Below are 72,089 nucleotides of genomic sequence, written 5' to 3'. Positions count from 1 at the left end.
GATGATTCCAAAAATGTAGAGGTTTGCTAATCCCAAGATTTTGAACGAAATTATATTTGTTAACATGGTGAACCTGACCACTACATGAAAGGCATAAAACCCGAAGATTCTTTGACCGATCAATGTCCAAGCTCGGAGGCAGGTGGACTCTAAAAAACTCTAAAAAACTCTGAACGCGTTTATTTCACAGGTAAAGCACAAACAACAACAGCGACAATTGCTTTGCAAATACAGGTCCCCGAGCACTGTGATATTTTCCCTCAGTCAAAAATGAGCACAATTTTGAAAAAATTGATGAAACGACGTGAAACACGAACTTCTTCTGTAACTTCTCATAATGAACTCGTTTACCAAGAGGAAGAGAATAAGGGGAATAACAACTAAGGGGAAGAGGTTGAGCGACAATAAGGGGAATAAGGGGAAGAGAATAAGGAGACACACCAACTGTTCGGTTGAGCGACAAAATAGATGAAGACTTCCACAAATAAAGGACGTGGAGAAGAATGAGGGGTAGGAGATAATGCGTGGGGTGGTCAACATGGAAACAGAATGAAACTGTCAAGAAGAAAAAGCTGGAAATTTGGAAAGAGGTGGACTTGGGGGTGGTGGGGGAGGGGGGAGAAGGGGGTTAACAGGTGAAGAAAAGATCATGGTTTTGGATTGGGGATGATGGTGAACAGCTGTCTTGAAGACCTGGAAGGAAGATGAGATTGAAGAGGATGTGGAAGTTGGTTCTACAGGTGGGGGAAAAAGTGGGGGAGGGGTGAAATGGGTGGAGGTGAGCAGTGATCCCGGATTTAGGGAGTTTCACCAGAAAGGGGGTTGATGGTGGATCTTGTGAGCTCTGCAGAAACCTGGGGAGTGGAGGGGTGGGGCCTGGGGGGTTAGGGTTAGGGTTAGGTCGGATCTGGATTCGGACCTCAACCAAAATCTAGTTCTCACCGAACCAACTCGTCCACCAAGTTTAGTCATAACTCGCCCATAACTTTTTAAAATATCATATTATATAATCGCTTTTCGCCTGATCTCTCAATGGTGAAGAATCACTTGAAAATTAAATAATTATCGCATCTGAATCCATATTCAGATCTTCACCAAAATCAAATCGATTCATCCTTGTCAGACATCCAACCGGTCCACCCAGTTTTGTCAGAATTCGTCCATAACCTTTTCAGATATCCTGCTATGTATCGTTTTTGGCCCTTTCTCCCAATTGTGATGGCCGAATGGCTCTCTACTGAGTGCCGTTCTATAAAATTTGGATCATGGGGGTTCGAATTTGGATAATGGGGGCTACCAAGGGGGGATACCCCACCTCCCCCCCCCCCCCCCCAATCTTCAGATCCCTACTCGTCCCTTATTTAAAAACCGATTGCTGTGAAAGCAGATACAACCCTCACACACTGAAGTTTACACTGAAGGATCGTTCTCGAAATGTCAGGTGCACCCCGTTCCCAAGGTGATGAACAAATTTCCTTAACTTTGGGCTTAACAGTTGAAAAAATCCCTCCTTGTATTCCTGTCAGAGCCAGATTAAATCGTGGAAGCAAAATTCCAAAGCGCGCTTCTTCTGAGGAAAATTAGGTTTCAATCATAATTCATAAGGTTTGGCCCCTCGATAATACACGGCAGCAAAACAACATTTCAAAGAAAACATCGCTTAATATCACACAATTTACAATATGACGTTTTACTCAACCGCATGGTACATTTCATTTTCGAGGACTCAATGAAAACCGACACACCAGTACGAACGATGATAAATAAATAAAGCAAATATTACCTCAGCAATTTTCCCTGCACGATATTCTCAAATCCATTCCCTTCGCCACGTCAATATTTTTGCCTTTCAATCGTCGTCTTCCAACCATTACCTCATGTTTCAATGCGATTTGAGATTGTTATATGATGTTCGCTATGTCACTGAATAATTTGATCTTACGTCTTTATGTTAATTTTCGTCATTATACACCGCCTAATATTCAGTGGCGATCGCACATTCACACACATTTATCGATTATGAATTGGACTACGCACCTACAAAATGACAACAAAGCAAAAGTATATTTTCAAATGTTTAAGAATATCAGCATATAAAACAAAGAACACTCAACGCAACGAGATACTTTTTTAACGATCCAATTTAATGCGTTACCGTATATAACTATAAGTATTTCGTGTTCGTATTATTATAACTTGTAAAGAACCGCAAACGCAACGCTGGAACATGACAGGTTTTGCAAGAATAACCAAAGAAATTTCATCTCGAACTAGATACCTACGATCGCGGGTGATCGCCGGCGACCTCCCCTTGACCTGTGACCCAATAATGGCCGTTTTCTTCGACCACTATAAGACCTTGACCTTCGACATTTAGGGAAAGAGTGTAAATTAAGAAAATATCAGGTGCACAACTTGTGCAGGTACACTATTATGATGCAAGAGCATCTTGGAAGGCCAAGCGGTCTTTGACATTCCACATTGGTAAAGTTGAGCAAAGACAAAAACCGCATTATTTTTTTCAGATCATCATTTGACCTTGACCTTTAACCCAGAGGGGAATGATGTGAATTAAGTGTAAATGCCTATTGCTCTAGAGCCTAGGATATCTGGAGAAAGCAATCTCGCTTTCATCAGACAAACCTTAGTCGAGTTTTGGTGAAAAATGTCAAAATGCCTATAATTGGGTCATGACCTTAAAATTAGGTCAATGTCAAAATGTAAACTTTGCATACTTTTTATCACTATTATTGATACGAAATTTCTGAGATACATCTCAGACATTGGGAGAAAAAACCTAAATGGCGGTTTGGTACTCGTAGGGGTCTAAGGAACTCTGAGGCACTATTAAAAATTGGGGCACGAATTGTAACCGTACAACAGCTATAAACCACTATCGGGGACGCCTCTTCATGGTGATTGTACCTCCCAACACAAGTCGGAGGTCAAATCTTCCCCATTCTTCCCTGCTGCCCGGTTTCATCATGGCAGCGCGGTCACGGAGTACAATCGGTCCCATGGACCGGCCCTTTCCCTCTTGTCCTCTCTCTCTCTCTCTCTCTCTCTCTCGAACTGTCGTGGTGAAGGCAAGGGTACACCATCCTTGATGTTGGGGTTCTCTGGGTTAATCCTGCGAGATCGATCGGCTGTCTCCTTGTCGCAGGATTGTTCAGAAGAACTGTCTGGGGCTATACAGCAACAACAACAACCACAACAGCTAAAAACCTCCCCATATCCTGTAGGAATAGGGGGAGGTTCAACTAGAAAGACCAATCATGAGATTTCAGACCCTCACCAGGACTTGTTTTGTGTGCTGGTGTGTTTGTCTGATGTATTTTATGGTGGGCAGATGACGCATTGACGACATAAAGTTATGTTCATACAGCAGACAGACCTTTTCTGTTTTTTTGGGGCTACAAGATCGAGGCTCATGTAAGAGCTAACATTAATGACAAAAAAAAAAAAAACGGACACACAAAACACAATAAAGGGAGCGGGAGACAAGATGGGGAGAGAGGGGAAAGCACACAAGTACAACAGCAGAGAACAGGGACATCGGGAGATCTGTGGGAGGGAGAGGGCTTGGGGGGAGGAGGCATGGGAAGGCAGGGGAAGGGAGGTACAAAATACATGGACACTGCTAGGACTTCCAGGAAAGAAGTTGGTATTTCAAAAAAGTGGATCTGGGGTGAATTAACAGGGATAGAAAAGATCAAGGTTTTGGGGAAGATAAGAGATGGTGGTGAACAGCTGTTTTAAAGCCCTGGATGGAGTAGTGGGATTGAAGAGAGTGAGGGAGTTTATTCCAGAGGCGGGAGAAAAGAGGAATGAAAGAGTGAAGGTGAACAGAGAGTCTTGATTTTTGCAATTTTACCAGAAGAGGGTTACTGGCAGATCTTGTGCGACCTGTAGGAATATTTGGGGGACAGAGCGCAGAGAGCTGGGGGAGCAAGGCCGGAGAGGAGTCGGTAGAAGACGGAAAGACCACCAACCTGCCTGCGGTGATTAAGTGAAAGACCCTCGGAGATAGCGTCATCGCGGGAGATTCCAATGATTCTGAACGCTTTGGTTTCAACAGCGTGAAGACGAGCTAGGTGTGAGGCAGGAGCACCAGCCCAGAGGGGAGAGCAGTAATCCATTGAGCTGCGGATGAAAGCCTTGTATGTGGTGAGGAGCTCAGGTGTGCCAAGGAAGGATTTCGCACGACGGAGGATGCCCAGTCGGTGACTGGCTTTGGAGGCCAGATTGGAAATGTGGTTTTCCCAAGAAAGATCATGGCAGATGGTGAGACCCAATAGTTTGAGTGACAGAACTTCTTGGAGAGGATTGTTGAGAAAGTAGATGGGAGGGTTGTCTAGTCGGTCTTTTCGGAGAGACATAGTGAGAGTGTGAGATTTGTCAGGATTGAAAGACATGTTCCACTTGTTTGAACAATTTGTGATTTTGTCCAGGTCTATAGAGAGTGAGGAGGCTGCAGGCTGCCGATCTGAGAGATGAGGTATGGAGCGGCAGAGAGTGGAGTCATCAGCAAAGAGATAGAGAGGATTTTCCAGAAAGTCGGAGAGATCATTGATGAAGACCAGAAAAAGCACAGGGCCCAGAACACTGCCTTGGGGAACTCCAGCCTGAACAGGAAGGGGAGATGAGAGAAATCCATTCAGGGCCACACGTTGACTACGACCAGAGAGGAAGTCTGCAAGCCATACGTGGAGATTTCCATGGATACCATAGGAGGAGAGTTTGGTGAGTCAAGGGAGACAAAGTTTAAGGGCTAAGCAAGGCATAGTTAAACCATTACTGTATGGCTAACAAGCACATGTGCACGGTTAGCTACAAGATCTAATCACCCCAGATGTAAAACATGTAATCACTTTATTTCGTAAGACACTATGAAACGCCCGTGAGGGACACGGTGTGTCAAAGGATACTTGGACTACACTTCTAGCAACATTAAGTGCTGCTTGTCATGTGACTGTTACAGCCAGCTTACATTTCCTTCATGTTACATTCCGTGATTAGACGTTTCGTGCCTTTCCCAATAGGTCACGAGGGTCACAATAATTAATTACATCACGAGGTCAGCATGTGTATTACTATTACATCACGAGGTCAACGTGCAATTTGTCCAAAATCACGATTTTCTCTGCTTATGTCATAACTTTACAGGATTTCTTCACGACACTACCACTTGGAGAGGCTTGACGTTTCGGTGCCATACATTTGAGGGTACAGCATGTGGCTAAATACAGTTGGGTTAAATAAATCTCCTGAACACCAGCTCACTCTACTGTGGTGAAACGCACACTGAAAACACCGCGGGTGGTAGAAGATGGTGGGAAACGTCACGTCTGTGCACGACGAGGTCACAGCGCCACATTCAAACCCGGGTATAATCAAGTTTTATGCGCGTTCGGGAAATAAGCCTTGCATTTATTCCCACGCGTATTTATTCGTTCGAAGCATATGTATTTTATTGATTCACGTATTTTTCCAACATCGATGTATTTTTATTTATACAAGGCGAGTCAATGGAATGTGATGGTTTTCAGAAAGCAGATGCAGCTAAAGGCACGCTGTGGTGGGGGGAACCTTGTGTGTCACGTGATCTGAAAATGTACGCAGTTTCTCCTGTCCTTGTGGCGAGAGACAGTATGGAGAACTGGTCGGTGCCACAACACGTGTTCGCCGTAAGGGCATTTTTAAAAATGCAAATCGGTAGTGCAGGTGCAGAGAAGTTTTAGACGTGAGTTTGGTGTTGCACGGCAGGGTAGAATTCCCTCTCGTAACTTTATTTTGCAGTTGGTGGAAAAATTATACAAGCCCGGCAGTGTTTGTGATCACTTTGTTGGCAGTGCACGAACGGTCCGCACACCGGAGAACATTGGGAGAGTTAAGGAAGCGGGGTTACGGAGTCCAACTCGCTCTGCCAGGTGTCAATCGGCTGCGTTGAACATATCGATCCCGAGTGTTCGCCGCATTCTGCACGATGACCTCCATTTTTATCCATGTGAAATTCAAACTGTGCAGAGTCTCAAAGAAATCGGTAAAGTCGCTTGACGGGAATATTGTAAGCAGTTCATGGACATTTAGAATGAAAATCTAGCATTAATGTATCCGTTTTGGTGGAGGCCACTTAAAAGATGTTATTTAAAATAAAAAAGTACAGATTAATAAATTGAATTGTGCTACTGTTTTTCAACTGAAAGCGTTTTTGCTTTTTATTCAACCCAGTTCGCCACAATAACGCTTTAAAACCCGTCACATTCCATTGACTCACCCTTTACATGTACTTTACAGATGTAGGCCTACAGTACGTACTTTATAGACGTATGTATTCTAATAGTACGTACTTTATAGACGCACTCACACAATTGTACGTACTTTATAGAGGTACTCAATTGAAAAGGATAACTTGTAATACTGGCTACACCATGTGGCATTTGTGACCTACATTAGCACATTATGTGTCGACAGGCACAAAATAAACTCACCCAAAGGCAATACCCTCTGATGAGGGCAATAATAAATAAAAAAGAATAAAATGGGATACAATGGTACAGTTTGACACACGTGAAACAACATTGCTCAAAATTTGATTATGTAGATTTGTTGATATCATTTGTTCTCTAGAAACTAAGCAACACTGATCTTTCTTATTTGGTCGCCATTTGTAGTAAAAGTGCCGTCACTCATCACAGGTGACACCTGCTGAAAACGAAAGGGTCAATAAAACTTTGAGAATTGCTCTTTCACATGCAGAATACCACATCGTGGTATCTCATTTCATTCATTTTTAGCTTGTCTACGAATAATTTGAGATGAGCTGTTGAAGCCATACAGCGACACGATGGTGCCGATTCGTTGGATATAAAATGGCTTCCAATTGCAAGTTGTCACTACACGTATATAATAATAATAATAATTCATTTATTTTGTATAGCGCTTTTCATGAAGCCCAAAGGCGCTTTGACAGAGTGCAAAACATAATGCATAACAAAACATGAAAACAACAATTGCAAAAAGACAAGAATCAATAGGGAAATATTTAAAGCAAAAGGAGGGAGAAGGAGAAGAGATAGTCAGGGGTTAAATGCTGTGGGTTGAATGTTAAATGCAGTGTTGAACAGGTGGGTCTTTAGTGATGTTTTGAATGTGGTGAGTGAGGAGGAGTCTCTGATGGTGTGAGGTAGTGAGTTCCAGAGGGTGGGAGCAGCGATGGAGAAGGCCCTGTCCCCCCAGGATCTGAATTTGGTCCGGATGGGGGGGGGGGGGTCAGGAGGTTGGTACCAGCAGAGCGGAGGTTGCGGGTGGGAGTGTGTCTGGAGAGGAGGTCAGCCAGGTAGGATGGGGCCAGGTTATGGAGGGCTTTGTAGGTCAAGAGGAGGATTTTGTACTGGATTCTCTGGGAGATGGGGAGCCAGTGAAGCTTGTAAAGGACGGGGGTGATGTGGTCACGGGTCCGGGAATGGGTGAGTAGACGGGCAGCGGAGTTCTGAATGTATTGGAGTTTATTGGTGATTGTTCAGGGTGAACCATAGAGGAGGCTATTGCAGTAGTCCAGACGGGAGGTGATGAAGGCGTGGATGAGGGTTTCTGCAGCCGTGGAGGAGAGGGATGAGCGGAGACGGGCGATGTTTTTCAGGTGAAAGAAGGCTGTCTTTGTGATCTGTTTAGTGTATTTGTCGAAGGAGAGGGTTTGGTCAAAGATGACGCCAAGATTCCGGATGAGAGGGGAGGTGGATACTGGGATACCGTCGATGTTGAGGGCAAAGTTATGGGCGGATTTTGTGAGCGTTTTTGGGCCAATGATGATTATTTCAGATTTATCACAGTTTAGTTTGAGGAAGTTGATTTGAAGCCAGGATTTTATTTCAGAGATGCAGTTTGTCAGGATAGAGTGGGTGTCGGTGGAGACAGACTTGGTGGAGATGAAAAGCTGGATGTCATCGGCGAAGCAGTGAAATTGGAGACCATGACGGCGGATTAAGTGACCGAGGGGGGACAGGTAAAGGATGAAGAGGAGGGGGCCAAGAACTGAACCTTGGGGGACACCTTGGGGGAGGGGAGCAGTGGGGGATTTGCAGTTATTGATGGAGATGAACTGGCGTCTGTCAGAGAGGTATGATTTAATCCAAGAGAGGGCAGTGTCGGTAACGTTAAAGGTGGATTCAAGTCGGGTGAGGAGGTTCGTTCTTGGCCCCCTCCTCTTCATCCTTTACCTGTCCCCCCTCGGTCACATATAGAGACGATAGTTGCGTTTGTAGAAGAATATATTCGTTTCCAATAGAATGAAGTTTTCTGATTGACTTAAATGGACAAAAGAAGTTATTCATTGGACAGAATAACTTGTGGTTATAAAAAAAAAACCACTTCTGTTGGGTATGCAAACCAGTGACACATCGATTAAACACCACCCGTGAAACTCCATGCTTTCACTACAAGGCATTGTCAGGGCATTCTTTTGTATGCCCCACATATTAATGAAAATATAGTACTGGAAGCATTAGCAATGAATGGAGTCACAGTTTCTATTTATTTATTTTTTTTCCCAAGATTTTTCTTTAAAAGTGTAATAGTCAAAAACTGTTAAGACTGATAAGGTTTCTCAGTAAAGTAAATCGATGGAAATGTAATGTTACGTTAACATAATATAACTAGAACGCCACTCAGTAGAGCGCATACTCCCGCCGTGGGTCAAGTTGGAATAATACGTTTTGTTTAACATCCCCTCTCCCCAAAACAATAAATGAAAAAGAAAGTAGGCCCTAACTGTCAGATAATTTATTTTGATATATCTCGGAATTGGAGGAGAAAAACATCATTTAAGAATAAGAATAAAAGCTTTAATGCAGTAAAACAGAAAAAATATTTCCCAAAAACATTCCTGGATCCGGAATAATATCCTGACCTTCACCAAAAACTAATCAATTCTTCCTCATCCCAAGGACAATCATCCTACCAACTTTCATCCAAATCCGTTCAGAACTTTTCCAGATATCTTGTTCACAAACACACGAACATACGAACACACACACACACACACACACACACGGACGGACGGACACGATCGAATGCATTTCTCCCTGGCGGGAGTAATAAACCTGAAAATCGCAGAGCCAGAACCAGATTTATTTATTTGGTCTGGGAAGCCCATGCGAGGTGTCTTCTTCTTCAGCCTCTGACAACCCTGGGTGAATATGCGATCTTTTTTTTAAAAGTTGGAATTTTGCCAAATCTGTTTTATTTGTTTGTTAATACACCTCAGCCATTGACAAATCTGGAATTATAATTTTATTTGAGGTTCAAATTAACCCGGGAGAGTGTGTCAAACGATGCCTGCAAGTCTGTACATGTGATAAATAATTAATCGTCCACAGTCGAAGACTCTTCTTCTTCATGCAATAACAACTTCTAGCTTCCAGACCGTACATCCAATCATCTTCACATTTTGCACACTTGTTACTCTTCATGACTTCGACTACAGTATGAAGTTTCACGTCGATCAATGAAGTGGTTCAAGAGATATAAATGTTTTTATTATTTGCGTTTAATTAACGATGTCTGCCAAACCACGTGAACTATCGCAAATTCCAAAAGGACATTTTAGTAGACTGATATGCTGAACAGATCTGTGGTCTCCCCTCGATTGGATCACAAATGAGGGAGGAGCTAGGTTTTAAATGTTTGTGCTTAAAAACATCATAACTCTGAAACCATGTGATGCATGACATCATGGTCGCTGACTTTTTTGTTCATCATGGGTATGCGATTCTGCCTGCAAAGTTTGGCCTCTATCTGTTCAGGCTTTTTGGAGAAAATTGGATTTTAGTGTTTTTCACCCAAAACAATATGGCGGCCGAACCACGTGACCTGTGACGTCATAATTACCATCAAAATATTCTACAGACCGTGTCCCTCCTATGGTGAAAATTTGCTCTCAATCGCTCCAATTATTGCAGAGAAAATGGTTTTTAAAGGAAAACAGAAAAACCAAAATTATTTATTTGGTCTGGGAAGCCCATGCGAGGTTTCTTCTTCTTCAGCCTCTCACAACCCTGAGTGAATATGCGATCTTTTAAAAAAAAAGTTGGAATTTTGCCAAATCTGTTTTATTCCTTTGTTAATATACCTCAGCCATTGACAAATCTGGAACTAAGTCTTTATAAGTTCATCAAATACTGACACTGCGAATGACATTCGCTGAGCTAAATGTTGATATCTCTTCTGAGGTAAAAAAAACAACAAACAAACAGTTTTAAAGCATTATACGTATCAAGCGATACATTTTATTAAACGGGGATAACTAATACACACTTTGGTGGTTTTAAAATGACAGAATATGTCTTTATTAGAACAAAACAATGAACATTGAAGACGACGCTGTTAAAAAAATACACCGCTCTAACGCATAACCACAAGTTTAAACTACATTTACAACAAATATGAAAACTATTTTCATATCACAATGTTAAATTTAGAATATATAGAAGATAATGTAAAAAAAAAAAATGAGCCCTATCTTCCAATGGTAAAAAAATCCTTCAAAAAATTCCTGGATCGGGAATAATATCCTGAGCTTTACCAAAAACTAATCAATACTTCCTTATCCCAAGGGCAATCATCCCACCAACTTTCATCCAAATCTGTTCAGAACTTTTCCAGATATCTTGTTCACAAACACATGAACACACACACACACACACACACGGACACGAGTGAATGCATTACTCCCTGGCGGGAGTAATGATTAGGTTGAGGTTGTTTTTTTGACAGATTTTTTGACGTGTCCGAACCAACGTCTGAGTGTGTACACCACATGCGCAACAAAATGCAATAACTTGGAATTGCATGAATGTTGATGTTTGTAAACCACCCCATGCATTGTATGGATCCAAGAGTTCTTAATTGATGTATCATTTGGCATTGTATGTGCTGAGGTTATGATGTTTACCCCGATTAGACGTAATCGGGCAACTTGTACATATTGTTACGTGTTACCTCCCCAAACTCCGGTTACGGTGCCCCTCAGAATCGAGAGGGAACGCGGCAGAAAGATTTGTTATTTTGAGTGTTCTAATAAACCATGGTAAAACCACACCAATGCAATTGTGTAGAACCAAATAAGTAATTGTATTAAGAACTCTCACATACACAATAACTTAACGAAAGTACCATGAAAATATCATTTGCATTTCATGAACAATACATATGATGGTACCATCATTCCCCAATACGCACCAATCACTAAACTCACAATACGCCAAACGTGAGTGGAATGTAACAATTCCACAGTCCGTGCACGAATCCCCACGCTGTGTAAAGGTCGAAGTTGTGAAGAACGGCAAGAACAACAGGCAGCTATTGGCGCTGCTGTGGACGAGGAGTTATGAGGTGAGAGGTCGGACAGATGGCGACACGGGATAACGATCCCCAAAAACGTGAGTGCAATCCACGCCTCACATCCACCAATGATTAAGCCGATATGGAAACCAACGACCATCAACACAAAGAGGTCGATATGGGAATCCCAACGACAAAACACGAAGCACTAGGCGGATGGCCTCCGAGGAAAAATGGCGTATCAGCCTGTAATGGAGGTGCTTGCTTTCCCGCCAACAATAGTTCACACTTGGTATCAACACCTGAGATGCAGGTTTAATTGCAATTGCAATATGGGACAATGTTGCGGGCATTCCCTTTCACGGTAAGCCTCAATTCATTCGCAACCAATATCAAGGAAGTCCGCTCACAGCCTCGATGCGACTCATGGCTGTCTCTTTCCCCTGCCGATTCCTCCTCTCTCCTCTTCCGGTTTCTTTGCCGCGTTTTTTCGTTTTCCTCCACAAACATTTCTTTTTACCTTCTAACAATGTCATCTCCATTTCACACAGAAATCTTAACAATAACACCTGAAACTAAAAATTCTACAAGTATATAATAACAACAAAGGTGGAAGTGACGAAGCCGTAACTATATATATATATATATATATATATATATATATATATATATATATATACATATATACATATACATATATACATATATATATATATATATATATATATATATATATATATATATACATATATACATATATATATATATATATATATATATATATATATATATATATATATATATATATATATATATATATATATATATACAGTATCGTATAGAAATGTCTGCTAGTATGATCAGATGATGGGCATTAAAGATCCCATTGTGTCATTCGCAAAAGGTAGTCGAATTATCGCCATCACCTGAGAATTATTAATTTCTTACCAAACCGGCTCCTATCGAACATCAGTCTTGACTAGCCGGTTCGTGAAAGACTTCTGCCAGAATTCCCTATCGGCCGATCCCACAGGAAGGAGGGTTAATTTTGGCCATTACAAATCCCGACTTGCAATACAGTAAAAAATTCCACTGAACAAAACCTCTCGCCTTATATATTTATTATTTTAACTGCAAACATATTGCTTTAATAACATTCCTGTTTTCTGACTCACAAATTGCATGCAATTTATTCCTTCCTGCTGAGAAAGAAATCCCCTTTACAGTTGTCAGCAACATTATAATTTATCTTCCTGAAGTTTTCCAGCCTTTGCAGATAGCTTGTGAAAGAAAAAGGAAGCCATTCTAGTATAAAAATACAAGTTTATTGCAATCTACGGCTTACATTATGACTTCACAAAAGCCAGTGTTGCAAATCCATGTTTTCCATATACGAACATTACATTTTACTCACAGAATGTGAAACATATTCTGTCGATATTTATTTCTACCTTGCAGAGGAATAAAAGTGATACCTTACACAAAATTCCCATAAGAAAAGTGCTTTTCCCCATACGCAATTTCATTGTTCATGGGTAGGCTGTATTATGAGCTGAGTCCATTTGCGGTGGACAACAATCCAAAGTGGACAAACTATTCAAATATTGGCCTCACCAAGCCAAATTGTGCAGAAAACCAAATTGCAGAGACATCTTTATGCCTTGGAAGCACAGACGTCCCATACACGTCGCCCAGCTCCCAAACACCCCTCTTCCTAGAAGGACATATATAAATCACACAAATAAAATAGCTGGAAAAGGCTGAGGACAGCAAGCAAAAGCTCTAAATGTGCACTCCAGCGGCAAGAAAGTGTTCGTTAAAAGTTTTGTTTTCTCAAATAAGCAACTTTTTAATGAATAATTTAATGTATCTTCTGCTGTTTTCCTTTTTGTTTAGGCTCCCAAGTCAATATATAATGATGTGCTTCAATGCTTTCTTGCAATCCTTCCAATTTTTAATTGTTCCTTAAAAAAAACTCACTACACACGGATTCTGGATCAGGTGCGTGACCGGTCAGCTCTTTCCTCGTCTTGTCGAGGTTGCACCATGGAAGACTCCCTCCTGCTTCGGAGACCTTTCCATAGCTCATGCATCCCTCATCATTTGCACATGGTGCTCTTATGTACAATGTCATGGTTTTGAGGAAGAACAAACGAAGGGAAGCTGCTGACTGCGACTAGTTTTTACTTGATTTTATTCTACCGTGACCGACTGACCAGTTTATTTTCACATCAACGTCGCTGAGTGAAACCAGTACGGTGGAGGTTTCGTAAGTGTGGAAAAAAAAAGAAGAACCACCTTTAGAGGCCATTTTTCCCTGCAGAGCAGGGGTTGGCCTTTTTCGGGCACCATGGTCCCCTTTTTGAAGCAATGTTTTACGGCCGGATGCCCTTCCTGCCACCAACCCTGTTAGTCGACTCTTGCGACACACAGGGAATTACCAGTGAACTGGTGCTCAATTTGCCGACCTCGGAAGGATGACAGGCTGAGTCAACCGCCCTGGTGTTAATTCAGCAATCCACCAGGATCCGAACCCAGGATCCTAGGATCCCGAGCCGGCACCCTAACCACTAAGCCAACACCAGGCTAAAGGTTTCGTAAGTGTGGGAGATCCACAAATCCATGTGGGACAGCAGGAACGCCAATTCCTCCAGTAGATCTAGTACAAAAACTGGACATGGATTCTAACTGATGTGATGCTATCAAAAGCAACTATACCAGAGACTACAGAGAAATAACTACACTTGTCTATCTCAGCTAGTCCATTCCTCACCAAGAGAGGCTGTGCTGCACTGGCTGCTTTTTCCATGCACCAAGTATTCATATCCCTGGCGGAGAGCAGCAGGCATGAGGCAGAATGTTTTTTCATCCTTCAGGCATCGGCTTCATCAACAACGGTGAGAACTTCGGCCGCATCACTTGGCCCACGAGAAACACCACCGACCACGTACAGCTTGTTACGCACTCTTAGGGAAGAGCACGAGCAGCGAGGTGTGGGCATGGATGGCAGAAGTTCCCAACGGTTCTTCACTGGGTGTAATGCCTCAACTAGTCCCAATGGCTTTGGCTGGTTTCCTAGCAGGGCAGCAAAGAGAAGATTGACAAATCAGGCAGGGTCATATTTGCACAGATTACTCACTCCTCGAAAATTGTTCCTATTGGCTAGCTCATAAGCCATAGTCATAAACTTACCTGAAATCACAAGGGGCCATCTACATATTACCATTGTGTGTGTATTTAAATTTTTCCTAACCATATATGTAGACATTAATGATGTTAAGATTAATTATTTTTTAAAAAAACAAAAACTGAGCAAGGTCAAAGGTTTGTCTGTCTTGTGTTCATCAATACACATACTGTAATTTTATTGATCAAACAGATTTCAGGCAGGTGCCAAGCATTGTGCATGCATTACCGTCCCGTGAGACAAGGATAACACCGGTGTCCAAAGGAAATATAGAAGTGGCCCTGAATATAATTGGGTGCCATTGCCGGTGGGTGAACTTCTGTTGGTGGGAGTAGAGTCCGGTTCCACTGGAGATCTGTCTGCAGTAGCCGCACTGAAACGCTGGGAGTTGTGGCTCTGGATTGTAATGACCATGTCTCCTCTGCCTCCTGGCCTCTGTTGGCTAGATTAGTTTTGATTCCACAATCTTGGCTCCTTGGAGAACTGCCTGATGCCTACACTTTGCAGTCTCTTCCCACTTATGTGGAGATACTGTATATCTCATGCACACAAGTGTCTTTTGAAGCAGTCTTTGTACTGGAGCTTTGGGCGACATGTTGAAGGAGGATATGGGCCAGGAGACAGAGGTACTACACATAGCAATGCTTGATCAAGAGGACAAGAAGCTGAGAATCAATGTCATCTGGGTTCGGCCTGAAAGCTGATTTAAAAAGAAGGTCCTTTCAGGCTTATTTCTACAGAGGCATCAACTTTTTGAATGTACAATTATATACTACTAGCTGAATGCACCCGGCGTTGCCCGGGTTCTTTTTGAATGAATTTAATCTTCTGTGCATAGGTCTTACTATTATAATTCAGCTTTTACTCGTGGCCATAGAAGATTGACTATGATAATTCAGCTCAGCTTTTAATTGCGAAATGGGCCCAGCCCGGCCGAAGCGGCCTCGGCCGGCCTCACCACCTAGCCTATAACCTTCCCGAGGCCCGTCCCGACTTTTTTGGTTCTTTTTGAATGAATTTACTACCATAATTCAGCTTTTACTCACGGCCGTAGAAGGTAGACTACTCTAATTCAGCTCAGCTTTTAATTGCGAAATGGGCCCAGCCCGGCTGACGCAGCCTCGACCGGCCTTGCCACCTAGCCTATAACCTTCCTGGGGCCCGTCCCGACATTTTTTGTTTCAGAGGTTTCCTCCTATCTTTCACCGTTCAGGAGATTAGCGCGTGCAGACAAACAAACAAAAACATTCTTTAATATATATAATAATATAGATATAGATAGAAGATAGAAGATAGATAGATAAGAAGAAGATAGAAGAAGATATATAGATGAAGAAACTTGTACACAAAGCAGGCCAATGAAAGGTAAATAAGCTAGCTCAAATAAGGTGCATAATAATTTCATTATTATACAGTATATGCCTGCATTGTGGTGGTGTTTCGTATGCAGCCTGTAGCTGTTTGGCTGCATCATTTTCTGGAAGAGTGGTTGTGACACTGATGCAGTACCCCTATTACCAGTCATTTGGTACTCATTTTACCGACCTCAGAAGGATGACAGGCTGAGTCAACCCACCTAGTGTTTATTCAACCGAATGACAGGGGTTCTAACTCAGGAACTTAATATATCAAGCTAGCCACTTTAACTGTTAAACCAACACCAGGTGTATATGTCTGCATACTCACCATGAACTAAATAAAACACGTTAGGATGGTCATGGTAATTTAAAGGGAAAGTTTTGGTGTCTTGTGTGACCCCGGCCTACCTTTACGGTCCCGAAACGGTGGCAATGGCAGAGAGACAACAGGTTGCAGGTCTGCGAGAACAACTGGGTGAGGAGGATTGTGAGAGTGAAGAGGGTGGCTAGAAGGAGGATGGATTAACTGAGGGAGGAGATTGGTGTGCAGATGAGCTTGACAGGGAGATTGGTGAAATGCCGGCTGAGATGGGCTGGACATTTGGTGTGGATGGAGGAAGAGAGAATGATAAAGAGCGCATAGGATGAAGGAGCAATGTAGGAGGAAAAGAGCTAGACTACGGTTGAGATGGGAGAATTGTGTGAAGAGGGATATCAATAAGGTGGGATGGTTTGAGAGTGGCGAGAGTTGGCTGAGGATGGAGGGAACTGGAGGAGTATCGTTGTCAAGGTAGGGCAGGAGCTTGGTGGCATTGGACCTCACCCCTTATAGAGGGAAGAGAAGAATGAGAGAGAGAGAGTAAATAAATAAAATGAAAAAAAAAAATCCCTTTATTTCCCTCCTTAAAGTGATAACCTCTGCATGTCAGTGAGAAAACATGCATGAGGAAGATCCAGTCTCATCTGTTGCCATGTAAGAGTTATGAGGAAGCAAAAATAATTACGGTTGTTTCTAATTTAGAAGAATTAGAGGTTATTTCCGGTTACCCATGATGCATGTTTATGATTAAGCACATAGTTTAGAATTGTGCATTAAAGCAAGAATAACAAGCAAAAGAGCAATAAGAGATTGCAAACCCTCGCCAGGAAGTATTTTCAGTGGTTTTTAAGGCTTTTGTGTTAAAACACATTTGGCGGCCGAACCACGTGACCAATGACGTCAACATTATTTTTTTTTCTCCACCAGTTTATGCCAACATGGCGCTCAATAAATTTCATCTTGATTGGATGAAGTTTTCTACTTGTCGAATTATGATATCATAATGGAGGCACCTATGACATCATCATTAACATAGTTTATTCCCCATGGAGAGTTCTTTTCAATGAGCCATGTCTCAATTTTTTCTATTCAGCACTTTCCGAGATATAGAGGTGCAAAGTTTTTCGGTTTTTCCAAGATGGCGGCCGAACCACGTGGCCGATGACGTCATCATTAACATTACAAAAAATTATACAGGTGGAGTTGCACCTATGGTAAAAATTTCCTGTCGATCGGACCAACGGTTGGAGAGAAAATCATATTTATTCTGTGCGGACAAAGACAAACAAAGACAGACAAACGGACTCAAATGCAATACCCTCTCCTCTGGCGAGGGTAACAAGAAAGAGCAATTAGAGATTGCAGACCCTCGCCAGGATGTTTTTAGTGTTTTAAAGCTTTTGTGTCAAAACAAATATGGCGGCCAAACCACGTGACACATGACGTCATAATTATCATTAAGAAATTCTACAGGAGGAGTTGCACATATGGTGAAAATTTCCTGTCAATTAGACCAACGGTTGCAGAGAAAAATCATATTTATTCTGTGTGGACAAACACACCGACAGACAGACAAACAGACAAAACGGACTCAAATGCAATACCCTCTCCTCTGGCGAGGGTAAAACTATGAACAAAGACAAAAAAAATTGAGTCTGTGGCTTACCAAGACCCCCAACAACAACCACACGTCCACCAAGACAGGCTGCAACAAAGTCTGCTCTCTTCTTCTTCATATGAGGAACTTTTGATGATTTCAGCCATATTCCTACAGAGGAATCAACAGGTGCTCACCATGTGAATATACAACTGTGTATGTACTGTGAAGGAACATGTGCACAAAGCAAGCCAATTAAAGCAAAATAGACCAGCTCAAATGAGGTGTATAATTATTATATTATTGTTCAGTTAAAATGGTCACTGTATGCAAAATCCATTATGTCAGGACTCCCCCAGTATAATGTTAGGGCGAGAGTTACAGTCAAATAAAATGGCCTAAATATTTACAATCTTAATAGTAAGTAGTTCAGTATGACGGAGTGGCGCATCACATTGTACCATAATACAGTCAATATTTAAGATTGCTCATGTGGCTAAAAATTTTATTTATTTATTATCATCTGCCCAATAGGGTGGTCCAAAAAACATCGATCTCTCCGATTTTGATGCTCTACTGGATTATTGTTAGAAATGGTCTAAAACATTCACCCACCAAATATTTTCGCTCAATTGCATCTAGAAACTCATACACACTTCAATTGAAATATGGCGTTTTTCACCAAATTTGGCTATTTTCGGCAAATATGGACAAAAGTTAACATCATGTGACACAAATGTATTTATTACAGATTTCACATAATGTTACTAAAATGTGGCACAGGCATCAAGTAAATTATCTCATCTGAACCATTTCCATAAATATCTTGATAAAAGATATACGAACAATAATTGGATAGGACAGGGCATTTCAAGTTCTAGACCTATGTTGATGTGTACGCATATAATGACATAAAAAGCATAGCATCTTGGAGTTAGTGTGATGTATGTGTGATGTGTGTATGAGTTTATAGATGACTCAGATGCAAAATATTTTTTGGGTGAATGATTTAGACCATTTCTAACAATAATCCAATAGAGCATCAAAATCCAGATAGAAAAGTGATTTTTTTTGCATTTTTGGACCACCCTACTGCCCATGGTGGTGTCTGGATGGAGAGATGGGTTGGGGGAGTGAGGGGAAATTTATTGTCATGACCTCCCACCCCCTCCATCCCAGGCCCTTAATTATTTTTCACATTTCAAGCCCTGGTGTCCAACCCCCAAACGCACGCACTACACACATCACTTGTGTACACTTATCGCATGCACACACATCACGTTGGCAATGAGGGTAAAACACTTACCGGTAGTTTAAACAATAAGGGAAAACATTTTTAAAATAACACTTAAAACAGCAATTGATTAGAACGGCACTCAGTGGAGAGCACACCTCCACCAGGCTGAACAGGTTTCGTTTTGTATCCCACTCATAGGCCGGATCTGGATCCGGAACTGAACCAAAATATAATCGGCTTGTTCTTGTCACCTAACCCACTCATCCACTAAGTTTTGTCATATCTCGTCCACAACATTTTGAAATATCATTTTTGGCCCCATCTTTCAATGGTGAAGAATCTCTTTAAAAATTAAAAAAATTCTCGTGTCCGGATCTGGATTCGGATCTTCATCAATATAGAACCAATTCGTCCTTGTCACACACCCAACCTGTCCACCAAGTTTCGTCCGAATCCGTCCATAAGGTTTTGAGATATGCTAACAGACAGACAGACGACAGGGATGAAAACAGCCTCGGTCTACCTTCGGTGGCAGAGGTAAAAAGCTACAAAATGTATGATGATTGCTTGCACGTAATTTTAATCTAATATATAAAATGACCTCAGGCTGATGTTGGGCTAGCGGCTAGGGTGCCGGCCTATGATCCTAGGATCCTGGGTTCGAATCCCGGTCGATCGCTGAATTAACGCCAGGGGGGTTGACTCAGCCTGTCATCCTTCCGAGGTCGGCTAATTGAGTACCAGTTCACTGGTAATTCCCTGTTTGTCGTTAAAGGCGGCAAAAAGGGTTGGCGTCAGGAAGGGCATCCGGCCGTAAAACATTGCTTCAAAAAGGGGACCAAAAAACAACAACCACGGTTCCCGAAAAAGGCCAACCCCCGCTTTGCGGGGAAAAATGGCCTCTAAAGGTGGTTATTATATATATTATATATAAAATCATATCATGGAATTTTGTGGGGAAAGGAAAATCATAGCCTCAAAAAGGCCTCAAGAAGATGACAAGTTGAAAAGATATGAAACATCAATGCAAACCTTGTTGTATATCGAAGAACTCAACGGTGGACACGAAAGTAGGACGCAGATGGTAGTTGCGAAGACTAGGCCGTTCCAAACCACCCAGGCTGTATATGCAGTTGTCGGTGCTGACGTAGCCAGAGAAAGCGCGCTTGCTGGTCATAGAAGGTAGGCAGGTCCAGGTCTGGGTGTCTAAATCGAATGACTCGAGGGCTGTGATGGTCTGCTTGCACTGCCGGCCACCTGAAACAGGGATTTTCAACACTTCACCGCATGCCTAACCTGGCTGTCCATTTTACCAGGCCACAGTAGTAGTGGTTTAATACAGCACAATACCCGAGAGTTATGCTTATTGGTGCAATAACTGGGGGCGGGTTAAGTCGAGGACAAAAGGTGAGGTGTAAAGGCCCAAAACAGGGTGAGTTTTGTAGGGGTTAGGCCCCTTCGCTTGGGCCGAGTTTGCAGAGATGCCATTTGAGGGGAACGAGGTGGTGGAAGATGGGCACACACCAGAGATGGACTTGACAGTTTACAAGAGCGAAAGATGGCTTTTGTGGAAGTATTACAAGGTGGAGGAAACGGTCTAGATGGTAACCCAATCTTTTTATGAGAGAGCAGGGTGGAGTCCCTGTCAGTTCACCTGTGCAAACATCCATACTCTACATCATTGAGGTTGTTCCCTTCCAATAGCCAAAGAGATATGGGTTTTGATCAGAAGGGCAGAGGAGCAACAGGATAGATTTGATGGAAAGTTAGTCATAACCAGGTCTATGAGGGAGTGCACATCAACTGCGGATATTCAGGTTGGGAAGTTAGAGTGGGTTAGATCCAGAGAGACACAGAAGGCCTTCGTTGCAATGCCATGATGGTTGTTGCAGAACTGACACCCAGCATCAGCTGGTATTGTGGTAGTTGAAATCGCCACGGATGAGGAGCATAACGTTGTGATGGACAGTGACAAGTTCATCCATATTAGAGGAAACAGAGTTATATAAAGAGTTATCATTGGGTGTCTGGCACACCACGCAGACAAACCTTAGGTGGTTCATGCGAGGTATACACAGCCTGAGGTCATAACAATATTTAAAAATACACATTAAACAATCGATACAACAGACATACGCGACAAATCCAGTCCGGAATTCTTACCTATTCAAGTGATATTCACGAGGCAGGAAAACCACATCCACCCATGGAGGACACCAGAACCGGCTCATTTACAAACTGGCTTTAACACAATCCTGGACACAATATAGAAATCCGTCCTCTTCCTTACCATTCCCAAATCGATACATAAAACCAATATGTTGAAGGAAAATTCAAAATTCCCTTAATCTTTTGCTGTTCCCTTTTGACGAGGCTTTCTGGTTTCCTCTCCTGCTCTTCCCCCAGTCCAGGAGCTCCTGGAACAGCATCCTCGGAGTAGTATTCTTACCGTCCCTAACCTCTGTCCACAGAATCCTCTACCTCTGTTCCTCATCTCAACTTATCCGATTATATTGATAGAATGTTGTCTTTTACCCAGATTCCTATGCCTCCTCTCATTTTATCTTTTCCATCACATTACATCTGGAAACCTTACAATTCCATCTTCCAACTAGAATAGCACTCAGTAGAGAGCACACCTCCGCCAGGCTGAACAGTTGATGTTTTCTATCCCACTGAAAGGCCGGATCTGGATTCGGACCTGAACCAAAATCTAATCAGCTTGTTATTGTTGCCTAACTCACTTATCCACCAAGTTTGGCCACAAGTCTTCCACAACTTTTTTAAACATCATGTTATATATCACTTTTCGCCCGATCTCTCAATGGTGAAGAATCACTTAAAAAATTAAATAATACTCCTATCCGAATGCATCTTCAGATCTTCACCAAAATCAAACCAATTCGTCCTTGTCAGACACCCAACCGGTCCACCAAGTTTCGTCCAAATCCGTCAATAACTTTTTGAGATACCGTGCTATATATCGGTTTAGCCCGATCACTCAATAGTGAAGAATCACTTTTAAAATTCTCTGATCCGGATCCGGTTTTGAATCTGCACCAAAATTCCGGTTTTGAATCTTCACCAAAATTAAATCAATTCTTCCTCGTCACATACGCAACCTCTCCACCAAGTTTCGTCGGAATCCATACATGAGATATCCTACTATATATCGTTTTTGGCCCTATCTCCCAATGCTGAATAATCACTTTAAAAATTACACTAGCCGGATCCAGATCCGGATCTTCACCAAAATCTAATCATTTCTTCCGTGTCACATACGCTACCTCTCCGCCAAATTTCATCCGAATCCGTCCACAACTTTTTGAGATATCTTGTTCACGGACAAACAGACAGACAAGCAGACAGACAGGTGTTAAAATATAACCTCCATCCACCCTCAGTGGTGGAGATAATTACTCCATGCACCCATTAAACCAGGCTTCTCTTACTGCAACTATATCAGAATCCTCACAACATACAATCGTTTCAAGAACCTCAATCTCATTATTTAGTCACCTGGCTGTATTGAATATTTTAACTCCTTCCCTGTCATTCTTTTTCTTGCCTGTTCATCCAAATTTTTCTGCTATGTACAGTTCTCCCGTTGGTTGTTATCTTCATTTACGGGTTTCAGAAGGTGCGAGGAAGTTCTCCCAGAACTAAAAAATCTCCGCCTTTTTTTTTTTGTATACAAGATCGAGGCTCGTGTAAGAGCTAGCACATTAAACACACATTAGCACATAAAACACCCAAAAAAAATAAACGGACACATAAAACAATAAAGGGAGGGGCAGACAAGTTGGGGAGAGAGAGGGAAGCATGCAAGCACAACAGTAGAGATCTGTGGAAGGGAGGGCTGGGGGGGGAGGGTGGGAGGGCGAAGGAAGGGGTACACGGTATAAAACAAATTGACACCACTAGGATTGTCAGGCATGAAATCGGAGATTGAAAGAGGTGGATTTGGGGTGTATTAACGGGATTAGAAAAGATCAAGGTTTTGTATGGGGGAAGATAACAGATGGTGGTGAACAGCTGTTTTAAAGACCTGGAGGGAGGAGAGGAATTGAAGAGAGTGAGGGAGTTTGTTCCAGAGGTGGGAAAAAGAGGAATGAAAGAGTGAAGGTGAGCAGAGAGTCTTGATTTTGGCAGTTTCACCAGAAGAGGGTTGCTAGCAGTTCTTGTGCGTCCTGCAGGAATATTTGGGGGACAGAGCCCAGACAGAGCTGGGGGAGCTAGGCCGGAGAGGAGTCGGTGGAATACAGAAAGATCACCTCTGGTTTTGGTAAAGGATCATTATTCATGAACCAAATTGTGTGTTTCAACTTGTTCATGAATCTTTCTCCTTCACCGTTAGTCCCCCATGTTTCATGTGCAGAATACACTTTGCAGTGGAGGATGATTTCCTTCTCCTCTAAGCTACAGCTATGTTCATTTAATCTTCTCTGATTCGTCTGGAAACTAGTAGTTGTTGGTTGTACACAGACGACATATTTTTAGATGCTCTCATCTTGATTCTCAAAGAGATCAACTTGTAAAGTAGGTCGTGATGTCCAGATGTCTGTTCGTCCGTCCGTCCATCTGTCTGTTAACCTTTTGCTATTTTTGCTACTCCTCTCTTATCACTCGGCTGATTGTTCTGAAATTTGACACATGAATACAAGACCATATCCTACAGAATAGCCCGGGCTTTGATTTTTCGATTTCGGATCATTGGGGGCTCCCGGCGGCGGGGGGGGGGGGGGGGGGGGGGGGTGGGGGGGGGGAGGGAGGGAGGAGGGGGTAACTTTGCATCCCTAATCATCCCTTATTTACCAGCTGATTGCTCTAAAACCCAATACAGCCCTTCTACTCGATAGTCCACAAGATCGCTCAGTCTTGGAATGTTTCTATTTTGGACCAGGCGGCTCCCGAGGGTTTCCATAAATCAGCATGTCTGACCAACAACCTCAAGAGATGACCATCAGCCCACTCAGGTGGGGGGAGGGGGCTATTTTTAGCTTTGGTGTAGAGCTCTGTCCTATCGTAAGGCAGGGATCCCCAACCTCACTGGAGAAGTTGTAGCCATTATCCTTTTCAGCACACATTCCGGCTGCTTGGTGTGGCCACACAGATTTAGACCTCAACATACGATGGGTCTGTGTCCTTTTAATCACTTTCTGTGACTGATTGTCATTGTTTGGCATATTTTTGTTACATCCAGCAATTTTGTTTTCTTCAAGAGGCCATAGGGCCTCAAGTGCTTAACAGGGATCACCGATGGCACTCAGAGGAGTAATGTCAAGAAGGTATGTGCCAGGGTTGTACATCCGCCTGCTCATTTGCACCTCACTGGTTTGCTTAATAGCTTGCCATCGCTCAGGATAACTCACAGGGGCGGTATCCACAACCAAGCCCCCTCACTTTCTCTCTTTCTACCTTCTCCTCTATCTATTAGCCTAATGAGGTGAGGTCCTTATTCCCTCATTCCAAACCAAAACCAAAGCTTGATCTTTTCACAAACCTTGATCAATTTTTTTTGATCTTTTCTACCCTCTAATACACCCCAAACCCACCTCCTTCAAATTCAATTTTCTTTCCTGAAATTCCTAGTTGCGTCCATTTGTTTATCCCGTGTACCCTGCCCCAGTGCTCTCCCTTCCACAGATCTCCCGATGTCCGTATTCCACACTGTTGTTGTGTTTCCCTCTCTCTCTCCCTCTTGTTTCCCGCTCCCTTTATTATATGTTCTATGTGTTAGCTCGTACACAAGCCTCGACTCAGTATCCCCCCCCCCCCCCCCACCCCAAAAAATCCCTTTTCAAGTCGCATTGCAAACATTCTTCCTGCCCCTCCTCCTATTTAGGCCAGGCCCATTTTTCTGAAAGCACTCCTTTTGCTCTTGAAATGCTTCCATTGCTTTATAAATGCAAATGTTGCTGTAAGAACAATTTTTTCAACAACAAGTTAATGTCTATTGCTCTGCCCATGAATGCTCTTCATTTTCTTATTATTGAAAGAATGCCAGAAATCATAACCTCACAACCCCATACCATTTCATTAGGCAATATAGATTCGGTGGTTTAACGGTAGGTGCTCTAAATCTGGGAGGTCGAAGGTTGTAATCCCGGCTGAGTCCTTCCTGCCTTCCCTGCCTTTCCTAATCAATCCATAGAAAAACACAAAACATTTTCAGAATATCATTTCATTGTAATGCTGTTCAATCATTTTTTTTAAGGTGATACGGTAACGACATCAGTACTCTTGTTGTAATGCAATGTGTTTTGCAGCGTTAGTAATGTGTTTCTCTGTAACTATTCCTGGTAAAAGCCTCGATGCCTCCTAATGTCCTTGTCCTGCATGCAATGTCTGCAAACACTCCCTCATGAGTCTTAGCTCACTGCAGGGAAATAAAATAAAATACATTTATACACAAGGTATTCCATCTCACAACGTTTCTCATTTCACGAGTGTCCCATTACACGGCCAGTATTCAAGTCCATAAGCTCTACATTAGCTCCAATTTACTCTCCATTGACCCCAACTCCCCCTGCAAGTAACGCATCTCTCACTGTAACCTGGTACAACTTGATCGAGTGAAGTGTTCCCTACCAAGGATGTAGAGCAAGTTTCCTCTGATGCAGGCGACAGCACCATAGCGCGAGGTGGGCATTGGCGGCAACGCTTTCCACTCATCATGGAGGGCGTCGTACTCCCAAAGCGAAGATAGGGGGCTTGTGTCATTAGTCATGCCACCAGCCAGGTAGAGTCGACAATCTGTCAAACAGAAAGGAAATGTGTTATGCTGTTATGTCCACATAATCTCAGCTGTGCACAGGACCTAATGGGAAACATGTGCGAGTAGTTCATGCCTACCGATTGCTACACACAGTCACACACAAGCCATACTTTGTATTTATTGTAAACGATACAATGGCCTTTGTGATGTTGTCATATACAGTACCTGCACACAACCTAAGGCCGTGGTTCTTAACCTGGGTTCGACCGAACCCAATGAGCCAGTCTCAGGGGTCCGGCGGAGGTCCTCCGAAACGCATTGCAATTAAAAAAAAAGAAGTTTTGTATCAATTTTGAATTTATGTGTAATTACGCTTATTATTAGTCCCCTACCGGTGTACACCGGAGGGGACTATAGGTTTGCACGCCGTCCCTCCGTCAGTCCGTCCGTCCGTCAGTCCGTCACGCAAAGAACAGTTTTCCGGACTTTTTTCTAAACCCTTAATGCTAATGATTTCAAACTTGGCACATTGTTTCCTCATGATAAGTTACAGATCAAGTTCGAACTTCACAACGTTTCGATCATTTTTGACAAAGTTATGGCACTTTGAACTTTGGGAATTCTGATAATTCTGATGATCCTTAACTCAGTGCCATTTTAAGTTTTAATTTCCTTTAAAAAAGATTTTCTCTGCAATAATAGGACCGATTGAGATCAAATTTTCACCGTAGGGGGAACTCGGTCTGTAGAATATTTTAATGGTAATTATGACGTCACAGGTCACGTGGTTCGGGCGCCATATTGTTTTTTGTGAAAACACGAAAACCCATTTTTCTCTGCAACGTCTGAACCGATCGAGGCCAGACTTTGCAGGCAGAATCGCATACCCATGACGAACAAAAAGGTCAGCGAGCATGACGTCATGCATCACATGGTTTCAGAGTTATGACGTTTTTAAGCATGAACCTTTAAAACCGAGCTCCTCCCTCATTTTTGATCCAATCGAGGGGAAACTTCACAGATCTTTTCAGCATGTCAGTCTACTAAAATGTCCTTTGGAATTTGCGATAGGGCACGTGGTTTGGCAGATATCATTAATTAAACGAAAAAAGAAAAAAAAAAAAAAAAGGATATCTCTTGTTTATTCTGGAGTTCTCCTCAAGCCGCACCGCGCGCCCTCAGCCTCGTCTCGTGAACGTCAACAGCGCGACACAGCACGCGCTTTCGGGAGGGGCAGAGCCAAGCCGAGCAACATATATATATACACATCGATCATTGATCATGAACCGGAAAATATAATAAATTAGTGATATTTAGCGACTTGAAAGGTTCTTTATCAACAACTTATTTTCTCGTGCTTCTGCTGATCTGTCTGCAAGGTGTATAAATCGAAGTCCCGAGTGCGAATCACAGGTGAGCCCGTCCTGAGGTAATTAGCGATTGGGAACGATTCAGAACCTGTGCGTAAATAACCCTTGGTAATTTCCCCAACAGTTTTCCAGACGACAGACTGCCGGTAGGGGACATGTATTGCAGCGCAATACTCAGAATGCTTGTTAATATTATTATTATTTTGCTATGTATGTTACGAACGAATGGAAATGTTATTTGTAATTGTATTCCCATCCCATTCATGGTTTCACTGGTCTGTGTTTAAGATAAGTTGTTTCACACCGACTGTAGTAAGTTGAATCAATGAGCAACTTGCTAATTATTCTGTTGATGGTGCTTACTTGCTTACTGGATTTTGGACTTTGCAGGTGTTCGGAAGTTCCAGTGAATAGCCTCGATTAGCTTGCCGTGTGCCGTGCGTCATTGGTCGTGCCTTACTTTGGAGTTACTAATTAATTGAAAAGTAAATTGGAAATGTTTGTAGATATGCAGGGTGGGTTCAGTTAAATTAAAGTCAAAAGTGGATGGTGATTATAAAATATGATTGAATTACTCAGAAAATTAGTTGGAGGTGATATAACTCCTTTGGTCGCAATTCAAAACTAACAATTCGCAGTTTTCTATGTAATATTATAATGGGATTTGAGGTGACATAGAGTTGAGTAGATAATAAATCCCATCATCGTAACTATAAGTTATGTTTTCTTCGTTAAAATTTCTCATTTTTCAGAGGGGTACTGATTAATATTTAAGCATGTTCCTTTTAAAATTTTTGTCATGTAATTATTTGCCCGAACTCAATTAAAATCAGTTTGTTACTTTAAAAAAAAATTTTTTGCAGTTTGTCGAGCAAAAAAAGGAAGTGGTCGGAGGATTACGTGCGGTACGGGTTCACGGGTTTGATGGAATGGGACGGAAGTCAGTGTCCTCAATGCATGCTTTGCAATGTCAAGTTGAGCAACTCCAGCCTAGCACCAGCAAAACTACGGGAACACTTCAAAAAACTGCACGGCGAGGGGCAGTACAAAGACGCAACGCTGGATGAATTCAAATTGAAGAGAGTCCGATTCGACGCAAGTGCTACCTTGCCCACTCTCGGCTTCGTTCCAATTGACAAACCGATCCTCACCATGTCGTATGAAGTTGCATACCTGATCGCAAAGCAGGGCAAACCGCAAACCGTTGGCAAGACACTCATCAAACCGGCCGCGTTGAAGATGGCCAACATCATGCTGGGAAAAGCTGCTGAAAACAGGTTGTCTCTTGTTCCACTCTCAAATGACACCATCAGATGCAGATTCGACGACATGAGCGACGACACCCTCGCCCAGGTAGTTGCAGATTTAGTCGCGAGCCCGGCGAAATTCAGCCTTCAACTTGACGAGACCACCGATGTTTCGAATTTGAGCCAGCTCATCTTATTTGTGCATTATGTCAAAGGAGACGAGATCAAGGAAGACTTTCTGTTCTGCAAGCCTTTCACAACAACGACGAAAGCAGCTGACGGGAAGAAGCTTGTGGACAACTTCTTCAGAAGCAACGGCCTCTCGTGGAACATGGTGTCTGCAGTTTGCTCGGACAGAGATCCAGCCATGCTGGGATGCAACTCCGGTTTTGGAGCGCTGGTGAAGGCCGATGCACCACACATCATCGTCACGCACTGCGTCCTGCACAGACATGCGCTGGCATCAAAAACCCTGCCTCCAAAACTGGCCAATGTTCTGAAAATCGTCGTTGAAACTGTGAATTACGTGCGAAGCCGTGCTCTGAATCATCGCATCTTCAAAGAGCTGTGCAATGAAATCGGCTCTGAATTCGAAGTCCTTCTCTACCACTCTAACGTTCGATGGTTATCATGAGGGAAGGTAGTGAGCCGTGTTTTTGCCTTGCGTGTAGAATTAGCCCTGTTTTTGCGAGAACACCAGCATTGCCATGCAACGCACTTCCAAGAGCCAGAGTTCATCCTCGCCTTGGCGTACTTGGCTGACATCTTCAACGCACTCAATCATCTCAATTGCCAGATGCAGGGCGGTGGAGTGAATGTCATCGAATCTGAAGAAAAGCTGAGCGCTTTCCAAAATAAGTTACCGTTGTGGACGCGGCGAATAGAGAACGACAACTTCGTGAACTTTTCGCTACTGGACAAGTGCGTGAGCCGGATCAAAGATGAGTCTGAAGTTGGGCACTGCTGTACCGGGGGAGCTGAAGCAAGCGATTGCCACACACTTGGATGAGCTGGGAAAGTCATTCGACTACTACTTCCCCGACCAAGAGCAATACCCAGCATGGGTGCGGCAGCCGTTTACTTTTGACTTTGCAACGGTAGATGTCAATGACAAATACCTCGACAACCTCATCGAACTTCAGCAGAGCCAGACTCAACAACAACTCTTCGGCACAACAACGCTCTCAACGTTTTGGTGCCGCCAAATGGAAGGGTATCCTCACATCGCTAAAATTGCCCTTGAGATCCTCACGCCGTTCGTTACAACGTATCTCTGTGAGCATGCGTTTTCGAAACTGGTGGACATTAAAACAAAGAAAAGGAGCAGGCTTGCATGCGAAAATGATTTGAGGCTGGCCCTTGCCAAAACAAAACCATGCATTTCCCAGATCGCCTCCCGAAAAGAAGAACAGAAAACGCATTAAGATGCAATTCTTCTTAATTTTTTGGTCAAATTTGAGGGGTTCCGCGAGTGTTCGGTGGGTTTCGTTAGGGCCCGGCACCTTTAAAAAGGATAAGAACCACTGACCTAAGGGAAGGCACATTAATGAATTACTGTATTTTCCGGTGTATTAACCGCACTTTTTATCGGCAAAAAAGTTAAAAGTTAGGGGTCCAGTTAATACACTGTCGCGGTTAATACACTGGAAAATATGATACGTGGTTTTTCTGTTATCCATTACTGTAAAACAAACAGGCTCACTTTGTGACCATTGTAGAGTACGGAAGAAAACAGAACTCAGGGTGGCTACAGATAGGAGATGGCCTTTTAGGATGTAATACATATTCCTTCTTTGGAAGACCCTCGTACACCACTAGAGGTAATTCAGCACCGCTAAACTCAAATCTCATAAAGGAACTGTAAGGTATCTCGACAAACTACGATCAATTGTCGTACACGTTTATTCACTCTGCCGATACAGGCCCGATTCACCTCAGCCCCATCCGAGCTCCGGCATAGGGATACAATGCGGTCACGGTGTCGGGATACAATGCGGTCACGGTGTAGGGATACAACGGTGAATATTTGCACTTCATACATGACATCCTCCCCTTTAAGTCCAAAATTACCAAGAGCAATACGTGCTAGATTTCAAAAATTGACATTTCAAAAGCAACATTTCCAAAACATGTGAAAATATGTGTGCAAACGGTTATGAGAATAATGAAAATACGTGAAAATAGAACATGTGTCACCGTGAAAATAGAACATGTGTCACCGTGAAAAAAAAACATCTTCAAAGATTCAACCGGTCGGGTGCTTTTCTCTCACGCATTGAGCGTCGTGGTGTACCAGTGGATACAGAGTCCGAGGTGATTCCTTTGGGTCGCGGTGTACCAGTGGATACAGAGTCCGAGGTGATTCCTTTGGGTCGTGGTGTACCAGTGGATACAGAGTCCGAGGTGATTCCTTTGGTCTCTACGAAGGGTGTAGCGTTCGCAGAGGTTTTCGGGGCATCCAAGCCAGCTGGAGCGGCCATGACGATCTCCGGCAATGGTGGGTCGAACTGTTGTCCTGACTGACGATGCTGCAGGCTCCATCGACTCACAGTGATGGTAGGCTATGTGGTCCTGATGTCGACGAATTTCGCGGCCGTCCTGCAGGCGAATCACACAGGACAGTGGACCTGGCTTCTCGATGATGTCCCCCGGTAGCCACGTCGCACCTACACCAAAATTTCGGGCAAACACTGGATCTCCAATGTTGATACATCGACTGTTGGACGTCTTATCGTGCACCAACTTTTGATTAAGCTGGCTCTGATAAACATTTGATGATATGTCTGGTTTGAGATTGTCAAGTGTCGATCTCATGTGTCGTTTCATCAATAACTCAGACGGAGCTGCACCGGTTGTTGATTGTGGCGTGATGCGGTATTTGAACAGGAGACGAGAAAGCTTTGTTTCCAGGGTTCCCTCCTGAAGTTTCTGCAATCCCGATTTGACGATTCCCACGGATTGTTCGGCCAAGCCATTTGAAGCCTGGTGATGTGGGCTGACAAACTTATGTTTGATGCCGTTCCGACATGTGAACTCAGCAAACTCGGCACTGGAAAAACACGTACCGTTATCACTCACGGTCATCCTGGGCAGACCATGGGTGGCGAAACAGCGTCTGAGTCTTTCGATGACAATGGCTGACGTAGTACCACGCGTCACATAGGCATCAATCCATTTTGTGTGCGCGTCCGTAATTATTAGAACCATGCTGCTGTTAATGGGCCCGGCATAATCGAGATGTAGGCGTTGCCACGGTTCGCTGGGCCATTCCCAGGGATGCAGTGGCGCTTTCGCAGGTGTATTCCGGGTGCTCTGGCAGGGGTGACAATGTCGAACATGATGTTCGATATCAGCATCAAGATTCGGCCACCACACATAGTTTCTGGCGAGTGACTTCATCTTCACAATCCCGGGGTGACAGTCATAGATTTCATCCATGACCCTGGAACGCAGATTTTTTGGGATCATGACACGACATCCCCAGAGTAGGCAACCATTTTCCACGCTGAGTTCGTTTTTACGTGCTTTAAAAGCCGCAAAATCTGGGTCACCCTCAGGTAGCAAATGCCATCCAAGCTGTACAGCCTGGACAGTTCTGGACAGAACGGGGTCTAGTCGAGTATGAGTGCGGATCTGGCCGGAATCGACAGCACAATCTTCCAGATGATCCATCAGTGCGATAATGGATCCTGGTGTAGGCGAATCATCAATGGATTCTGGAAGAGGGACCGACTCCTGGCATCTGCATTTGTGATAGACGAACCGGGCTTATAACATATGGTGTAGTCATAAGCAGTGAGAAACAGGGACCAGCGGATGATCCTGGGCAGTAGTGTGTCAGATGTCGCCTTAGTTGGACCAAACAGACTGATCAGCGGCTTTTGATCAGTGCGAATCGTGAAATTATGTCCAAGAAGGTACTGGCGAAATTTGCTGACACCGAAAACGATTCCCAATCCTTCCTTGTCAAGTTGGGAATAGTTCTTCTCTGCCGGGGACAACGTTTTGGATGCAAATGCAACCGGTCTTTCCGTACCATCAGGCATCACGTGTGATAATACACTCCCCACTCCATACCGACAGCATCGCATGTCAGCACAAGATCCTTCTCTGGATCAAAATGAACGAGAACATTGGACGATTTGAGCAGATCCTTAGAGGTCTGGAATGCTGATTGTTCAGTGGATCCCCAGCTCCAGGAGACTCCTTTCCTCAAAAGCCGATAAAGGGGGCCCAAAACGTCGGTCACATTCGGGATGTAACGACCATAGAACTGAAGCAAACCGAGGTATGACTTCAATTCGGTCACGTCTCGTGGAGCAGGAGCATCCTTGATAGCTCGGACTTTCTCATCTGTCGGGTGTAGACCCTCGGCATCAATCGTATGACCCAGGTACGTGACTGATGGCACCATAAACTTGCACTTGTCTCGACGCAAACGTAGGCTGGAGTCCGAAATCTTCTTCAGAACTCTCTCCAGGTTCTGTAGATGTTCCGCGTCCATACGACCAGTAACCAGAATATCATCCTGGTAACAAACGACGTTGCGTTCGGCTGCAAACAAACTGTCCATGACACGCTGATAAATTCCAGGTGCAGATTTCACTCCAAAACTGAGTCGTGGTACCTGTACAACCCACGATGCGTGTTGATGGTAAGATACTGTTTCGAATTCTCGTCCAAGCGGAGCTGTAGATAGGCGGATTTGAGATCGAGTTTCGTAAAAGTCTTGCCTCCCGTGAGACGAGCATAGAGTGTCTTCGATCCTCGGGATTGGATATTTATCCAATGAAGAACACATGTTCACGGTCATTTTATAATCTCCACATATGCGGATGGACTGGTCTGATTTTATGCCCGGAAAGATGGGCGCCGCCCATTCGGCATACTGGATTTGCTCGGTGATCCCCAGATTTTCAAGATGATCCAGTTCCTTGTCAATCCGCTCACGCAGGGCGAAAGGGACTGGGCGAGCTCTGCAAAATATAGGATTGGCATCCCGGTCAACCCTAAGTTTAGCCGTATGTCCTTTCAAGGTTCCAAGCTCATCCTTGAAGACATCCGGGTACGTATCCAGCACATTTTTGAGTGTGTATGCTGCAGTAGGAGAAACGTTGGCTGCCCGGAGTTGATGAATGCTTTTCCACTTCAGTCGAATTATGCTCAACCAGTTCCTACCGAGTAAGGAAGGGCCCTTTCCAGGAATGACGATCAGGGGTAGGTGAAACTCACGGTTATCGTAGCCCACCGTGACGTCACATGTACCGCAGGGAACAATCTTCTCACCTGTATAGGTGGAGAGTCCATAGGTAGTAGGTTTCAGATGGGGTCGGTCAGCATCACTCCACAGGTTTGTGAAAACAGCATGGCTGATGAGCGAGACGGCTGCACCAGTGTCGACTTCCATTTGCAATGGTTGATTGTTGACGACAACATTGGCAAGAAGAGGGTCCCGCTTATGGTGAGAATCAATGTGAAGCAGGTCATACGATTCTGAGTTGTCGGAAACAGAGCTCACCTGGTCAAGCTCGGGTTCCTCCGAACCGATAAACTGATGAATCTTGACAGCAGCTTTTCCTTTTCCCGATTTGCGAGTGATGCAAGCTGGAGCAATATGGCCAGTTTTCGAACAGAAATGGCAGGTGGCATCTTTGAACCGACACGTCTCCGGAGGGTGCTTTCCGTTTCACCGAAAACATTTGTTGTGTGTTTGAGACTGCACTGGCTTCTGACGAGGAGCCTTGTTCCAACGTTTTGGCTGAACATGATCCAACCGATTCACAGCAGGGCTGGTACCAGACGAGCAAGTGGCACCAATGCTTGTAGCGTTGCGTTCAGCACTTTCCATAGACATGGCGGTGTCTCTGGCATTTTGGAATGTCAGTCTTCTCTCCGCAAGCAGGCGTCTACGAGTGCGGTCATCGGACATGCCAACCACCAGCAAATCACGGAGCATGTCATCAATCGTGTCCCCATACTCACACAGATGTGACAGTTTTTTGAGGTGTGCAATGAAGTCTGCGGACGACTGACCTTGCTGCTGTCTGCACATGTAAAAATCTCACCGACACAGGATGACTGAAGGAGATGGATTGCAATGTTCCCTCAAAGCGGCCTTGAGCTCTGCATACGTGAGCTCCTGGATTGTCCGAGGCCGAATCAGGTTTTTAACAAGTGTGAACATCTCACCTCCGCAAACGGACAGGAAGACGGCCTTCATCCGGCCTTCGGTCGTGATGCCGTTCGCCTCGAAGTAAAAAGACAACCGCTCAGAATACGTGTCAAAATCCCCCTCATGAGGGTCAAATTCATCGATATGGCAGAAAGAAGTCATGGTCTTGATGTTTATCCTCGTCGCCATGTAAGGTATCTCGACAAACTACGATCAATTGTCGTACACGTTTATTCACTCTGCCGATACAGGCCCGATTCACCTCAGCCCCATCCGAGCTCCGGCGTAGGGATACAATGCGGTCACAGTGTCGGGATACAATGCGGTCACGGTGTAGGGATACAACGGTGAATATTTGCACTTCATACATGACAGGAACATATATTCATTTCATATATGCATGGATAAGGGGGAAGAAGGAACTAAAAGGAGAAAATGAAAAGAGGAAAGCAGAAGGTAAAACAATGAAGATAGTAGTTTGGGAGGAAGGTTAGAGAAGGGAAAGAGGTCTGGGGGGAGATGGAAGGGATATATCAAAATGGCGGCATTAAAATATCCCCTTGTATTCCATAGCATTTGGTCACTCTTTCTGAACCTGTATCAGCTAAAGGCAAAGATTAAAATTAATTATCCTCTTTGCTGTTGATGAATGCATAATTCATTATGTTGAGGTCCAACATCCTGTGTTTAATTGTCCATCAGACTTCTTATGTCCTTGTGCTGAATCTAATAGGCATGTATTCCAAGAGATAGATGGCTTAAATCAGAATTTTAGGTAAATATGGTTTGACAACCATTCTCTATGTAAAAAGAGGTGCTGATTCCAAAAAAAGCAGTCTTATTAATCCCAAGTAAGACAAAATTGCCATTTTGGCCTTTTTGACCCAAATTTTGACCGTATTTGGCCAAAAATCCACTTTTCTTTCTGAAAAATATAATTGTTACCCAAAATTAATGTGTAATATATCAACTGAAAGCGCTTTACATGTAGAATACAGATTTGAAGTCAAAATGGAGATAACTGATGTCGTTTTCGAGATATTATTAAAATTGGCCACATTAGATCAATTTTTTGATTTCAGTATTTGTGAGTATAATATATATATATTTGTACGTGTTTTATTTCAGATGGATGATCGTATAGAAGTGCCGTTGCAGTGTGTGCTGCATATGATTGGTGATAAAGAACACGATGGTGATGCAGTGGTTCCATTCACTGAACAGACATGGGGAACAGCTGCTGACATAGCCCAAGACAGAGAACAGTATCAGAAGAGATCAAAGTACCTTGTTATATGTCAATCCATTAACTTTGAAGCTGAACCACTGCCTCACTATGGCTTTCACAGTGGCTGTTATAGTAAATTTACAGCTTATCAGATACAATCAAAAGAAAAGAAAACATCTTCTGATAAAGATATTACTGTTGAAACAAGATCTATGGTGGAGAAACCAGCAATGGCAGCTATCTCAAGTACTGGGGTGCTGGAGAAAAAGTGTATTTTCTGCAAAGGTCCAAACCGCAAGCATTTCAAAAGCGGTTTTGAAACACTAGCTCCATGTGAGACTATACAGGCACAGGACAGTATTATAAATGCTGCAAGTCAGCAGGAAGACAAACAGTTTCTTCGTGAATATGAACACATTGACTTTGTAGCTAAGGAAGTTAAGTACCATAATACGTGCAGAGGCAGGTATATTTCTAAGGGTGCCAAGGTCCAAACAAAAGATGAAGCCGCAACATACGCAATCAAACGAGAAACTGCTTTCATAAGATTACTGTTATATATAAACTCTGAAATCTTTCTGAAAGAATCCTCAAAGAAATTGGTGGATGTCAATGAAACCTAAATTCCTTGTAGAAGAAGGGTTTAAGGAGCCTAACCCAGAGCCATACCATCTTTTGTCCAAAATCAAAGAATATTATGGCAGTAAGCTTCTGGTTGGCCAAGAAAGTAAAAAACAAGGTATCTATATCTCTATTGCAAAGGATGCAATGGACAACGAAATAAAGAATGTAGCTTTGTTCCTCAGAGCGAAGATCCAGAAGCTCAGTGAGAATAACACTCTTCCAAACCACATTACAGTAGAAGCGATCCTTGAAGGTCAGTGTACGAATATACCTGCTGAACTATCAGTGTTTTATCGGATTATGTACACTGGCTCAAAAGATGAAGCCAGTGAGAGAGTTGAGCGTTATATTGAATCATCAGCTGAAGATGACATCTACAAAGCTACTGGTGGAAGAGTGAAGCCATCTAAACACATATTGCTTGGAATGGGCTTGACGAGTATTACTGGTTCCAGGAAGGTTCAGGAAGTTGTTAATCACTTCGGCCACTGTATAAGGATATCATACTGCAGAAGAATATGAGACTCAAATTGCTGCCAGCATTATTGAGAAGAAACAAGTTCTTCCCGATGGCCTAGAACCAAGCAAGGGACTAAGTACGAACTCAGCATGGGACAACTATGATGAATCAATGTATCATGACACACAGGGCATCTGTATCCAAAATGAGGTTCCAGTTACATCATCATCAACAGAAACAGCGACAACATCCACTACAAACCCACCATCAATTACAGCATCAGCATCATTGTCTATGAAAGCACAAAGCAAGAGAAGTCTTGAAATACCAAATACAGAACTAGAACCAGTGAGAAAGAACCTCAAGATATCACAGTTTTCGTTTGATATACAAACCATGGACAATCCTGCAAACTACAAAGCTTGTGTTGCGAGAGATGTTGCATGGACAATATCTTGCAAAAAAACAAACAAGTACCAATGTGGTCTGGCTGGAACTCCACAATAACCAAAGATGATTTACCATCTCAAAATATAGGCTATTTGTCAAACATCGGAGCCCCTCCTACACAACATGATGTAGTGAATGAAACGATGAAAGGAAATGTGACCCTTGCTGAAGAGTGTAAGGAAGATTTCATTGCAACAACCTATGACTTGGCTATAGCCAAGCCAGCATCTCAATTGCCGGACACAATGCGACCTAAGTTTGACAATGTCTTCATTTGCTTTGGGGCTTTCCATATTATGTTCCGCTATCTGTCAGCAATGGGGTACCTAATAGATGCATCAGGTGCAGCCCACATTTTAATGGAAAGTGGTGCCCTCACCAAGGGTTCCCTCAATGCCTTTCTGTCAGGAAAATACTACAATCAGTCAAGAAGAATGCATGTGCTCCTAGCCACTGCTATGCGGATCAAGCACATTGATTTGTTCTTGCAACTGCAAGAGCCAAATGACAGCTATGCACATTTGGTTGAAGCTCTGAAGACTGTTCAGGCATTGCCGTCACCTGAGAGGATGGAAGATTTGGAGGAAAGCGATGATTACATAGCATTCATGACAACCTATGAAAGTTTTTGTGATGAGACCAGAGCTGGTAAACATGGTGTTAATGCACAGTTCTGGAGAAACTACATTGACATGGTTGATATCTACATGCTGTTCAGTAGAGCTGTCTGAACAAATGATGCGGATCTTTTCATAGTCATGCTTGGGAAAATGATTGACTTTTTTTTGCTGCAAGTCGCCACAATTATGCGTGCTACATGTGCTTGTATTATCACAGACTCTTGAACATGGATACTACCCATCCTGGCATTAGGCAACAACTTGAAAGCGGCGCTTTATCAGTGAGGTTGTCATCCAATTCCTTTACCAGACAACCAGTGGATCAAGCACTCGAGAGTACGATAAATGCAGATGCAGCTTCACGACAAACTGGAATAGCTTCTTTCCATCAAAGCCAAGGAGCAACCAGGCGCTGGACAGTTACTAGATAAGCTAGAAGCACCATAGTTAGGCATCTGTTTGAAAAAGCAGCAATAAAGAAGGATATAAATCCAAGCCATGAAACACGAAAATCGAAAGTCAGTAAATTCCAAATAAACTTGGAAAACATTTCCCAGATTATTGATACTACTATGAATCCTTTTGTTGAGTCTTTGCTTGAAGACACCAATCTCTACTGTATAGCTGATGGCAAGAAAATGCCAGATAAAGTAAAAGATGACATGCTAAATCTCTTCGTCTTGGGGAAGAAGTGGAAAGATGAGTTCGTCCAGGGATGCTTTGATGATCCTACCAGGTTTGAGAGGCCACTGCAAAGAAGAAAAGTAAGCAACTTTGCCAGTTCTGCTATCAAAAGCAAAATCCGAGGTAAAGATGAAAAGGTTGTTGAGCTGAAGCCAACACGAGACTTGATGGGCAGATTGGTCTATCTTGTTTGTACCAGAAATATTGAGCTTGAAAAGGTGTTTCCTTTTCCACTTACCCCAGTCCCCCTCTCCTTGGCCAGCATTTTTGGCACAGTGAAGAAGACACCTAAGTACAAACTCTCCAAGCACCTTGAAGATTTGATTACACACACAGAGCCGACAGTGGTTAATACATTTCTTTATGATGCCATGTTTATAATCCAGTCATTGCCCACCAACTTGCCTCATAATTTTGGGAAAGTAGCAGAGCTGGTTCTGAAGATTATATGCAGTACACAGGCAGATGAAATACACTTTGTCTGTGACAGTTATGTGAAAAGCATAAAGAATGCTGAGCAACAGGCAAGAGGTGCAAATGATGGATCATTTAACATCACTGGTGCAGATCAGTTAAGTCCTAAAGATTTCAGATATGCCTTGAGATCACCAAATTTCAAAACAGCACTTATCAAGTTCTTCATGGAGGAGTGGAAACTTAACAATTATGCAGCTATCATAAAACAAAAAAAAGTTGTTGTTGCACATGAAAATCAGTGTCTTCAATATACAGCTACGCTAACAGGAAATGTAGAACACAATGAGGTACCAGACTACATATGCTCACATGTGGAGGCAGATACTAGCCTGGTGTACCATCTCAGCATAGTGTCAGCAGCATCACCAGGACAGAATGTCGTTGTCCGTGCAACAGACACTGATATCATGCTTATCCTCCTCTATCATGCCAGACAACTAAAGGTCAATGTGTGGATGGACCTCGGACATTTTGGTGATACCACTAGAAGGTACGCCCATATCACTGCACTAGCAAACCACATTGGTCCAGTACTTTGCAAGGCATTGCCAGGATATCATGCTCTGACAGGATGTGATTACACATCACCCTTCTTTAGGAAGGGAAAGGTGAATCCACTGAAGAAAGCTGAAAAGAGTCCTCTCCATCTTGAAGGCTTAGGCAGTCTCGGAGAGAACACCACCTTTGTTGATGATGACAGCCTTGTTGAACAATATGTCTGTTCACTCTATGGTCAGGGAACATTATTATCTGTGAATGAGGCAAGGTTGAGAATTTTCCTGCAGAAATACAAACCGACCAATCCAGACAGTCCATTGGAGAAAATAAAAGGAATTGATGCAGGCATGCTTCCACCCTGCAAAGATGTTCTGGTACAAAAATTGGCACGGTGCAAATATGTGGCATATCTCTGGAAACATGCACATCTAAGAGATCCACGAGAGAATATTCAACCCACAGATCATGGCTGGAAGGAGGTTAATGGACTCTTCCTACCAGTATGGTTTACTGGCAGTCAAATGCCAACTATACTTTCTGAGACCATTGAACCAGAAGATATTGCAGATGGAGATGAGGATGGTGAAGACAATGACAGTATTACTGATGCTGATGCAGATGATAACGATGACAGTGACGATGAAGATGGAAATGACGGATTTTGACCAAATACGGTCAACATTTTGGTAAAAAGAGGCCAACATGGCAAAAGCGTGTCATGTATTATTAAAATGTCTGTATCTTCCCTAAAAGTTAATCATTTTCAAATCTGATTTCACATTTGCAATCTCCATGATGTAAGGTAATTTTTTGATATATAATATAAGGAATTAATAGATGTTTATATTTTTCCTACGGGTCATAAACATAATTAATTTTCAGAAAAATATGAAAAAAATCAAAATTTTGACTCCAAAATTAACAATATCACAAAAACTACATCAGCTATCTCCGTTTTGACTTCAAATCTGTATTCTATATGTAAAGCGCTTTCATTTGATATATTACACATAAAGTTTGGGTAAATATTATATTTTTCAGAAAGAAAAGCGAATTTTGGCCAAATATGGTCAAACTTTGGGTCAAAAAAGGTCAAATTGTCAATTTTGTCTTATTTGGGGTTAATAAGACTGCTTTTTTTGGAATCAGCACCTTTTTGTACATAGAAAATGGTTGTCAAACCATATTTACCTAAAATTCTGATTAAAGCCATCTATCTCTTAGGGGAATGTACATTCATCCAAAGCCTTAGAATGTGAATTTTTTTTTGCAACTTTATAAAGCCCACAATAAAGTGAAACACGGTGGAATGGTCAGCTTAATGACCGATTTCAAATGTAGCGTTAACTAATTGCACACAAGAGCAAAAGCAAAGCTCCCCAAAGACATTATTCACGATAAAGAACATTGGAAACACACTATGCACCTGGAGTTTACATGGAAATCCTCCGACGTACACTCTGTACAAGACAGGTTCTACTTAATGATGTACGGAGATAACGATACGTCTTGTGGATACGAAAAGCACTGACTACGGTGCTTAAAATAGGCAGATAGTGTGATGTTTTGAGTGAAACACAAATGGAGTGGAAAGAAAAATGGCTGCCCGGTGGGTGCAATGCTATTGCTACATGGAGAGCAATGATGTGGATTGATGAACACTGCACAGACAGATTCAAGAGCATTGGGTGGAAAATTGGCCCAGCTGGTACCGTGCTTGCTTTTGAGCTGTCTAGTCCTTGTTTGATCCCAATGTGATGATAAAAAATATATATTTCAAACTGGTCTTCTGATGCAATAATGGCTGCAAGGGGTGCGGCCTCTCTAAGCATGCCATTCTTCAGGCGAGAATGTAAAGCCAGCAGTCCCATCTGTATTTACATTGTGGATGTTAAAGATCCAACAGGATCTCTCAAAAATACGAGGCCATTGCATGCCAGCACACTGGCAAAATTTAATCTCCATGGATTAAATGGTGTATGCAATAAAGTTGGCCGATAACCTTTTGACCAACTGGTCCTGCAATGACAACATAATTGGCATCTCCCACAAACACAAGAAAACCTAGACCGGTCATTTGGCCCATCATGCCTGTGCCGCATTCCACACCCTATTAATTTAACTGACTCCTACATGATATCACCCTCGTTACAGCACAGTACAGCGCAGCTAGTGGTGGGAGCTCTCAAACGATGTGACTAGTCTCTGCAGGTGTAAACTTGTGTTCAACAACTTGTGATGTATTGTGGTCATATTGTTTTTATTTATTCCATTTTTTTTTTTTACTTGTTATGGTCTGGGTGCAATACCCAAGAGACAGTCGCTTCCTCCGGTTAGAATCACTGTAATAATTTCAGCAACTACTGCGCGAGGCTGTCTGCCGAAACTGATGACAGAAAGAAAGAAGGAGTACAATTGGGCGATTTTGCGATTTATTCCGGTGTCTTTATCACTCTTGTTAGTTATGAAAACGCTCGAGATTAAAAAGTATGGCTTAGATTTATGACTTCACTGTATAGTAGCTTTTCAGTGTATTCTTTTGTACACATTTGATGGGGCGGCCATTTTTTTGCCGTTCCATCCCTACATATGGAGTACGACCATACTCTTTGATCCCAAGGTATCATCTTCTTGTCTCTACTGCCAACTTTTCCCCCTCTGACAGATTGTATACCACTGGTGTTTTCATTGATTTGTCCAAAGCCTGTGATACAATCGATCACAATATCCTTCTTTCCAAACTTGATTTTTTTTATGGTGTTAGGGGTTGTGCTCTTGAATGATATAAAGACTACCTTACTAATAGGCAACAATTTACAGTTGTAAAAAGCTCTAATTCTTCATTGAGACCTATCAGCCAGTTCCTCAAGGATCTATACTTGGGCCTCTTATTTTCTTATTATATGAACCCTTAGATGCAGTCGTCAAATATCCTACATAAACGCAGCCATTGAGCCTCGGAGCCACAACGAATGCATTCGTGTAATTTTTTTTTTTTAATAGATTTTTTTTTCTTTCATATCCTTTTTCAATCCAGGGCGATGCTCATGGATGTGTATTTGCTCAGAAAATGTGAATCATTGATCCTATTAGTTGGAAGAATCCCATACAAGTAATGAATCTTTTTTTGGGGGGGGGGGATTTTTTTTTTTGTTCTTGGTTTTTCAGCTTTTTCTCTAAAAGGTTGAGGCTCATGGAGGAGTATTTGCTCCAAAAATATGATTCACTGATCCTTTTATTTCGAATGTATATAACCACAACTGTCAAAAATCCTACACCAATGCAGCCATTGGGCCTCGGAGGCCCCACGAATGTATTCGTGGTTTTTTTTGTTTAGTTTTTATAGATTTTTTTTATCTTTCATATCCTTTTTCAATCCAAGTCGATGCTCATGGATGTGTATTTGCTCAGAAAATGTGAATCATTGATCGTATTATTTGGAAGAATCCCATACAAGTAATGAACAAGAAAAAGAGCAATCAGAGATTGCAAACCATCGCCAGGATGTATTTTCAGTGGTTTTTAAGGATTTTGTGTTAAAACAAATATGGCAACCGAACCACGTGATCGATGACGTAATTTTTTTTTCGAAACTAATTTATTCCTAGATTATGCACAATAATTTTCATCTTGATCGGATGACGTTTTGTGCTTGTCGAATTATGACGTCATAATGGAGGCACCTATGGCATCATCATTAACATATTTTATTCCCCATGGAGAGTTCTTTACAATGAGCCATGTCTCAATTTTTTCTATTGAGCACTTTCAGAGATATAGAGGTGCAAAATTTTTCGGATTTTCCAAGATGGCGGCCGAACCACGTGACCGGAGACATCTTTATTATTTTTTTCTCCACCAGTTTATGCCGACACAGTGCTCAAGAAATTTCATCTTGACTGGATGAAATTTTGTACTTGTCGAATTATGACGTCATAATGGAGGAACCTATGACATCATCATTAATATATTTCATTCCACATAGAGAGCTCTTTACAATGAGCCAGGTCTCAATTTTTTCTATGCAGCACTTTCCGAGATATAGAGGTGCAAAGTTTTTCGATTTTTCCAAGATGACGACCGAACCATGTGACCTATGACGTCATAATTATCATTAAAAAAATTATACAGGTGGAGTTGCACCGATGGTGAAAAATTTCCTGTCAATCGGACCAAAGGTTGCAGAGAAAAATCATATTTATTCTGTGCGGACAAACGGACAAACAAATAGACAAACGGACTCAAATGCAATACCCTCTCCTCTGGCAAGAGTAAATTTTTTTTTGCAAAAAAAAAAAAAAAAATTGGGGGGGATTTTCAACTTTTTTTTCTCCAAAAGGTTGAGGCTCATGGAGGAGTATTTGCTCAAAAAAATATGATTCACTGATCCTATTATTTAGAATGTATATGTCCACAACATTGTCAAACATCTTACACCATTGCAGTCCTGGGAGGCCCAGGCATTTTATTTACTTATTATGATTATGTGTAATGTGTAATGTGAAATTATCTGTAATGGATAATGTGTTATGGGTAATGTGTTATGGGTAATGTGTTATGAATGAAGATTTTACCTCGAATCTGAATGAAATATTTATATATTTATTCCATCGAATTATTTATATCCAAGTTATAGGAGCATACAAGAAGGCTCATGCAAAGCAAAAAAATTAATATAACATGGATATAAAACAAGAACACTTATGAGGACGCCTCTAATGCCCCAGGCCTGCATTAGTGTTACTAGTGAGGTACCCGTGCTATGCATGGGTGGGAGGCCAGAAGCAAACAGACAATGCAGAAACGGCGAATGCTAAAGCATGAAACCAATAAATTCCACATTCCTTTAGCACCTTCAGTCGCACGTCAAACATGGACAGCAAGTTCGTGAAGGACTTCCATGAAAAACGTACCCGTTGGCAAACAAACGGGTACGTTTGTTCCATACCCATTCAATGGCTAATCTGCATATGGCGATCCGCGAATTCACGTTTAGAAAGTAGAAACCGTCACGGCATTTCATCATTCACTTGAACTCAATATCTCTTTTTTCATTCCAAACAGCATAACTCCAATCGCAAATTAAATAACATTAATATATATATTTTAAAAAACTTTTAACAACATTCATGACAAACAAATATTTAAATCCTGATGTGAAGTTCCATACGGTTGGGTGAATACAATTACGAATTCCAAATCATGATTGTATTCACTCAATTCCAATCATCAATTGATACTTTAACAAAACGATTAACACGATTAACGTTTAACGATTTAACATTACGATTGAATGACGGTTGTATTTGGATTTTATCAAACCCGCTCATTGCCGTAATCTGTCCACTTCCGCATTCGCAGCAGGTTCATAATTGTCATCAAAATCTAAACAGTATTTGTAGAATTTCAATAAAAGCCACATCACTGTTCATATCGGTAAATATTATTCCATCGTGTTTGGAAAAACTGGAAAATTGGAAAAACAATGTAGCCTATTTTACTCCCAGGGGTCCCAGGAATACCCACCCAAAATATCGTTGCGATCGGTTGAGCCGTTTTTACGGTACCTTCAAACGGACAGACGGACATTTGGTGAATTATAGTAAGATGAATGAAGAATGAAGCTTTTCCCACGAACCTGAATTACAATTTTCATATTTTTGTCACTGAATTATTTGTAACCAAGTTATCGGAGCATATAATGAGGCTCATATCAAGAAAATAATGATACAACATAGTAGTACAACAATATTTATGCCTCGTCTCCTGGTCTCCAAGCACTTGGCCTGCATTCATGTTATGAGTGAAGAATGGAGATTTTCCTGCTAACTTGAATTAAATTTTCATATTTTTGTCACTGAATTATTTGTAACCAAGTTATAGGAGCATGTAACGAGGCTCATATCAATAAAATAATGATTATAACATCGTAGTACAACAACATTTATGTGGGGCGGCAAAGGCCCCAGGCCTGCATTCGTGTCGGATTTTCGGGTTATAAATGAAGTGAAGAATGTACTGCTCTCAAATGTTGTGTTTGTGTGCTTCCTCCCCTTCTCTCCCCATCTTGTCGACAGCTCCCCTTTTTATACACTTTGTTTGTTTGATTTCTTTGTTTGATAAATGTTAGCTCGTTCACAAGCCTCGACTCTGTATACAAAAAAAAAAAAAAAAAAAAAAAAAAAAAAAAATGAAGCTTTTTCCCACGAGCCTGAATGAATTTTTTTTTTTAATGTCACTGAATTTTGTGTAACAACATTTAAAGTCGGTGAATATGAGGCTTATTCCCCCCCAAAAAAAATAATTGTACAACATAGTTTTTGCAACAAAAAAAAACCTTGTGGGCCTCCGAGGCCCAATCATTGCATCCAAGGGTTAATGACCTACATACTTGTTCTTTATCATCTTTTTTTATTTTTGCTGATACAAATATCATCTATTCCAATCCTTCTCATGAATCTTTGATCAACACTCTCAATTGTGAGCTCATTAAGGTTTCATCCTGGTTTAAATCAAACAAACTCTCTATAAATCCCAATAAAACCAAGTGTATGTTTTTATTTTTTAGGAAATCCACCAAACCTCTGACACCATTTCCTCTTTCTATATTGACAATGAACCCATTACTTTTGTTCGTTCGACGAAATTTCTAGGTGTTATCTGGGATGACAAACTTAGCTGGACTAATCATATTTTATCGATTGCTAAGCCATAATCATATTTTAACAACCCAAAATCGGTATTTGCTTTCTTCTCAGAAACTACACACGCAATTCCGATGAAACTTGACCACAACCGTAATCACCCATGTTGTACCAAAGTTTGTTCCTGGCATTTAAGAAATCGGGCTCTAAGGTAGACTATGGGGGGGCTTGCCTCCCAAAATAGGCATTTGCTTCTTTTTCTCAGAACCTACACACACAGTTTTTATGAAACTTCACCACAACCTTCATCATCCGTGATGCAATGTTTGTTCAAGGCATTGGAAAAATTGGGGCCTGAGGAGGCACACGTTGCCCATCAAAATAAGTATTTTTTTTGTATGTTTGTTTTAAGGTCTTATGAATATGTTAGTGTGATTCTACCTGCTGTCCTGTCTTCTAGCAACCATTGAAATTGGTTTAAAATACCTTTAGTCAGTGCAGTATACTGTTTATTCTACCAGGCGAGCGCCAGGGGTCCATGATATCCACTCTCATTTCACGACATCACAACATAACTTATTCCTACCTTTTACTCGTACATCTTACTCCATTAATACTCTACGTTATTTTGGGCCACGTCTTTGGAATAGTATTTATGGAGCAGTGACGGCAGTTGTCTGCGAGTCGGTTTAAGTCTTCCTATTAAAAAAAATTTGATCTTTTTTTTTTTTTTTTTTTTTGTATACTGAATCGAGGCTCGTGAAAGAGCTAACATTTATTTCACAAACAAATCAACCAGACAAACAAAATATATAAAAAGAGGGAGTGGAAGACAAGATGGGGAGAGAAGGGGAAGCACACAAACACAACATTTGAGAGCAGGGAGAAGTGTGGGAGGGAGAGGGCTTGGGGGGAGGAGGTGTGGGAAGGGGGGGGGGGGGGGGAGAGGTATAAAACACAAGGAGACCAAGGACTTCCAGGACAGAAGTTGGTATTTCAAAAAAGTGTAGGATTTGGGGTGAAATTAGCGGGGGTAGAAAAGATCAAGGTTTTGGATGGGGGAAGATAAGTGAAGGTGGTGAACAGCTTTTTTAAAGACCTGGAGGGTGGAGTGGGATTGAAGAGAGTGAGGGAGTTTGTTCCAGAGGCGGGAGAAAAGAGGAATGAAGGAGTGAAGGTGAGCAGAAAGTCTTGATTTTGGCAGTTTAACCATAAGAGGGTTGCAGACAGAGCTTGTGCGACCTGTAGGAATATTTGGGGGACAGAGCCCAGAGAGAGCTGGGGGGGCAAGGCCAGAGAGGAGTCGGTAGAAGACGGAAAGACCACCCACCTGCCTGCGGTGAGTGAGTGAAAGGCCCTTGGAGTTAGCTTCATCGCGGGAGATTCCAATGATTCTGAACGCTTTGGTTTCAACAGTGTGAAGACGAGCACAGAGCACACAGAGTGTGAGGCAGGAGCACCAGACCAGAGGGGAGAGCACTATTCCATAGAGCTGAGGATGAAAGCCTTGTAAGTGGTGAGGAGCTCAGGTGTGCCAAGGAAGGACTTCGCACGACGGAGGATGCTCAGTCGGCGATTGGCTTTGGAGGCCAGATTTGAAATGTGGTTTTCCCAGGAAAGATCATGGCAGATAGTGAGACCCAAAAGCTTGAGTGACAGAACTTCTTGGAGAGGATTATTCAGAAAGTGGATGGGAGGGTTGTCCAGTCGGTCTTTTCGGAGAGACATCGTAAGAGTGTGAGATTTGTCAGGATTGAAAGACATGTTCCACTTGTTTGCCCAGTCTGTGATTTTCTCCAGGTCTGCAGAGAGTGAGGAGGCTGCAGACTGCCGATCTGAGGGATGAGGAATGGAGTGACAGAGTAGAGTCATCAGCAAAGAGATAGAGAGGATTTTCAAGAGGGTCAGAGAGATCATTGATGAAGACCAGAAAAAGCACAGGGCCCAGAACACAGCCTTGGGGAACTCCAGCCTGAACAAGAAGAGGAGATGAGAGAAACCTATTCAGGGCCACACGTTGGCGACGACTAGAGAGGAAGTCCGCCAGCCATGCGTGGAGATTTCCATGGATACCAAAGGAGGAGAGTTTGGTGAGCAGAGCAGGGTGCCAGACCGTATCGAAGGCACGTGAAATGTCAAGGGAGACAGCTCTAATTTCCTGTTTGGCGTTGAGGACCTCCATCCATTATTGAGAAAGCAGAAGCAGCATGTCCAGAGTAGAGTGACCAGGTCTGAAAGCAAATTGATGGTCAGAGATCAAGCCATTGGAGAAGAGGAAAGATTTCATATCTGAAGCAATGATGGATTCCATGACTTTGCTGATAATTGGGAGAAGGCTGATTGGTCTGTAGTTGCTAGGATCTGTTTTTGCACCTTTTTTGTGCAAAGCGGTGATGTTGGCTGATTTCCAAGCAGATGGCAGATGACCTTGAGCAAAAGAGAGGGTGAAGAGAACAGAGAGAGGGAGTGAAAGAGCGGAAGAACATGATTTTAGGACCCGTGGGCTGATGCCATCAGGACCAGTTGCAGAATCAGAGTCGAGGGTTGACAGAAACTTTTCCACCTTGTCAGGAGGAAAGGACACAGAGTCCAGGAGCAGCTGGGTACGACTGGGTACGGTGGGTACAGAGAGGGATGGGTTTGGGACACAAGATTTAGAGGCAAACACAGAGTTGAGGCATTCAGCTTTTTCACGTGCGGAGTAAGCCGTGTAGCCGTTTGAGGTGAGGGAGGGGATGGAGGGGGAACAAACACCAGAAACAGATTTGACCAGACGCCACCAGGATTTGGAAGAGGGAGACAGATAAGAGAGTTCGGTCTTGAGAACGGAGAGATATTGTTTCCTGGCTCTCCTGAGGGTGGACACACACTTGTTTCGGGCTTTGTGAAAGGAAATGAGATTTCCTTCCGTTGGATTTGCTTTCCAGGAGACGAAAGCAAGTTGTTTCTGGGCAACAGCCTCACCACAAGATTCCGTGTACCATGGACGGGAGGAAGGGTATGACAACTGAAGACTTGTATTATTGTTAGTTTCCTTCTCCATGTTGATTTATTATTCACTTTCGCAAGTCTTGCCTTATTGTTATTTAATTCTTTTTTATTTGTTTACTATTGTTATTGTTATTCAATGTATTTTTGACTATTTTTCCTTCATTTTTCACCATTTGGTATCTTAATCTGATTCATCGTTTCTCATTTATATTGTTAGTCCATGGGCATATCAATACAATCCTTGGCTTCTGAATGTGCCTCCATATTTGAATCCCTATATATTATCTCGATTGTATCCTTCTGAGTTTTTAAAGTTCCGAAGTATTACTTTTGTATATTTTTGTTTGACTCTACTTTGGCAACTATGGAAATAAATGTTTCTTTGAATTGAACTACCTGCAAGCAATGAATTACTCCACCAAGCATCAGCCTGCCTGTGACACATCGGGTTGATAGTCGGAGGCCACATCAATTTTTTTCTGGAAGGTAGGTGTTCTGTCGGGCAAAGCCTGAAATGAAGGTGAAGGTGAAGAAATTGGTGGGAAGTGTCGGAAACTATTCAGACAATGTATTGACTTTGTGGCCTGGATAAATTCATAGCTCAGCCCTGAAATAGGTAGTTATGTTGGTTATCAAGGAATATGGATTTCAAGTCTGATTAAATTAATGGTAAGATTGGGGTTAATGGATACAATATACTTAAGCTAATGTTTTCAGTTAATGGGGTGTAGCTATGGCAGCATTATGGGCCTAATCGCTTCCCCTTCAGATATTGTGGAAGCAAAATTACTGTTAATATTAGTTATATTTCCAAGATCCCTTTTATGGAAAGATTTCCGCTCATGTGCTGCATTCCACATGGCCGCTGTTAAACATGGATCATAGCCAGTGTAGTTGGCCTGAAAAGAGCGTATTAAGCCCATATGCTAGAATTACAGCGGCTGCAGACATGATCAGCTTCAGGCCTGTGATGAATTACTGTAACCAGACAAATATAGTGGCTTCCAATCTTCGGGAAGTCTCTGGTGTTCTGAAAGCTGGAAATGGCTGCAGGTTTGTATAAATCGAGAATCATGATCCGTCAGGCTAAGGACGTACAAGCAGGCGATGAGACACTCACACAGAGGAAGGTGATGTGAAATATCATGTGGGAGTCTGGACTGACAGCACAGCCCAGTATGTGATGGAATTTCATACTCACCTTTGAGCCGTCTTGTTTGGACTCGATTCCTGAACAAACTATAAACTGGTAAACCTGGGCCACGCATGCGGGGGATTTGCTTCAACGAGTATGCCATCCTTCGGAGGGATGTTCATCAAATCAGTAATGAAGCAACCAGCAGGACAAATTCATCATTGAATCTTGATGAACAATGCAATCGCTAGATGTTCAGGAATTATCAAATTTACTGAAATTTCAAGGATTGCTCTGAGTGACGGTGTGTCTGTCTCCAAATAATCTCAATGGTTTGAGCAATCCTTTATAGTCCCCCAGAACGAAAGGGCAAAAGCAAAACGAAAATAGCCATTGGTGGATGAAACTGAAGATCGTTTTGTTTTAGAACAAAATCCTAGCAGTAATTACACAAATTCTTATTGTTTGAATCATAGTGCAACCGATGATACAACAAGGAAACAGTCTAATGTCATTAAATAGTTAACTAGAAGCGCACTCGGTAGGGTGCATACCTCCGCCAGGTTGAACAGTTTACGTTTTGTATCCCACTGATAGGCCAGATCTGGATCCGGACCTGAACCAAAATCGAATCGGCTTGTTCTTGTCACCTAGCCAACTCATCCACCAGGTTTTGTCATAACTTGTCCACAACTTTGTGAGATATCATGCCATATATCGTTTTCGGCCCAATCTCTCAATGGTGAAGAATCACTTTCAAAATTCTAGTATCGGGATCGGGATCTTCACCAAAGTTGAATAAATTCAACCATGTCACACACCCAACATGTCCACTAAATTTCATCCAAATCTGTAAACAACTTTGTGAGATGTCGTGCTAGATATCCTTTTCGGCCCCATGTCTCAAGGATCACTTTTAAAATTCTAGTATCCTGATGCGGATCTTCACCAAAGTTGAATAAATTCATCCATGTCACACACCCAACATGTCCACTAAATTTCATCCAAATCTGTAAACAACTTTGTGAGATGTCGTGCTAGATATCCTTTTCGGCCCAATCTCTCAAGGATCACTATAAAATTCTAGTATCCTTATGCGGATCTTCACCAAAGTTGAATAAATTCATCCATGTCACACACCCAACATGTCCACTAAATTTCATCCAAATCTGTAAACAACTTTGTGAGATGTCGTGCTAGATATCCTTTTCGGCCCCATGTCTCAAGGATCACTTTTAAAATTCTAGTATCCTGATGCGGATCTTCACCAAAGTTGAATCAATTCGTCCATGTCAAACACTCAACATGTCCACTAAATTTCATCCAAATCTGTAAACAACTGTGTGAGATGTCGTGCTACAATACTACATATCGTTTTCGGCCCAATCTCTCAATGGTGAAGGATCACTTAAAAATTATTGTATCCGGATCCGGATCTTCACCAAAGTTGAATCAATTCGTCCATGTCACACACTCAACATGTCGACTAAATTTCATCCAAATCCGTCCACAACGTTTTAACATATCCTGCTTACAGACAAACAGATGTTGGTGGAAACATAACCTCCTTCCACTTTTGGTGGCGGAGGTAATCAAATACTGTCATTATTTTTGTGGAACCATCTAACAGCATTCATTGTATTTCTACTTTTTTTTTTTTTTTTTTTTTTGTATACTGAATCGAGGCTCGTGAAAGAGCTAACATTTATTTCACAAACAAATCAACCAGACAAACAAAATATACAAAAAGAGGGAGCGGAAGACAAGATGGGGAAGCACACAACCACAACATTGGAGAGCAGGGAGAAGTGTGGGAGGGAGAGGGCTTGGGGGCAGGAGGTGTGGGAAGGGGAGGGGGGGTGGGGGGGGGGGGGGGTTATGTTATAACATAACATTTTGGTTATCATAATTTGTTCAGGGTGCTGGCGATAGCTCGCCTATTCTTCACAAAGGACACCGTGGGAACTTTAGCGTCCACTAACTAATGCCGGCAGATGGGCCATCCATTTAACACCCACCCGAGGGACGACACACACATTTATGAATCGCCCTGCAGGTGAAACACCAGGATGGCAGTTTATAGCTGGGCGGGATTCAAACCCAGGCTAGATAGCTTAGAGGTGAATGTGACATCTGTTTTTGAGCATGCATGAAATATTACTGGGCCCACAAGGAGCGCTTGGAGTTGCTACCATGGCACCATGATGGACAAATTACAAATTCCCTGTGCAGGCCAAGCTAAGAGGTTCATTATCTTACCTCATTGGGATTCTTCCTGAACTGTAACCGCCAATTGGCCCCACTAATTATAAACCAATTATAGCAAATCTATTTTCAGCCCTCTTTTCTATTGGGTAGTTGAATGACAGAAATTCCCCACAAAAGGAACTTTTGACATTGTTCATTGTACCTTTACATCCCGTCTGATGGATTAAGTTTGGATATTTAAAATGTGTTGAAAACCTCTCGGTCTACAGAAACATTAAGAAAATTAAATCGAATACATCTCAAAGCTCGAGGCATGCACACTCGCCTCGGAGCTCTCTACCCTGGGCTTGAATCCCGACCGAGCTATAAACTGCCATCCTGGTGTTTTGCAGGCAGGGCGAATCATCAATGTGTCGTCTACTCGGTGGATATTAAACCGAGTGGCCCATCTGCTAGTATTCCTTAGTGGAAGTTATAATAAATTACAAACTCTTGCGAAGCTTCAACCTTTTACCTACAGTGGCACTGCATCAGCCAGAGCCACGCACCCCACACACACACACAAACATCCACCTTCTCCCCCTTCTTCTTCTTCTGTTCCCAGAACATGATGCTACCACCAGTCATGTTCTGCACACGAAGGAAATAAAGAAATATATATATATAAATAATTGTGTTCTTGGCTTGGCTAACATAACTCACAAATGGAAGCACATTCACCTACCGGTAGTCGTATACCCAACGCGTAGGGCAAACCACATGGTGCGGCAATGGAGGTGTCACTATTCACTGGAGGAGATTTTCCAACAAGGTAACAGTCACAACAAACTATTTAAAAAAAAAAAAAAAAAGTTTAAAATATTCTCCTGTCACAACATGGTTAGATCTCAAGATGTCTCACACTCGAGACGAGTGCTGTGATTCACCACACTCGTACATCCACAATAAATCCACATTGATTCTCTCAATCACCAAAGGGAACTCACCATGAAGACATCCATCTTCGACGTACTCCAGCAATTACTCCCATTGTGTCCCCCATGTACTTCATCAGAAGAGGCGGTTAGACCCGACTGCCCAGTACAGGTAAGTTTAGGGATAGCTCTACAACTCAATCACTACACCAATATTGGTGCCAAATTGTCATGGAATCTTTTTTTTTTTTTTTGTATATACAGACTTGGCATTTAATATGGAATTTTTTTTTTCTTGACTTAGGTTTACTTTCTGAACTCAGTATATCAATCTGGTGAGTTTCTTTCACCCTTCGGTGATGTCTGTTGAAAGAACCATGTCACTGATTGTCTTTCGCAGCAAGAAGTCAATAACAGGATTATATCACAGGTGGCATGACAAAATGTAAGGACAGGTACATTTGACGATTGCCTTCACAATCGGGTATATAAGGGTTGTTGCGTTCTGTATTCGTGGAAAACAACTGCTGCACGTCTACAAAAGTTATTGCCGCTTCCTCTGGAGATGGTCCGTCAACTTGACAATGCTGTTTGTCATGGAGTGGTGGCTTTACGAAATTCTGACATGAAACAGCGTGCTATTGCTCGGCAGTATGGCATCACTCAAGGTCAGGTGTCAAAGATCCTGAAACGAAATGCTCAGAGGGGTGTCCCTACTCCAATACCGAGGCCAGGACGTCCACGCAGAACCACAAGGAGAGATGATCGCCAGCAGCACCGGTTAGTCTGCAATGGCCGTACCAAGTCAGCTAATCGGCTTAGGGCTGAGTGGCAGCAACTGACAAATGTGCCTGTATCCAGAAGGCTAGTCAACCAACGACTGGTTCAAGCAGGCTATCGTGCCAGGCATCCCCTGAGAAAGCCACGCCTGACTAGACAACACAGCCAGCGCCGATTGCAGTGGGCCAGAGAGCACCGTCAATGGCAGCCAGGACACTGGAATCACGTGACCTTCAGTGACGAGTCTAGATTTCTGGTCTATCGTCAAGATGGCCGCGTCCGAGTGCGCAGCCAAGTGCATGAAGCCCACAACGAAGATTGTATAGTGCCAAGAGTCCAAGCTGGAGGTGGTGGGGTGACCGTTTGGGCTGCTTTTCATGCAGGGGGCAAAACTGACCTGGTTGTTCTGAATGGAAACCTGAACCAGTTCAAGTACAGGGTCATTCTGGAAGAAACATTGCTTCCATTTGCTCGTGCAGCCTTTCGAGGAAACTTTGTCTTCCAAGATGACAATGCACGGCCTCATCATGCTCGCATGATCCAACACTTTCTTGCTGACCGTGGTGTAGAGCATATGGAGTGGCCTGCCATGTCCCCGGATATGAATCCGATAGAGAACTTGTGGGCAGAATTAACGCGTCAAAACGACAACTTGGACCAGCAGCCTCCCTCTGTGCGTGAATTGCAGCAGGCTATTGTCACTGCATGGCAAGCGATTCCTGTCCAAACCTTGGCAAATCTCGTGAACAGCATGCCACGATGTGTACGTGCTCTCCTGAATGCTCGTGGGGCTTACACGAAGTACTGAACTGTAATTTTACTGTCCGCAATCCCAGTCATAATTTAGCTTTTGTTTTTGTTGGAAAAAAAAATTGGCTAATGTGCAAAATAAAGAGATACTTCTGGAAAACATACAGAAGTTAAACAGAGTACTGTCCGTGAATTGAGTTCGATATCAGTTTACATCACTTTCAAGGATCAATTTATTTGCTTCGAAATGTCAAATGTGGTTTTTGTTTCTTTTAAAGGTCACATTAACAAAATCTAGAATAATTTCAACATAATTCCAATTAACTTTTGGTTCTAAGTCATCTTGAAAAGTAAGTTCACCCCCACAAAAAGAATATTCCATATTAAATGCCAAGTCTGTATATATATATATATATATATATATATATATATATATTTTAACATCTTTGTTTTTTATATATATACTGGAAGGGCCCAGGCTCATGCAGGAGCCGATAGGGGTAGCAGATTCACAAACTAGCAAAGCATGTGGGGGATGGAGATACACAACGAGGAAAAGAGGAATAACACAAACGATATCGGATCTGGATTCAGATCTGAACCAAAATCGAATCGGTTTGTTCTTGTCAACTACGTAACTCATTCAACGAGTTTTGTGATAATCCATCCATAACTTTGAGATATTCCCCTATATACCGTTTTTGGCCCTATCTCTCAATGGCAAAGGACCAATTAACAAATTCTCTTTTCCGGATCTAATTTGGATGTTCACCAAAATTGAATCCATTCTTTCTTGTCACACACCCAACCTGTCCACCAGGTTTTGTCTGAATCTGTCCACAACATTTCGAGATATACTGTTCGCAGACAAACAGAGGTGAAAACATAACATAACAGACAGGCCTTAGTCCCCCATAGACGTAACATACATAATGGATGTAATTGAGGGTCGTGGAGGAAGTGATCCACAATTCGGAGAATGAGGACAAATGAATGCAGGTGGGAAACCAGTCTGGACTTTGGCAAGATCACCAGGTGAAGGTTCCCTGAGGAACGCGTGTGACCTGTGATGCCTGGGAATGGTGGAGGTAGGTGAGGGCAGGAGGATAAAGGCCAGACATACGCTTGTACAAAGCAGACAGCCCACAATCTGCCACAGGTGGGAGAGTGACAGCCCTATAATTAGTAATCGTCTCCTGTCTTGAGATACCATATGTTGGTGCGGACCCACATGAAACACTGATTCCATGGGATAGTCCTTCCTGTTATCATCGTCTCACCGAAACCCAGGCTGAAGACAGTTGCTGGTGAAGCTTTTTGATGGCATGCCCTTTGACTTTGGAACTTCAAGGTTTTGGACATCGGTTTGTTGAAGACCACCAAAGTTGTAATGTAGTGATCGGACTTTGATAGGTTTACCATGAAGACAATATTATAAATATTACTGCAACACGTCATCCACATGCCCATGAAGATCATCGAAAAAGGTCCTACCTCTCACAGCAATCGCCATGCCCATGATGGCCTCCGGTATTTGTGAGCGACTGCTCCAGCATTTATGGTCAGCACCGTAAGCTTCAACTGCTGGAACAGGACGGTGGTACAACCCGACGCCACCCAGGGCAAACACCAGCTTCCCCATCGCCACCGCGCCCACGCCGGCTCGAGCAGTCGGCATCGGGGGCAGCCTTTCCCAGGTGCGACCCCCTTCCAGCGGCCATGCTTCAACACAGTCCAAAGGGTTTCCCACAGCATCACAACCTCCTAAGACGTACAGTAGGTCTCCACAAGCCACGAGCGTACAGTACACTCGGCGTGTGGGCAGCGCAGGGAGAATCTCCCAATGGAACGCCTTGCTCTTGGACACCGAGGCCATGTGAGACGACGATCCCTCACCGACGCAGTAGGGACCGAGTATTTAGCCCTTTAAAGACCTTCACAAACAAAGTGTATCGCCCGCAAGCTCGCTTCCTGTCACTTCAGATTGCGCGGTGCTCCCAAAGCATCTGCTGGACTCATTTTGTTTTTGGCGAACACCTCCATGAGCATCACGCGTTCTCCTCAAAATGACCCCTGCTGACTTGCGAAGCAGGATATGGCGGCTACGTACCATACATACATCGAGTCAAGGAGGTCCCGTGGCTTGGCATCGCTCTGCACCAAATAGATCTTAGTGGGAGAGTTCGCTCAGCGAATGCAGAGCAACATTGCACCAAGATGTCCAAGGCTGGAGGAAGGACTACGTTTGGCGTAAAACGCTTCAAACCTTCCCTGAAGGGTTCCTCTTGGGTGAGGAGCGGTGTTTCGGTCAAATAATCCACTGCAGGATCTCTGGAACGACACAGGTTACTCTGGTGCTCTCTGGTTTCTTCCTGCAGGGAGACAACAGGTAAATATCAATAAGTGAGGAAGGAGACCACACGAGCGGAACTTACAGACCTCTGGTTTGTCTCTTCCACTTGACGGGATGCCAAATGCGACGTCTCCTGCCCACGCAGTGGCAACGGTCTCCGCACGCTAATAGGTGAGGTCGAGGCTCCTATAAAACGCGGTCGATGACTTAAAGGTGAATTGGGATAGGTTTTACACTCAGGGACGGCATCTCGTACCATGTGGACGTGTCCGAGTAAGCAAAAGCCACATACGCACGTCCGTTCACACGTTTTAACCTCTCGGTGTCCGAAGCATCACCATTCGTGTCATCAGCTCGATGAGCGAGTCTCGGGCTCACCTGATGACCTCGATTCTCACCGAACGCGGCCCAGTGACGCACGGGTCGGTCGTGCTGCTCACAGCGTGGGACGTGCACGTCACGTACGAGAAGCACGGAGCGGACGCGTGCGCTGAAATCCCTCCCTCAACTAACACCCGAGGACGAACGACGCCGTGAAGGTTCCCTCGATCTGCACGTGCCCCACCCGCGGGATTTAAATGCACAAAGACGTCACAAGGAACGCATCGCCCTCAAGTAGCCTATAATATACACATCCAGTCATATACTCGTGTGTGTAATTATATATATATATATATATATACTGTATATAATAGCCGGCGAAGCCGGTGTTGTCAATGAACGCGTACGTATTATGTTGAAAAACCAGATTATGGAGGCTGAAAACGGTGTTAAATCTATCTATAATTCCAGTAATCTCTGTCTGTCTGTCTGTACGTTTGTTTGTTTGTCTGTGACCGCTGTTTCTCGACAACCACGGGTCCGATATACTTTTAACTTGCCAGGTATATTGCTGGGGACCCGAGGATGTGCCTTTTCAAGGTTTCATATTAATCGGACAATTACTTACCGAGCTATGTCCAAAAAACGATTCAACCAATCAGAGAGCAGCGAACGATCGCGTGTGCCGAACGTGGCGGGCACACTCTGCCTCGGATGGCACATTTGAGAGCGTATTCATTTATTTCACGTTTGCAAACTATGTTGGCGTTAAACTATGTTTTACAACTAATAAAAACGAATTTGCGTTTCATTCGCTTTCCTGCGCGTTTGTGCACGCGATGGCGATTTCTTTACCAAACTCCGGAAGCCGTTCGCTTTGGACCAAACCATTGCATGTAAATAGAGGGGGGGGGATTGTCACCACTCGCAAGCCGTTCGCTTTGGACCAAACCATTTCATGTAAATAGAGGGGGGGGATATAATTTTAGATATAGATATAGTACGGGCATGCCCTAGTCTATCTATAATTCCAGTAATCTCTGTACGTCTGTACGTTTGTTTGTTTGTCTGTGACCGCTGTTTCTCGACAACTACCGGTCCGATATACTTGAAACTTGCCAGGTATATTGCTGGGGACCCGAGGATGTGCCTTTTCAAGGTTTCATATTAATCGGACAATTACTTACCGAGCTATGTCCAAAAAACGATTCAACCAATCAGAGAGCAGCGAACGATCGCGTGTGCCGAACGTGGAGGACACACTCTGCCTCGGATGGCACATTTGAGAGCGTATTCATTTATTTCACGTTTGCAAACTATGTTGGCGTTAAACTATGTTTTAAAACTAATAAAACCGAATTTGCGATTCATTCGCTTTCCTGCGCGTTTGTGCACGCGATGGCGATTTCTTTACCAAACTCCGGAAGCCGTTCGCTTTGGACCAAACCATTGCATGTAAATAGAGGGGGGGGATTGTCACCGTACTCGCAAGCCGTTCGCTTTGGACCAAACCATTTCATGTAAATAGAGGGGGGGGGGGGGGGGGGATATAATTTTAGATATAGATATAGTACGGGCAATGCCCTAGTATTCTAAAATTGACGAAGAATTATTTTCTAGAAATCTCGCGGCTGTAGGGGATCGTTTTTCACGGCCGGAAATATCCGAAGTTGAGACGGAATTCACCGAATTAATCAAGAAGGAAATTTTATAAATTTTAATCTCATCCAGAATGCAAATGGTGTCATTTTGAACTCGGTAGGGTACCTACTACACCTACCTACTACCAACTACCTAACCTACTGATGCCATAGTGATGGGTAAAATAGTGGCAAGAGGCTTTGGCTTCGCCGGCTCATTGCGGCTTTGCAGTCGGGTACGAGTATTTACATATACATAAACATTCTGGGGGAGGTGAAGACGGGTCTGGTGGTCCTCCCCCAGGAAGTTTAAAAAAAATTATCCTCAGAAACGTGCGTTCGTGCGTTCTTGGACGTTTCTGCAGTTCCTTGTGTTCTTCCCTGGTCCAACAGTCCAGCAGAGTCGCGATGACTAATGGTCAGATAGAGGAACTGCTGAAACGACTTGCCCAGCTGTTCCTTCTGCTATAAATAATTGATGAATTTTGTAGGTGTGTGTGTGCGTGTGTGTGTGGGGGTGTGTGTTTGCGTGTGTGTGTCTGTGTGTGTGCATGCGTGTGGCATGTTTTTTGTGTAGTTCCACTGGAACTTTCTGATATGGAATTTCTGATTTGTGTAGTTCTCGCGAAATGATTGTTATGATCTCCTGAGTTAATTTGGCTAATTAACTACAAAGAATCCAGAAGAATTCCCATGTTTCTAAACGCACGCCATGTTAAGGTGTATAGAGCAGCTTAATAGGTCCTTCCATGGCACGCCATTCTCATTACTAAATAAATAACAAAAACAATGATAATATTTTACAAAGCATTTATTCCAACTCAAGCACTATAGCAGGCAAGTTTGCTGCAAGGCCATGAAAGCCGATGAAAATTTGGTCCATTTGGACCAACGGGCTCACTCGTAGTTATCCTCTTGGTAAGCCGTGACGTGACGCGCCACGTCATAATTCCGCTTCCGGGTTCAAACACGAAAATGGAGCCTGTGACACTTTTCACTCTGACCAACTTCTTTTCTTTTGACCCCGAACGCGTGAAAAAGGGATTAAACTCGTATAATATCCAACCGTGTCAGTGCAGTGAATGTCCAAACAGGAGGAGCCATACAGGGAACTGTGCAGGCTTCAATGAAGAAGAAATTTTACAGGGTGGAGGTAAGTTTGTTTACACGTGGGCAAGCCTGGTTCTGACATTTGGCTGGTGGAGTATCAATCACTCATTTATAGGTGGCAGCATCTCCTGGGTGGTTGCATGAATAGTGCTGACACCTGTTGATTGTAGCTGGGAGCAGAACGTAGCAATGATTCAATTAGCACAATATCATCCACTGTGTGAGAGCACTATCTAAGCCGTATCTAAAAAAAATAGTTACCAGCCTGTTGCAATTACACCTCGGATGTCATCAATTCATATCAGGAACTTCGGGAGGGACAATTTGGATGAGAAGCCAAATGGATTAACATTGTGTTCTTTTTCTCTTTGATAAACCTTGTCCTGTGACTAATTGACGAGGGTGTTAACTGCTTCTTAACAAAACATATCTATTTATGCACCAGTTATGTGGAAATATATACTTTACTGTAATTGATCTCTATAAATGGCAATTATCTATATGTAACTTTTGTACAGTTGCAGGTGGAAAATCAAATGGTTTCCAGCCACTCGTCAATGCCCTATAGGCAAAGGGAAATGCCATCACATGGCAGCCCCCCTGATCTGGGTGGAGAAAAACATAACCAGAACTGACATGGAGTGTAAGTGGTCAAGACCCAAGGCAGTGAAGGAGAAAGAGATAGTGGCAAAGAGGGTGTCAGAGATGGCACCAACTACTATAGGTACTTTTGATTTATTGATTTACAAACCTCACCATATTATACTGCAATTATTATTGTTTTAATTACCTTTACATGTAGGTATTATGTTTTTACAGGTGGTATTAAAAGACCTGTGGCTGCTGAGGACAAGGAATGGGCCGCTGAACAGCTGACTAAGCATGGCCGCTTTACTGGCATGCAGTGGATTTTATCTGCTGAACCAGCTGAGGTAATATCAATTTTCCCTGTACGCCTGGAATTATAACGCCTGGAATAGTATGGTTTAGTCGAGGTCCATCCACCACTATAGAATGTTGCTGTGACAGCTGCCAGCAGTGTGTGTGAAAAGCATTGGATCACTGTACAATATCCACTTGTTTTTGCTCAGATCCACCTGACTGAATACAAAAGGTGGACCAGTGCTCCAGTCCATTTTGTGTTTTGAATTAACAACAGTATGAACAACTTTATAAATAACAGTAAAAAAAAACACATACTAGTAATTTGAAGCTGAAATAATGTGTTCTGCTATACTGTGTTACGGATTCGTCACTTCCGTTGTGGTGGCTTTCATCCACTTGAGACATTTCTCTTTCCATGTATTATTATTATTGTTGTTTGAGGGAAATAGCAATTATTATTGTCAAAAGGTAAAAGGAATGTTTTAAAAATGAAACCGGATCGGGAACCGGAAGACGACGAGGAAGAGGAGAAAAAATGGCGGAGCGAATGAGTCGGACAAGAAAGCCGAGTTCCTCCGGGTTCTGAAGCGAACGTTGGCGAGCCAGAGTCACTCGCGAACTTTCGGGTTTCCGGGAGAGGAATTCCTACGACGGAGTTGTCATCGCTGTGACCGGTCAACCTGCATGTCAGGTTTTGCGATCGATTCAGGAGAGAATCATCGCCGTGCCATGCGCCACGAGACCGGGTCGTCGGCCATTTTGACTCGTGCAGGATTTGTGCTTTGCTAGCGGTTTCGTTTCTTTTCGACAATTCTCCCTGCATTCAGACGTCGATCTGGGGCGTGTGTGTGACGCGGAATTTTGAAGGCTAATTCGTCCATACCCGAGGGTGTGATCTCTCGGTTGCCTGTAGGGCGCCTTTGGATTTCCCAGTCGCCTTGAGGGCGCCTTTGTACAGCTTCGGCTGTGTGACTGCCCTGGCCATCCGCACGGGATTCTGGTCGTTTGGACATCGTTCTAGCGATCGCTGGAGCGAATCAACTTCGTCTTGGAGCCGGGAATAAGAGACATTGGGTAAGGTTCTTGTTACACTCACTTGGAGCACAGTGAGTTATATATTGCAAAACTGATGGTACCATCATAGGACATATTGATTGCACTTTTGAATACTATTGTTGTTGTACCGTTATTCTTATGTGATCTCAATACAATATTTGTTTGTGAGTAACAATTGGGGTGGCTTCTCCATTGATCTTTGACACACAGAATAACACATTTTTCTGCCGTGACTCCTCTCGGGGCTCGGAGGTACACCGTGACCAGGGGGTCGGGGAGGAGCACGTAACAACTGTATATATCAGAATGCATCACAAAGGATTTAGAAATATTTGGTTTCTGGGGGCCCCAGATCCCACACATAGGACGAGGCCTGTGGGCTCTAATCCAATTAATTTTGCTTGATAACTGTTCCACTCATTACAAGTTATGTTCACACACACTGTGACAGAGCTACACGACATTCACAATATGGCTGGCAACAGCCATTTTTTACCACTAAAAATTTTCGAGTAATTTCCAAAAGCAGCAATTTTGTTTTAAATTTTTGAACCAAACAAAATCTACAAAATTTTGGATCAAATTTTACTTTGTTTGATTAAACTGTACATACACACCATAGAATATGTGTTTGAGCTTTCAAAGCATGAACGACCATATATTTTGACGTAAAGATGTTGCATAAAACAATATGTCTGGCTGATCTGTAAGGGATTGTTGGAAACACCAATTTACTTTCTCAAGAACATGTGATCGCCCCACAAAATTCATAAACTATTTTTTTTCTCTCTTAATTTCACTATTGTTCACGACATGAATATGATATTGAAGATATTTCTATGTTTTGCAAAAGTATTAAACAACAATAAATATCGTTATGTAACAATCAAATTTTATCTTGAATTTTGCGTAGAATTGGAGTCTGCAGATTTGTCAAACATACACAAACTTTCAGGATCTTGTTGACATTTTTCTTAAACTGGTATGGTTTCCGATCTAAAATTGTGAACAGTTTGAGTCTTTGAATTGACCTTTCAACATGAATTCTAACAACAGAAATTTGTCTGTTATTAACGACCTCTTCTTGGGTGAATTGGTGAACAACAACGAGAAATGCTGGAATGTTCTCCTTGTGGAAGAATGTCTCGGATGGTGAACCCTTTGTCGGCGAGAATCATATCACCTGGATGCAGTTGCTTGAGGATTCCACAGTCTGAAGTTATTGCTTTGTCTGAAGCACTCCCACCATAGAGGTCACTGGCGAAAGTCATCACGCCATTCGGAGCAACACCAATCAGTGACTTGAGTGTTGTTCTGCCCTTGTACTGACTGTACAGATGACACTGGGTGTCCAGTTTTTCTGTGTTCGACGCTGCTATTTCGGTACAATCGAAGATAATTCTACAGTTCGGAAACGGAAGACAACAAGATGGAAGACACTTCTGATTTTTGGCTATGGAAGGGATGTTGTTCTCCATCATCCCAACATACAGAGTGTCATAGAGCGTGCCCACAACTGTAGTGAAGATGTTGGTCACAGTGGCAGTACCACAGTTAAATCTGGTTGCCAGATCTAAATTGCCCAAGTTGAGTCTCAGCTTCATTAGGGTCAACAGCAATTGGTCAACAAGTGCCAACATCTGTACTGTCCAGGTGCTGTGGTAGGTCAGTTCAAATCTCCCCAGTAACTGTTCCAGGAATCTCACAGTGGCGACATCTGGCAAACCTGTATAGTACTGAACTTTATCAGCATCATTTTCTATTTGTTTGAAGGAAAATGTTTGTTTCTGTCTCTCAAGTTCTTTTTTCAGGGTTTCATTTTCCTTGATCAGCATGTCCTTTTCTATTTGTAAAATAGTCTCACCAGCAGTTACAGAACTTGTACTGTTCACTGTGCTCGCAGCAGCATCTGCTAGAACCAAGAGACCTTGGACTGCATCGTCTTCATTCTCATCCACAGAGTTCTCCAACAGCTGTTGCGTTTCCGACGTCGCACATGAGTTTTCGGTTCAGGATTAGGAAAGTTGAAGGTCTTGTCCGAGTTCCATGAAAACCGTGATGGTCCCTCATCCTTTCCATTGGAGAAGTGCCAGCTGCACACTCGAGAGTTGCAAGTGGGGATGAAATCTTTGCGTCTGAAAAAAACAAAGTTTATGTTAGTCCAGTAGTAAATACTGAATGATTGTTTTGTGAGTAAGAAGAGGGTGTGTATGGAGGGGTGTGTGGTGGGGGAATATGTACAGGGAAATATTTGTGTGTTTGTGAGGAGGGGGGGGGGGGGAAGGGGTGATTTGTGGGTAGGGGGAGGGATACTATGAAATATCTGAGAGGGATTAATTGTGGATGTGTAGATGGAGGGTAATAAGTGTGGGAGTGGGAATAGAGGGAAGCATCTGTATGTGTGTGAAGAGGAGGGTTTGATATGACCTATTATTTAGGGGGTAGAGGTGTAGGAGGGTCGTGAGGGATATTGAAGGGAATATATGTATGGGGTGGAGGGGGAGCAAGTGGTTGGGTATCTGCTGGGTATTGCAGTCTGTACACAACACAGCAGTACACTGACACTGTGGTTGCTTATGCCATATTATACAAACTAATTTACCTTATCAGCTTCAGCCACTTCAGCCTTTGTTTTTCATTAGCAGGAAATCGGTAGAAAGACAGTTCTTGGTTGGTTTCTGATCTATTTACACACTCAGGAACGCAACACTGCGGCATGACCGAGCACTTTTCTCACTGAGTCCAGCTGGTGTTTGGCTCCAGTGGTTTTGTGTTTGGACCCGGAAGCAGAATTATGACGCGTGCGTTACGTCACACTTTCCAAGAGAATAAAAGACCTGTGCACTCCCATAGTGTGAAATGATGGCGATGACAGACTGTGTGTTGGTCAAAGCCCGACACCGCCATGCGCCGAGGTTGTGAAGCTCAAGGCAGGGAGTTCTCCCCACAAAAGAGGTCAAATAGGACAGCGGAATGTGAATTATTTTATTAATCGTAAATTATGCTATTGTGGTGCTGTGCACACACGACTCGATTGCCAGAGAGGTAGGCCACAACGCGTTGATACAACAAGAGTCTTTATTCAGAGCTCGCACTTCAGCACTGGGCGGGCTCGAGCTTAGAGCCCGCATATATGTCCCGAGGCCACGCATTGCGTGGCCGCTCAGCGTGGTCGCTCGGGCGTGGCCGCTCGGCCGAAAGGCGGGTCATGCATTTCAGTTCCCCGCCTGGACGCTCGCGCCACCCACTGGTGTGCGGAATTATTGTCCCTTGTGCCCGCCACACGCGCCCCCCCCCCCCCCAGAATTCCCGCGCACCTGAAGGGTGAGCTTGCGGGGAAGCTGGATGACCCGGCCGAAACGCCCCCTGGCGATGCGTGCAGGGCTGGGGGGGTAGCGGGACGGCGGGGCTGGGGGGTGCCGGGGTCTGACCGCTGGGGGGTGGCCTCGACGCGGAGGCAGAGCTGCTTGCGGGGGGTGGTCCAGATCGAGGTGGGCCGGCTTGAGGCGGTCCACGGAGATACGATCCGGGGCACCGCCGATGTCGACGGTGAAATATTTGTCCCCGGTCTCCAGCACATGGAAGGGCCCGTCATATGGAGGCCGTAGCAGTGCCCGGTGGGCGTCGTGCCGGACGAAGACGTACTCCGCCGTGCGAAGCTCCGGGGTGACGTGGGAGGACGGGCAACCGTGGTGTGGCGTCGGCACCGGGGCGAACCTCCGGGGGGTCTCCTGCAGGGTGGAGCGCTGTTGCGCCGCGGACCAAGGAGCCATGGAGTCGGGGATAAATTCGCCCGGTACCCGCAGTGGTTGCTCGAAAACCAGCTCCGCCGAGGACGCGCGCAGGTCGTCCTTGGGCGCCGTCCTGAGGCCCAGCAGGACCCAGGGGAGCCTGTCGGCCCAGCTGCCATTGCGGAGGCTGGCCCGGAGCGCGGTCTTCATCGAGCGATGAAAGCGCTCGCACAGGCCATTGGCCTGGGGGTGATAGGCTGTGTTGCGGTGCAGTTTGACGCGCCCCAGAGCTCCGAGGTGACGCGCCCCAGAGCTTGCGCCACCATGCCCCAGAGCTCCGAGGTGAACTGGGGGCCGCGGTCGGACGAGATGTCCGAGGGGGCACCGAATCGGGCAACCCAAGTGGCGATGAAGGCTTGCGCCACATCAGCCGCAGACGTCGCCGCCAATGGCACGGCCTCCGGCCACCGTGTGGTGCGGTCCACCATGGTGAGGAGGTGGGTGAACCCCCGCGAGGGGGGCAGAGGTCCCACCAAGTCGACGTGGACGTGGTCGAACCGACGCTCGGGCACCGTAAACGGGGCCAACGGGGCCTGGGTGTGGTGGTGGACCTTTGCGCGCTGGCATGCGAGGCACGTCCTGGCCCAGTCGCGGACATCCTTCCTGAGGCCATGCCAGACGAACTTCGCCGCGACGAGCTTCTGGGAGGCCTTCGTGCCCCGGGTGGGACAGGCCGTGGATGGCGTCAAAAACCGGGCGCTGCCAGCCAGCGGGCACGATGGGGCGAGGCCGGCCGAGGGAGATGTCACACAGGAGGGCCGCGCCCGTGACGTCGAACGGCACCTCGGTGACGCGGAGGCCTGTGACGGCGGTCCGCAAGGCCTGGACGCCGGGGTCGGCGGTCTGGTCCTCCGCCATCCGGGCATAGTCGATCCCGAGGTGGACCGCGTGCGCGACGGACCGGGAAAGACAATCCGCCACCGGGTTGTCTTTACCCGCGACGTGACGGATGTCCGTTGTGTACTCGGACACGGCAGAGAGGTGTCGCTGCTGCCGTGCCGACCATGGCTCTGCGGCCTTGGCCATCGCGAACACAAGGGGCTTGTGGTCGACGAAAGCCGTGAACGGGCGGCCTTCGAGCAGATGGCGGAAGTGTCGGACCGCCAGGTGGAGCCCGAGCAGCTCACGGTCGAAGGTGCTGTAGCGGCGTTCGTGCGGGCGAAGCTGCCGGCTAAAAAACGCAAGTGGCTGCCAAGCACCATGCACCCACTGCTCGTGCACCGCACCCACCGCGTAGTCTGACGCGTCGGTGGTGAGGGCGATCGGTGCATCGGGCGCCGGGTGCGCCAGCATGGTGGCGTTGGCCAGGGCCAGCTTTGCGCCCGCAAACGCCGCGGCCATCGGCTCCGACCAGGCGATGTCACCTTTGCCCGGCTTGCCCCGGAGGGCCTCGTGCAGGGGGCGGAGGAACTGGGTGACGTGAGGCACGAAGCGGTGGTAAAAAGTTACCATGCCCAGGAACTCCTGGAGTCCCTTGATCGTGCGGGGGCACGGGAAATCCCTGACCGCCTCCACCTTGGCCGGTAAAGGGACGGCCCCGTGCCTGGTGATGCGGTGCCCCAATAAGTCGATGGCTGCGACGCCGAAACGGCACTTTGCGGGGTTGATGATCAGGCCATGCTGGCCCAGGCGTTCGAAAAGTGTGCGGAGGTGGAGCAGGTGCTCCTCCCGGGACGCGCTCGCGACGAGGATGTCATCCAGGTAGACATAGATGAAAGGTAAGTCGCGCAAGACGCTGTCCATGAGCCGTTGGAACGCCTGGGCCGCATTCTTCAACCTAAAAGGCATTCGCAGGAACTCAAAGAGGCCGAAAGGGGTGATGACGGCCGTCTTTGGGACATCGTCCGGTTGGACGGGGACCTGGTGGTAGCCCCGGATGAGGTCCACCTTGGAGAACACGGTTGTGTTTGCCAACTGGGCGGAAAAGTCCTGGATATGCGGGACCGGGTAACGGTCGGGGGTGGTGGCATCATTGAGCCGGCGGTAGTCACCGCACGGCCGCCATCTTCTGCCGGGCTTTGGCACAATGTGCAGAGGAGAAGCCCAAGCGCTGTTGGAGTGCCGTACGATCCCCAGCCGTTCCAGTGTGGCGAACTCCGCTTTCGCCACGGCGAGCTTCGTGGGGTCGAGTCAGCGTGCCCGGGCGTAGACCGGCGGCCCGACCATGGGGATATGGTGCTCCACCCCGTGTTTGACGGCCACCGCTGAGAAGGTGGGCCGCGTGAGGGCCGGGAAACTGGCAAGGAGGCAGGTAAACTCGTCCGTTGCCGGAAGCGTGCAGAATAACCTCGCCGGGACGGAACCTTTCAGCAAGCCGCTTGGCAAGCCGCTCGGTGAGCCGCTCAGCGAGCTGCTCAACGAGCCACTCAGTGAACAAGCGAGCGAGCTGAAGGTTTCGGCCTGGACAAGACGTCTGCGCTTAATATCGTCCAACAGCCCATGCGCACATAGGAAGTCCGCGCCGAGCAGGGCCATTGGCACGCTGGCGGTAACGAACGACCATTGAAAGCGCTGCCATCCGAACCGCAGTGAGAGGCAACGCTTCCCGAATGTGCGGATGGGTGTACCGTTGGCGGCAAGCAAAGCGGGGCCCCAGCCCGCGGCTTGCTTGTCGGACGTGGAGGCAGGGAGGACGCTTACCTGCGCTCCCGTGTCGCAAAGAAAACGGCACCCGGACAAGGTGTCCATGATGCACAGGAGGCTGCCGGAATGGCCGACGCTCAGGGCCGCCAGTGAGCGCCGGCCCGGCCGTTTCCCGACCCGTCAAAAGTACACGGCGGGCGGCACGTTTTAGCCTTGCGGCCGAACCTGGCATGGTAGTAGCACCAGGTTTGCGGCGGTGGTGGCCGCGGTGGTGGTGGCGGCGGTAGTGGGTGGGGCGCAGCAGCGGCCCCGAGGGAAGCCGGGGGCGCTGTAGCCTCTGCACCGGGATCCACTACGGCAGCACCGTAAACCGACCGCGTGTCGCAAGCCGCGAAAAACTTGTCGGCCTCTCCGGCCAGGGCGCGGGGTTCCGTGATGTTGGAACCGGCCAGCGTGAGGCGCACCTGTATCGGTAGCTGGCGGAGGAAAAGTGCGTGGAACAAGAAATCCGGGCGCTGGTCTCCAAGCAGAGACAGCATGAAATCCATCCAGACGGATGGTCGTGTGTCGCCGAGGGCGGGAAGGTCCAGGAGGCGGTCGGCCCATTCGATCTCCGTGAGCCCGAACATGGCGAGGAGGAGACGTTTGAGCGCCTCGTACTTGTTGTCGCCGGCGGGCGCCGAAGGATGGACACGACTCGGGCGGCAGTGCCGGGCCCGAGGGCGGCGACCACGTGGTAGTACCGGGTCCCGTCCGCCATGATGCCCCGGAGCTGAAATTGAGCTTCGGCCTGCACGAACCAAACGTCAGCTTGCGCTTCCCAAAACTCCCGGAGTTTGATTGCGACGGCGTTGGTAGCCATGGCGCGTTCGGGGGTCAGCAACGGCTGAACCAATCGGGGTCACCAGTGTGGTGCTGTGCACACACAACTCGATTGCCAGAGAGGTAGGCCACAACGCGTTGATACAACAAGAGTCTTTATTCGGAGCTCGCACTTCAGCACTGGGCGGGCTCGAGCTTAGAGCCCGTATATATGTCCCGAGGCCACGCCTTGCCCCGGGGCGTGGCCGCTCGGCCGAAAGGCGGGGCATGCATTTCAGTTCCCCACCTGGACGCTCGCGCCACCCACTGGTGCGCGGAATTATTGTCCCTTGTGCCCGCCACACTATTTTGGAATAGACGGCGCTTGTGTTTCTGAATGAAAATGTCACACACATCATGTGCGGATATGGTGAAGTCATGGTGTATGTTCATGAGGGCCAGAGATGCCATCCGACTTTCTCTCATGGAATTTCTTAGGTAGGTCTTCAGACGACGCAGGCAAGAAAATGAGCGTTCGGCCTCACAGGAGCCTACAGGGAGGGTGCATCCAATATGGAGTAGGACTTTGATGGATGGAAATTCGTCTCCATCTACTGCGCAGAAACAATCCATGAATGTGCTTGGAAGCGTGTTGTTGGGCTTCCTTCTCAAAAACATCTGCCAGTCTCTAAGCTCATTTATCAGTCCTGCGGGATGTTCCATGTCGTTTTTCCAATGCAATAGCTTCTGATGTAGGGCTGGAATGTCACAGGTATCGGCGATTATTGCAGATGGCATCAGCAGAAACAGATCACTACCTTCCAGATTTTCAGCTCAGAATCGGCATCCAGCTGAGGTGGTCGAGAGATGGAATGGACATGTTTCTGAGGTAGAAGAGCAAGGGAGTATTGGCGGCAGTGTTTGGACGCTGGATTTGTCGTTTTACAACTCTCGGCATTGTGACATCACCTCCTACAGATTCTATCATGGCCTTAGCGTGATTGAACCAAAGAGAGAATTCAGTTTCAGCATTTGACCGTAGTTGAATGAGCGTGTCCTTCTTGTCGTCAATCATAGAATATGCCTCCAGCAAATCCATGCCGTTGCGTTGCAGAGGGGGGGGAGTGCTGCGTACCCCCTGCACCCTCCTCCTGGATCGAAGAGGGGGGTGCGCACCCCTGGATCCGCCACTGTTAACATATACATATACACACAGACATACACACACATACACACATACAGGGTGTCCCAACACCTTGCCCCCCCCCCCCTGCCCAGCTCTACTGGGTCGCCACTGTACAATGGCGGGCATATAGCGGGCAGGATCATTCATTTGACATCTCAAATACCAAATTTCATAATGATCTAATGAGCCTTTCTTGTTCTGTTGCAGATTTTGTGAAGTGATGTCGTGGTCGGGTGATTCCGAGAAGAAAAGGTGGATATGCCGCATCATGGCTATCGCGTTCCGAGTCGCCAGGGATCAGACGCCGGGAACCATATCCCGATCCTGGGTTGCCAAGTACCTGAACAGGTCTGAGGACTTCGTCAAACGCAATTGGAACAGTGATCCCTTCGATTGCGAGATGGACAGCCGGCCCGAACAGATAGCAAAATGTTTGTCTCAGGAAAGCAGGGATATCATCATTGAGTCGCTTGCCAAGGAGAAGAAAAGCATTCGAGGGCTCCAAAAGGAGATTGAACGGGTTCGAGGGAAGAAGAAGAGCTTATCAAGTATCCACAGGTTCCTTCAGTCCATTGGCGCAAAGGCTTTTCATCAAATTCCAGCACCGAGGCTGACGGAGAAGAACGTCGAGGATCGAATGTGGTTTTGTGAGTTTTTGAGCGAGTGGACCTCTGATGATTTTCTTTTCCTGGCCCCTTCTGATGAATTTTTCATTTATGAGGCTCAACGTCCCAACTTCCAGAACGACAGAATTTGGGCTCTTCACAATGATGACATTCCACAAGAACTCAAGATTCGAGAGAAATCGAAGACAGCACGGTGCGTTGGCGTCTTCTTGATGTTCACAGCGAAAAGGCTGATGTGGGTCATCAAAGAGCAAGGACAATCATGGGACGGCAAAAACCTCCGAGACGTTGTGCTGACCCGCCATGTTATTCCGTTCTTACGGAACCCAGAAAATGTCCTCAGCATCAAGGAGACCACGTTTCTGCACGACCGAGCCCCGTGCATGAGCGCACTGGCGACCCAGAATCTTCTGAAGGCGAACAAGGTCGATTTTTTCGGAAACGATGAGTGGCCGGGAGCATCGCCTGACCTCAACACCTGTGAACATTTGGGGGCGATACTCAAGGATAGAGTTGAACAACGCCTCCAGAACACCAGGGAAGAGCTTCTCACTGCTTTGACTAACGTCCTCGAAGAAATGGAGTTCGATCGTGACTTGTTTGTGTCTCTCTTGGAATCCTAACCCGCGCGTTTGGAGGCAGTTCGTTCGGCAGGCGGTGGGCACACCAAATATTGAAGCAAAGCTTTGAAACTGTGCACATGAGATGTCGAATAATGAAGCTTTTTTC

The 72,089-nt window shown here is 44.5% G+C and overlaps 1 protein-coding gene and 1 pseudogene across 1 annotated transcript; both read right to left on the bottom strand.

The window, feature by feature from the left end:
• Window positions 1-14,144: 14,144 nt before the first annotated feature.
• On the bottom strand, window positions 14,145-57,027 carry KLHDC8A (kelch domain containing 8A). Its single transcript, XM_068102456.1, has 5 exons — window positions 56,503-57,027; window positions 25,630-25,794; window positions 20,071-20,295; window positions 17,871-17,972; window positions 14,145-14,415 (listed from the first exon to the last, which is right to left on the bottom strand). Exons 1-5 carry the CDS (start codon window positions 56,882-56,884, stop codon window positions 14,213-14,215), a joined length of 1,077 nt encoding a protein of 358 aa, XP_067958557.1. The 5' UTR covers window positions 56,885-57,027; the 3' UTR covers window positions 14,145-14,212.
• Window positions 57,028-63,259: 6,232 nt separating this feature from the next.
• On the bottom strand, window positions 63,260-65,119 carry LOC137416806 (uncharacterized; annotated as a pseudogene).
• Between the last annotated feature and the right edge of the window lie 6,970 nt (window positions 65,120-72,089).

The sequence above is a fragment of the Myxine glutinosa genome, chromosome 11 (genome assembly GCF_964187855.1).
Source record: "Myxine glutinosa chromosome 11, kmMyxGlut1.1, whole genome shotgun sequence".
Classification (NCBI taxonomy): Eukaryota; Metazoa; Chordata; class Myxini; order Myxiniformes; family Myxinidae; genus Myxine; species Myxine glutinosa.
This window is presented reverse-complemented; position numbering and strand designations above follow the sequence as displayed.

Coding starts and splice junctions, on each gene's coding strand:
- KLHDC8A (XM_068102456.1), bottom strand. CDS start 56,884: ATGGCCTCGGTGTCCAAGAGCAAGGCGTTCCATTGGGAGATTCTCCCT. Junction 25,795..56,502: donor CATGGCGATTGCTGTGAGAG/GTAGGACCTTTT, acceptor TCTGTTTGACAG/ATTGTCGACTCTACCTGGCT. Junction 14,416..17,870: donor GGTTGTTGTTGGGGGTCTTG/GTAAGCCACAGA, acceptor CTGCCCTGCTAG/GAAACCAGCCAAAGCCATTG.